Consider the following 72089-nt stretch of genomic DNA (forward strand, 5'->3'; position numbering starts at 1 on the left):
CTCTTCTCATCAAAGGAGAGTTGACTATTCAACCTTGATACGGACAAAATATAGTGGATGTACAAATTTACTTAAAATTTAAAAAAAAAATAAAAATAAATGTGATTCTTTGGCTCCATTTCCTACAAAAAGAAAAGATCCAAACATAAAATAATAATAATAATTCATTTGTTTGACAATTTTTAATAATCATAATTTTTCCTCCAAAAGTATAACATTCCGTAAAAGTGGACTTAACAAAACTTAAATTTGGTCGCATAATCAAGCAGAGAAATGTTGAAAATGTCTTACTTCGTCCCAGCACTTTTTCGTAAAGTGGACTTTGACAAAACTTACATTCAAAACACTTTTTTGAAGGCTTGTTACCATTTTGTTTTTGGTAACTTGTTTTAATTTGAAATAAAATAAATATTTTATTATGGAGTTCTTTGAAAAATAATCAGAAGTATTTTTGGTAATATCATTTATTGAAAAATATAATAAAAATTTAATCACTACAATATCAAGTGTTATAAAAATATCAAATTGATATTTTAATTTTTGATCACTATTGATAAAATGTTTCGACACTCTATAAAACAAAATAATTTTTAACAAATACGTTATTTTCACAATCCACTATTATAATATTGTTTAAAAATAAAAATATCAAAAACAAAACGTATAACAAACAGATTTTAAAAGTCTCTAAAATATTTTATAATAATTTTAATAGAGTAATATGCTTAAAAAATTTATTTAATATATATATATATATATATATATATATATATGTACACACACAGATGGAGACAGAAGACTAGGAAAGCATGTGGTATTGTGGTGTGTATGAATTGATGGGACTCCCATATTGATATGAACAAGATGGGTACAAAGTGGGGTAGCTGTCCTACCAGATTGGTTGAGTGGTACTTGTATTTGACATTTTATTAGTGAATAGCAGCGACAAAAGGGTCCGCCGAAGAACAACTATGAAGAGGTTGATGGATGGTAACAGCTAAGAAAACAATGCCCAATATGTGAGGTGGGTCCCTTGGAGGGTTGCACGCCCTTAAATGTCCCCCTCATGTGTTCGATCACACAAAGTAAATATTGAATGTGACATGTATCAAGTCATTCGTATGTTCAATTAATAATTATATTTTATTTTTTAAAAAATTTAATTCACTTATCAAATTACTAATAACGATATAATATATTAAATTTAATTAAATAGGTATATTTATGTCGTGACGTAATGTGTTTAGTATATCTAATATCTCTTTTCATCGTTAAACATGTCAAGCATATCGAGTCATTTGTATGTCTAATCAATGTAAATGCACCATTTAAGTTAGTTGGTTTCAAATACTTATAAAAATAAAAAATTATTATATAATTCTGAATCATTTGATATTTAATGAACATGTTCAATTTAAACAGATGTTGAGATTTATTTGGGTGGCATACCAAGGCACAACCCCATGCCCATTCATCCTGATCACAAGATACAAGAGTCATGCTTTGGGCCCTACTCTTTTACCGTAGTGCCTTGATTTGGGGTATTATTGACTTTCTCCTGATCTAGCTATGACACTTTTTATGGTTATTTGAATTTTGAACCAACTTATAATTACTCGACTATGCTCAAATTCAATTTACTCACTTGAAAATAACTAGTTTGGAAATAAAACTTTATTTTCACCTTTTTGACAAGTAGATCTCACAAGAACATTTTTCCTAAAAATATTAAATTTTTTTTTTTTTTTAAAAAAAAAAAAAATTTAAGCAACTGTCCTAGGCCTTTGACCACAAACATCACATATCCTGCCACTGAATTATCACACCACACTCAAAGACATTAATTCTTGACATTTCATTAGAAGAGAGAAAAAAAAAAAAAACTTCACTTACATGGTTACTTAAGCCCCTAGTAATTTAATTTTGACTTGTCCATCACATAATAAAAAGATAACCATGAGGGGATAGCCTAATTGCAACGATTCTCACCTCACTACTTGGAAGTCGAGGGTTCAATTTCCTTAGAGTCACCTCGAGGAATTTTCCTTTTAATTACCCTATTCATGTGGGAGTACTCAACGCTAGATTATTGACCTTAAGAAATTTTTTTGGCATTTGTTTGACGCATGTGGAACGGAAGACTTTTTTCGATAATTGCCCGGTGCACATGGGAGTACTCGATGATAGATTATTGACTCTAAAAAAAATTTCTGATAATTATTTGGTACATGTTGACGTGGAATGGGAAGATTACATGCACTTATTGGATGTTATGTTTGTCCAAAAGCTCGAGATCATGGAAGGATACCAAAACCTATTTGAATCCAATCTCTAGTAAGTTGATTTTGTGTGCAATTTAAAATGACTTGTTAACTTGTAAAGTAAAGCTCAAGTGTTGCTCTCCTAAAAGTTAAAATGCAATTATGGTTGACAATTAATCTTGTAAGATTTAAATAATGAGAGTGGTTAACAATAATAGTCCGTAATAATGGATCTGTCAATTAAGAAAACTAAAAATTATTGGGTTATGATTCTTTCTTAAAATTAAAACTAGTAAGGATGACTTGGGTGCTATTTTAATGAAGTACTGAAAATTTTAAGACTTAAATTTTAAGTGGTAACTAAAAAATAAATAATTTTTAAATTTTCAGCATTCAACATTCAATAATAAGTGATATTCAGTAATAAATGATGTCCTTCCTTACAATTTTACCTTATTTTAAATGAGGCTTACCACTTTCAACAATATTCAAAGTGTTTTGTGGAACACATTTAATTGAATAAACACTTAATACATTTAGGGTACGTTTGGATAGGGTATATTTGGAGGGATAGGGAGAAAAAAGAAAATAAATGATAGTGAGAGATTGTGATCCCTCATTTCCTATCTCTCAAAAAAATGAGAAAATACGAGGAGAAAGGGTTGTGTTAAATAGTATTATCATAATTCTGAAATTATCATCAATAATTAAAATGAACAAATTATCATTTCATTCGTATCCCATCTATTTAAAAAGATATGATAGAAATTCGGTTGTTATCCTTTTTCTTTTCTTCTCATTTTTATCATATCCAAACAAAAATACTATTATTTCTTTTCTTTTCCCTTCTATCTATCAAAACATAAATATAAATTATTACTATGCTTTTTTTTTTTTTCTTTTTCTTTTTTTTTTTAATTAATAAATCATTTATTTTCTTTTATTTTCTCTTCTATATATATATATGTATCCAAACAACCCTTTGAATAATCAAACAGCACCAGATTTTTGAATAATAATTTTCTATCAAAATGGCTGGTCAAATCTATATCAGTTCAAAAATCCATGTGAACACAACTTGCTGATATTATATCATACTTGCATATTATACTCTCTGTGTATGTGTGTGGGACAACTAATTATCATTAAATGCAACACATAAATAAGTATTAAAATTAGTAAAAAAGAAATTACTATTTCACGAGAATCTATTTATGACTTCGTTTACGGTCAATGCCTTGCCAAATTTTTGGGATACGATTCCTTTGTTCTTTGTTTAGTGTAATCATTTTGACCAAGCAGTTGTCATTACTTCTTCTGCACTATTTTCAAAGTACCTTTGTTTAATGTCATTCATATGAAAAATTAAAACGCATTAAATGTTCCAAGTGGATATCAAGGTGTCACAGTAATTTTTTTTTACCAAATTTTCTTTTATTTTTATTTTCAGTTTTGGATTTTGTAAAGAAATTCAGTACACCGAACACATCATATTCATTCACATCGTGTATGAATTGTACGTCAAACATATTGAATATCTTTTCATAAATTCGGGGTCGAATTGGACCAAATCAAACCAATAACTTTGATTCAATTTTTTTACTCCAATTACCCGAAAAACACATAGGAAAAAGAGATGGAAGAATGGTGTATGAGTTGAGATTTTAAGATACGGAAAGAATTATGTTTAAATTGTAAGGATTTTAGAAAGATTATGGAAAGAATAATATTTGAGTTGAAATTTTAGAATAGTCACATCAAATTTTTAGGACAATATAGTAGTCAATTCTATCATCTTCCTAATCAAAATGGTATCTTGGAAGGTTTCTACAAATAAAATGGGTTTTGAATCCTACAAATGTTAGTTCTATTATTCTTTAGTGGGGCTAAATATCTAAAATACTCCTAAAGTTTTTTTTTTAAGCAAATAACACTCCTTTTTTATTTTGGGTAACTCCCTCAAGAATTTAAAATTATTGTAAAAAAGGACTTTTGGGTTGTTACTGTTAGAAATGCACTGTTAAAAAAATACTTGTCTTGCAGATAACTGATTAAATTTAATAAATACCAAAATTACACTTTATTGATTCCCAAAATCAATTTCCCTTTTGTATATAAATCTCAAGAATAAAGGATATAATCATAATTTTATATTAACTGATTTTTATTTTTTAATTTATTTTTAATTTTAGAAAGATTATTTTAATATTTTTATCATTCCATTAACGATCAATTAATAGAATGTTCTTATTTGTCCTTACAACCAACGTGGAGAAATTTTCAAAACTTATAAAGAGTTATATGAGCTATAGAAAGGTTAAATGCTCAGCTTCCGTGTTTTTTTAGTGTGATGCATAGGAACACGATGAGTACCTAAATGGCTAAAACCCAATAATATATATGACGCATAGACAATTATTACGCATTCTGTGTACTGAAAGTGGTTCACTAACAAACTAAAACAGGTATATGACTGCTAAAGTGGTACATAATATAGAATAATATTCACGAAAAATAAATATATATTTTTTTATATTAAAAACCTAAAATGATATTTTGTACAAGGGCAGTTTGCTTGTAAAAATATGTCAAGATTGTTTCTTCACATATCAGAGTTCGAATTCCTTTAATCACCTTTAAAGAATTTTTCACGTATTTTTCACGTAATTATCTAATGAATGTAAAATGGACAACTGCATGTATTCCATAGTGAATTATGAAATGTTCTAATAGGTCCCACAATATCATATACTCTACTTATTTCTATATATTTAAAAGTTAATTTGGGTCCCTAAGTCCACCCACAAGCAATATCCCCCATTTCCAATGATTTTGCAGCCACAACTGATTTCAAGTATCATATTGTTGAAACTTGCACAAAAAGATCAGACATTTTTTGTTATTTATTAAAAGACTAATACCAAATGAAAATTAAAAAATCGAAAAAGTGATGAGTGGATCGTCTTTAATATTTAATATTACTTATTTTAAAAGTATCTTCGGGGCTATGTTGGTGACCAAAGATTTGAATAATTTGAACTCCGTAAAGCCACTCCTACAAGTCACTAATGAATGGTAATCAAACAGTCTTGGTACACCTAAACAAATTTCCCACAAAAGTCCCAATCTATATATATAATATACATATAATTAGGAAAGCCAAAAAAAGGTTAAGATTCATAGAATATCATACCCTGATTAATCAAATCAGTTGAAATGTACGAAAGATAACTAAATTATAAAAACAAAAGGGCCCACTTTTGCCAAAGCCATATGTTCTGGGCCAACATAGCTTTTCTTTTTCAAGTCAATCTTCAACCTGTGTTCCTGTGCCTAACTCTTGAAGAATGCTTTAGCAAAATGAGAAACCTAGGGCCATGCTTGTTTCACACAAAAGAGCCCGATAACGATAACAATTATTTGATAAAAAAGGGCAAACCTAGTGCACGAGACTCCTGCCATTGCAACATACTATGGTCCATAGTGTAGAACAAGAAGTTATTCAAACACAATTAAGGCCATTTCAACCTTCAAAATCACATTCTCAGTTTCCCCTATGGAATAAGTGAACCAAACACTTGATGTTGAGATCTTTCACCTTCAATACAGTCTCAATCCAAACACCCGCGGGTTATCTGGCAATAACGGAGCCTACGAGAAGAAAGTGCTATTCAGGAAACGACATAAGGGGCATATAAAAAGGCCAGCTCATGATCACAATGACCTTTTCAACTATAAGAAGAGGATGGGTGTTGTCTCAAAATGCAAAGAAGAATCAATTAGTAACATGACCTTGCCGCGTAAGGTTCAAATACGAGGCCCAACCGTGTTCGAAAAACGCTGTGATTCCATCGAAATTCAACTAAATTGACGCTATGGACAGTTGCATCTCAAATTTTGTACTCATCTATGTTGACTTACAGAAATCTCTTCAACATTGCCTACAAAACTTCATGGTGAATTGAAAAAATAATACAAATTATTATAGTAAAAATAATATTACTAGAGTTTCTTCATGCTACCAAAAATACTGGACCAAAGGAATTTGTTGGGCCATTCTGAAACCCAATCCAAATATAAGATAAATTTGTGTGACCCAAACCATTTATTTGAAACAACACAGGTTTCATTTCTGTATTTTTCTTTTTTACTTTTACATGCAGAATGATTCATCAGTTATGGTCATCAAATGAGAATATCTCCCAGTAACTAATATTTACTTACCAAAAAAGAAGAAAAGAAAATGGAAAACTAATCTAAATACAGCTCACATAAATTCAGGCATGAAATGAATGATACTAAATGATCAACCCGGATCTTTGGAAGTTTCTGATTGGTTAGTTGAGCTCTCCGAATCTGGCTGGTGAACTAATGCTGTGCAGTTATCCTATTGAAAAAAATGAATAACTTCAGCTCAGGTGACCGAAAAAGATGTTTAAATAAATCAGTTTCTTTAAGCAATTTAAGACTGCTTAGACAAAGTCCATAGTCTTTAACTTGCTCATATACCCACAGTGAAAGGAAAAAAAAATGTAATCGAACGACAACTATGAGAAACTCTAAGGTTCTCGTACCTTTAATTCAGTTGTGGAAATGCTCACACCATTTGCTGCAGATTGAGGTACCAAGATGGCTGACTGTGGAGGAGAACAAGCAAACTGGCATTATAACATGGCAGAAGTCAAATATTGTCTTTCAACATATCATCAAACAACGAGTTACTGCAACTTTATTTGTGAGCAGTGAGGAAGAAAAAAATCCACTTGCCTCTGACACACAGGAGTCGAAATTCTTGTTCTCTTGCAATGGTTCGTTTACTGAATTATGCTGCTGACATGGAGAGGAAGCTGCATTGAAGGGGAGAAAATAATTAAATTTCTTATGAAAATGGCGTTTCATGTTGAGACTTGAGAGTGCAATGTGATCAATTTTCGCATGGTATAATTTTACAAAAAGTGACCGACGTCTCTCTCGAATGTAATATTTTATTGTGTTCCAAATAGCATTGAAATTATTCATTGCATGTCAAGATTAATTTTCGAATTTTTTAAAATGACTGCTTAATTCTCTATCTTATTATGTGGTGGCAAATCCATTCCGAAGGATTGATTTTCACCTTTACCGGTAAAAGATATAGAAGAATATACAACATGGCTCAAAAGGAGGGAAAAAGCAGAGTAATCTGTATTTTCAGCCGTACCTCTTGCAGAAGACATATTTGGAGAATTTCCTCTACTGTTTTGAACCGCATCTTTGATACTATTATGCCAGCAAGAGCAAGAGACTAATCAGCTACAGTTAGAAGAGCAAGATAATAATCAGCTATAGTTGCAAAAGAAGAAAATTTCATGTGCAGGACAACTATAGTTGAGATCCCAACAACACAAAGAACAAGAAGTGGTGAAAAGAATTCATATTGCCTTATTCTAAGAATATACATTGCCTTTTCCCATCTGATTTGAATATGCCAAAGGAAACTTTTCTGACATTACAGTAGATCTAAATCAAAGTCATCTCCAAGGAAGCATGAAAACTTAAATGCATAGACAAGTGTGCCACTAACCTGATCCATATTGTTACAATTTTGAATTTGTAATTGTATATTTTTTTGGCTTTTGAATGTTGGAATGGTTTTTAAAATCTCATAAGCCTCTTATTGATTTATTACGTATGCACAAACTGACAAACACGTATGCATGCCAAAGACTTGCTTCGCTCAAGTTTACAAGTTATACATACAAGTCATTTGCATGCTGCAAATTGCAAGATCAGATTCACTCTCTCCAGTCTTAAAATTTTATCCAAACCTTACCATTTAATAAAAAGACTAAATCTCAGGACAATACATATATATAATCATTTCAACCACAGAAACATGACTTCTTATTTGGCAAAAGAGAAAAAAAATAAAGATGACTTTACTTTTGTCCATCTTGAAATTCAGCTCTACTTAAAATATTAAATGCTAAGTCTGATGTTGGAGAGTATACAACTTGAATAGCAAAGCGAATTATAAGAAAATAAATTGAATACTGGAGATGATGACATGTACATACTGTACCTGTTGCTTTCATTTTCTCTAGTTGTTGCACTTTCTGTTTGTCCTTCCAGTATTGAGGAGAATACCCTTTTATCCTGGCACAGGGATTAGTCATATTTTCCGGAGTTCGACATTAGTGACAAAAATAAATTGAGGCCATCTACAAAAGGTAAAGTTCACAAATATGAGGTACTTTTCTTTAAATTGAGGCCATCTGCAAAAGATAAAGTTCACAAATATGAGGTACTTTTCTTTAAATTGAGGCGATCTACAAAAGATAAAGTTCACAAATATGAGGTACTTCTCCTTGGAAGACCCATCAGGACAAACCGAAGGACAACTGCTAGAGGCATAACAAAACGCAGAAGTGCAGATTTGACTGTCACACTAAGGATCATGTATAGCGTAAATTGACCGGGTTGAATAAATGCATTTGACATGTTCAAGTAGGCACCCAGGTTTTTTGACACAACAGTTGACAAGTTTATTCATCAAAGTAGCACATCTTAATAATACAATTACGCCTGGAATCATTGGTTGAACCATCGAAATTTAGTAGGCAAAAGGCAGATGGCTCCTAGATCCACCTAAACTCTACCATATAATTCCAAAAATATTAGGGGCACATCTTATGTAGCTTAAAGTTCTAAAATCACAACAAGAAGGTCACAGTAGTTTATCAATGATCAAAACAAACCCTCTTTTCTCACCTCTTCATTCATATTTGTGACAGTATCCTGAATCTTCCGCAAGATAATTCCTAGACTCCCCACTTCGAAATGCAACAGCTGATCATTGTTCATTTTAGGATAAATTCAGGAATGACAAACACTGTCTACGAGAAGCCAAATGAAGAATAACAAAAGAAAAAGGAAAATTTATAATAGCAATTTTAAATCCAGACCTTTTTCTCAGAATTTAAATTCTGTATGACCACTTCCTTTGCTGATAGTGTTTTCTGAAAGTGAGGCTGGTTAAGATAAATTACTCAAAAGATATACTTTTGGAGGAAAGAAAAAGTTCATTATTCAGAATCGATAAAACATATAGATCTTCATGAATGTGTGTATGGATATCTCTTCTATCTGTGTCTGGCAGTTGTTATTAATTTTTGCTGCCTCCAGCTGTAATTCCAACTCTGAAATGATTCTATCCTTCTTCCAGATATCATTCTCATTATTTCTCAGTTTAGTTTCCAAGTTGGAGATCCTTTCTGCAAAGATTAAAGTAATTTCTTGTTAGAAATAATTCATAATCGTGGACAGATCAAATATTATCTGCACCATTATTACTTCAGCAAAAAGAACGATAACAATGCATTTTTTTAAAAGTCCAAATCACTAAAATTATTAATTTATTCCCTAACACAATAGAGCCGATAAATCACTAAAAGGTTTACAAGGATTCATTGTTATGCATAACTCATGACTAGATAGATGAAATACAAGCATTGTTGCAAAGTCCAAATTATTGTATACTACAATAATGACTGGTAGAACTTTTCTTGGCCGAGAATGATGAGTATCATAAATAGTATGATTTTCTACATCACACTTCACAATACAATCTGCAACAAGCTATATAAGGCAGACAACTGAAATTTTGAAATTACCAACAAATACTTTTTCAAATGTAGAAACCTCGTCCATTTTGCTCCTCAATCCAGCCACTGAACATAACAAGCAAAGTTAAGAAGGAAAATGATACTGTTTTTTTATGGTTATATGAATGAATTATTCTACAGAACCGTACATAGACATTGTGAATACACCTGAAAAAAGTCAAAGTCCAGAAAGCTACATAGTACATACCTATGCTCTCTTTTTCACTCACAAGGTGGTGAACATTATCCACAACTTGCTTGAGAGAGAGAGCCTCCTTTTCAATTGAATTGCATAATGCTGAATGAGAGTTGATCTTCTCATAAAGGACTGCGAGCTTCCTATCCTTGGTTTGTATAGATCGTTTCATTTCACAAGTAGAATCCTGCACATCTCTATGACATTAATGAATGGTACATAAACTGAATACATTTCCTGATATGACAACGTTTAAAATATAATTCAACGCAATCAAATACTACTGCACAATGATTGGCTACTACCAAATTTTTGTTAGTTGAAGCACTTGCACACCTTTGATCTTAAGAAAGAGTAAGCGAAATGAAGCATGAAACATCAAAAAGCATAATAGAAGTAGACTGTTGCACACCATGGCTCTTATATGGTACAGCATCAAACCAAAAACTTCATTTCTCGCCTAATATATAGGCAGCAAATTGATCACTGAATTCCCGTAGTTCTATGAATAACTGTGCAAGGCTCAAAGTAATCACTAAATATCTCCCAAGGAAGAAATAAACAGCTAAAACATTAACCCACACCGTAATCAAGTACACAACAATACCAGTTAACTTTATCAGTAAATAAAATGTGTGCTGACCCGTTAGCATTATCGAGACCAATTGAAACTTCCCAAGAGAATTTAGGAGGCAATTGTCATTCTTTTTTTGTCTTGGGCACAGAATAAAAAACTAGGGTTCCTAACTTCCTACGAACCAGTATAAACCATATACTTAGCTGTGATGCAGGGAGTGTCGCGCGATTAAGCCATTATAAACCTCAACAGAAAAAGGGAAAAGAGAAACTTACTACTCCTATAAGAATATGAAAATGATTTGTTTGAAATTAATTTTTTCAAATAGTTCCCTAACAATAATCCCTATGTCTTCTTCAACCTTGATCAGTTCAAAAGTTTCAGATTTCGCCACGCAACTCCATACCAGTGTACTTGACTTTAATCTCTCAAAACAATTTTTTCATTACAGATAAGTAATCACTCATAATCGGTAATCAGTACAAGATATAAACCTCATAAACTTTTATAAAATTTTCCCTTGACTGGAGTAAGCAATTTATAGTTCCCTTCAACTCCTTTTGCTTGTTTTCAAGTAAAGCATTGTCATTTTGAAGGTAACTAACCTGCAACAACAAAATTGAATAAACAATTAGAAACTTAAGCAATTGAAATAGTCAACTAATCAGATAAATGTCTGCACAAACATTCTCTTGGTCTCTAAGAAGAATTTCCACAAACACATTGTACACGAAGTTCACAACCTTCCTTTCGAGTTTTTGTCGAAGCTCATTGGATAAAGCTAATTCCGATTGCAATTCCGTTAACTTTCTGCCCAAATCTTCCTCGCTTTGCTTTTGCTTCTGAAATTCAAACATCAATGATTTATCAGAAGAAATTATTAATGCAAGTGTGTGTGTGTGTGTGTGTAAATCTATATATGCGTCTATATACATATGTGTGTGTAGAGGAAATTTTGATTTAAATGAAACCTGCGTTAAATGGTGAAGTTGTTCGGTGGCAGAGTGTTCCCTTTCCTGTAAAGTTCACAAAGCACGGTATGAGAGAGAGAGAGAGAGAGAGAGAGAGAGATGGTGATGGAGATTCTTACTCTGAGTTCACGAACTTCGGTGATTAGGGCTCGAAGCTGGAGCTTGAACTTAGATAATTTGAGCAGCTCCATTTTCCCGCCAAATTTCCTCTGCCCGAACCGTTTGTTTTGTTCTACGCTCGAAACTCGGATGATTAATATCCTACTATTCCTGAATCCTGCGTGGTTGATAGTGGGCCCACACAGGCTCTTATGAAATTTGCTCTCATGTTTCAAAGTCCATCTGTTTTCAAATTTCTTCATGGGCCTTCCTCAATAATGAAATGAAATCGGAAGCCTTCAAATTTTTATTTTACACTTCTTATTATAACGTTTTTGAAATTTGTTTCAAATATTTTTGATAATATATTCTTTTGAGAAATGAGAAATTTTAAATTTTAAAAACAATAAAGATAATCACAATAAAAGGTTCCATTATTTTTTAAAAAATAAATTCAAATCAATAACAAGTTATATATACAAGAAAGAGTCGTGCTAACGACCATCACATTTGTCATTTTGAAGCATAGAGCCTTGGATACAATAAGTTTCACATAAAATTTCATTATGTGAACGGTCACATCCATGACAATGGAGGGGTTCTGGAATAGAAATGAGTTAAAATGTAGCTTAAATTAGAAAATTATTTCTAGAGATAACTCTATAATTGTTAAAATGAGTTAAAATGCAGCTTAAATTATAACATTCTATTTTGACTATTGTAAGGTTTTCTTCATGACGCAATGCAGTGTGTAATTAAAACGATTTTGATCTTGGTGAGGCATGATAAAGTCCATCAACTACCCTTTTGCATTTGGTTGAGTGTTGGTTGGCACCCAACTTGTCAAAGAAAATTACCTTCCGAAAAAAAAAAACTTGTCAAAGAAAATTGCAAGAGAGTAATAACAATAATAATTTTTAAAAAAGTTAAAATAAGTTTCTCAAGTCTTCATGCATGAGAATGCTGAGTTTTACCTTAATTTTTTTTAAATAAATAAAACGATAATAGCAATGTTACAATTATCGACATTGTCACAACGACTGAGAGAGAGACGAGTGTGTGAAGTCCACCACTTCACACCCCTTATCTCTTAATCGGTATCGCAATGTCGTCAATTACATATTTAAAAAAAAAAAAGTAAAATAAACATGAAAACATGACCGTCCGGAAAAATAATTTGAATTTTGAAAAAATATATTTTTTTTTCCCTGAATTTTGAAAATATTTGAGACTTTTGAACTGTATCAAAACAGTGGTTATCAAATGAAAGTGTCCAACTAAACCAAGGTGTATAATGCAATTTGCTCTCCCACTAGACAAAGCAAAAACATTTTTGGTTCAAAAGAATTATAATTGATGGATTGATCAAAACTTCAAGCCAACAAGAAGCCCACAAGAGACTTGAATCTTAAATAATTGGTTTCTATGGGTCCTCTCCAATTCCCAAATGGTGGACCATTTAACTTATTGGCAATGATGATATTGATTGAGCTTTATATGCCTTTAAATTAGGTCCTGAATTCCATTCTCTTCAATCATAATAGTTTGGTAGTCTGTCCTCAATCAAAATTTTCATTCGACAAAGCTAAAAGCTGGCAATGCCTATTGCAGTACTTGAGGTTTTGTGGGTCTAATTCCCCCCACTTAATATAAAACCTAATTATATTTCCAATATTTATTCATCCAGGCAAGTATTGTATCTCATTATACAAATCTCAGCTAACACACACATGCACAGGCTGGGATCTGTATGATGTGGTACAGCACTGTACCATAGAGGATCCAACTCCTCTTCAACGTATAGCTGACACACACGTGCAAAGGTTGAGATCTGTATAATGTGGTATAACACTGTACCATAGAGGATTCAACTCCTCTTCAACATATTGATGCATGGTTGATCAACATATTGATGCACGGTTAAGTATCTATAAGGTGCCTACCGCATATCAATTGGCTTAAGGTAAATGTCATTGAAGGGAGAAAGTATTATATGGTCCGAGATTACAAATCTAACATTTTGTATTTATTTGTATGAATTTTTTATATCAAATTTGAACATAAATTTTTAGGTTTGTTAGTTCGAGTTTTTTAAAAGTTTGGAGTTGTCAAATGAATGTACTTTTTAACAAGTTGGGATCCTCTACAGTACTGTACTGTATTATATAAATCTCAATTCACACACGTGTAAAGGCTGTGATCCTTTGCAGTGTACAGATCCCATTTTATAGACAATTGCAGGATCCTTTGTAGTGAAACACAAATGTTGTACTGCACTATACGAATCTCAGCTCACACACACGTCCATAGAAAGGCTGCGATCCGTGAATGGCACAACACTATACGATAGAGGATCCAGCCCCGCTTCAACATATTGGAACATGATTGATGTTTTTCAAACTCTAATTTAATTAATAATAGAGAGATTAAGAACATATAACCACCTATCAATTGGCTTAAGTTAGTGAAATTCATATTCAGGTAAAAGTAAAAGTCAATAAAGAAAGAGTTTTAATTGATGGAATTACGTAATTTTCGTTGATAGTAACTTGATACAAATTGACACGAGTCTATTTATATATCACATTGTGATCCACCGAGAGGAGGCTTCATTTAAAACAATCGACCACATATTTACATTTGACAACATGACACGAAGTGACAGAGATCAATAGCAGATATATGCACCTAACTTCACACCTTAGTGGACAGCTAATGCATTGCTATTTCTAGTAGTTTGGCTCATGACATGTTAGGGGTTAACAATTTCTTTGATGTCACTTTATAATGTGCGCAACTTGCAAGCTTTTCACGTGTTGTTTTACAGCGAAGTCCCTTATTACTTTTACGCTGATCACGCTTGTCTAACTAAATTAGATATGTAAAACAAAAGTGGTTATCTGTATATATATATGATGTTAGACCAACAACTCAAGTATGGGGTGAAATTACTCTACATCGCCCCTATTGAACGGGATTGAGGTAGTTTAATGATTTTTTGCTACCATGTATGGTGGCTTCGCACCTTCTTTTTTATTTATTTTTTTTATTTTTATTTTTTTTCATTACCGAACATATGCAACCCTCTCGTCCTATATGTGGTGAAGTCACGTTGGGACCGGTGACAGGAATTGCCCCCACTGAACTTTTAAGATTAATAAAAATACCCCCATTGAGTTCTTAAAATATTTAAAAATACTTCTCATTTTCTAACTCATTTGCCCAACATGACTGTTTAAATTCAGAAAAGACTTATGTCTTCAAACAAGTCCTCAGAGGGGGCGTGTGAGAACCAACTAAGAAAAAAAGAAAAGAAAAAAAGGACCCATCTCTTTTCTTCTCCATAAGTATCAAATTTCAAAAATGACCCCTCATTTATTGTTGAATTTTTTATTATTTGCATTTTCAATACACAAATTGTGATAATTATAGAAGTGTCTTGATTGAACTCCTAAACATTTCACAAAACCTTAAGAAAAACTTTTGAATTAAAAAAGACCCCTCATTTTCTACCTTTCTTACCCAACAGTATTTTCAAAAAATAAAAAGACACATCACTCATGTCTTTATGCTCTAGCAAGTCAATAAAAATTTAGATTAAAAAAAAAAAAAAAAACCCTTCCTTACTAATTTATTATGTTGGTTCAAAATTTCTTATCATAGTATTTTTAATGATTGCCCACTTAACTAAATTTTTTGCTTTCCCACTAATTCCACATGTACCAAAAAAATTCCCTGAAATGGTTCAATGGGATTCCAATTCTGACCTTTAAGACGTGAAGCGAGAATCTTTAAGATAGTTTTTTTGGATTTTTCATCCCGCGCAATACGATACAGTTTTATGAGTTTTTCGTATTTTCCAGTTATCTTAAATTTTAATTATCTACTAACAAATAAGTAAACATTAAAAAAAATTATTGTAGTCATTTACCTAAATCGTCCAAAGATATGACAAAAATCAACCAAACAATGTGTAATACAATCTTATAGCAATAATATGATCTCAATCTATGATTGATGATACTATAAATAATTTAATTTTAAATATAAAAGTTATAAACCATCCTTGTATTTTGAGCTCATTGGGTTTTTGAGTTTCTCGGATTACTAAAACATTTGTCCAAATTCGGTTCAAAATAAAATCAGGCTCTAAAATTTAAACTTAATCCCATCTCACGGTCTCAAATACCTTACCTACTCTTATAAATACTTAGGATAAAAACTGGGTTACTCAAATTAGTCCCACCCCAAATTATAACCCAATACACATTGTGATCATAACCATCATGGTTGTTTCAACTCTTTTTGCTAATCATAATTTGATGTGTAAGAAAACCTAGACAAAATTAACAAATTTATCCAAGTGTTGAATTATTTCGCCGGGACTACGATTGGGCGGGAATCTCATTGTTATTGCATCTAAATTTGAAATAATATCATGCACGATCGAGGGAGCGAGCTTATTGTGTGAACGACCTCATCCTAACACTACTCGGCAGTTTGACTCAAAAAAACTAAGAGGACTTCATAATTAATTAATTATAACCATCATTAATTAAAGAAGGTTTGGTAGCAGATCACGTGCTAATTATATAGTAGTATAGTACAAATCTATCCAAAAAAAAATTGAGAAGAAAGAACGATTCGCTCACAATTTTTTGAGCATCATATTCGTACTTGCCCTACAATTTAGTGGACCCCATGGCATTGATAAGAAGTAATATTATTATCTAGGCCCATGGAGTACACATTCCATTTCTGTTACACCGTTGATGCCTTATGAATTATTTATTTGAGATATTGTATCATAATCACACGGTCCAAAACGAAGCAAATCGTACTCGTGAGGAGGAGAGACTCAAATCTCTCCATCAAAACTGTGGCCCTCCGAGAAAACCTCACTCGAAGTCACTTCCTTTCAACTCCCAACGCCTCTCTCTCTCTATAGAATATCTCTCTCCTCTCTCCTCTCTCCTCTCTCCTCTCTCTCTAGATTCTAGAGTGAATGGTGGTGGTGGAAAAAGACGCCAGTGGGTACAGTGCGCACCAACAACCTCCACTGTCGAAGGAGAAAGAACAGCTTTAGCTCTGCTGTTCCTGCTCCCTCATCTCTCTCTATACCTCTCGCTTTCGTGGACTCTCCCTAAATCCTACTCGTATCAACCTTCAAATTCAGAGTTCGAAACTTATCAATTAAGCCAAGCAAGTGTTGGCGAGCTACAAATCAAGTTGGATAAATGCGATGAAAATTTTGGATTTGAATCGGTTGTCGTTATGGAAATGGATCCACCGGCTCTGAATCTGATCAAGGACGGTTTGTTTCAATCTGTGAATGCGCCGTCGTACAATATGGCGGAGATCTGGCCGTTTCCGATTAACGGCGGCGCGAGTGTTGGCGAATCCAGAGGCGGTTTGGAGTTGAGGAGCGTTCCGTTTGGGCAGAGCTTGGGTCGGTTTGCGGATAATGCGAGTGCGAATCGAGATGTTTCCGGTGATGATCCGATGGTTTTGGACCAGAGAGGGGCTCGTAGTGGCGGCGCGAGGAAGAAGAGGCTTGATATGGCTTTGGAGGATGAGTCGGCTAAGGTTGTCTCCACAAGCACTAGCAATGGCATGGTACTTCATTTCATTAGCTCTATTTGCAATTCTGTGATACGTGTGTATATTGTGTGTGCGCACATTATGCAATTAGCTCTTCTTTTTGGTATCATTGATTCTTAATTTTCAAATTATCATTTCTTAATTTTATTCAAAAAATTTTGGAGAACAGTTTTCTATTTGTTTATGATCGGAAGTTTACTTGGATAGATTATGTTTGGGAATTATCTTAAGCAATATGGATCTGTCTAGTGATCTATTCAGAAAGTGCTGAACAAGACTATGATTCATAATAATGAAACTGATTCGTAACATTCGTCGAGTGATTTCACCTAATTTAAAAAATAAATTTGGTCAACCCCGTTCATATGGGATTAAATCAAGAATGATGATGATAATGTTTGAAATTGATGATGATTTTGGTTTCTAATCGAGCAGAATGGTTGCGATGGTAAGCGTCTTAAGACATCTGGATCCAGAGATGAGAATTCTGATTTCAGAGCTGAAGAAGGAGCAAATTCAGGCAAGCCACCGGAGCCACCAAAGCTAGATTATATCCATGTTCGGGCAAGAAGGGGTCAAGCCACCGATAGTCACAGTCTAGCAGAAAGAGTAATGGCCATAATTTTAACATATTTTCACATGAATTTTCTATTTTAGCTAAAAAGTCTATAGAAACTAGAGCTTCATATGTATTTTTCTCATCAGAATTGTTTGGTGTCCAGGCTAGGAGAGAAAAGATAGGCGAAAGGATGAAAGTTCTCCAAGATCTGGTCCCCGGTTGTAATAAGGTTGGTATTGGCATTTCTTAGACTCTTATCATTGTCTCGTTAGGTAACATTTTCAGGTTTTTGTAGCAATTTTAGGGTCTTTCAATTTCTCTGTTTGTTGTTATTTCCTCCCCCCAATTTTAGTTAATCATTTGTATACAATATCAGTGTGCCTTTAGAATTTGTTGACACATAAGTTCTAACAAATGAATGAAATTAACCAAGCCAAGTGAGATTAATTTCTAATTTATATTTACTGAGGAAAAAAAAAAAACACAAACAAAAACTGCAACCAGCTCAATCTCATCACTTGGGAAGAGTTCCACAGCAAGACCCGATTTTGCGGACAGTGTGCTATGTGCTTTGTGACATATATATATATATATATATATATATTTAAAGGAGGCTATATTTGCACTCCACTTTTCTACGTTTGCACTCTATTTTTCTTTTTTCTTTAATATGAATGACAAAAATAGTCCCTAAGCTAATTAATACATCATCCCTTATTTAATTATATCATAACTACCCTTTGTACTATAAACTTTCTTTTTATATTCTTTACTTACTCGAAATTATAGTTTAACGTGGCAATAAACCAATTGTCCTCCTTAAATCTTACTTGGCATATTAAATGCACTAACTAATTTTAGATAAAACTACCCTTTCATCGTCATATTTTTCACCATTTTTCTTTCTATATTAATTATTCCTCTATACAATATCTTTTTTCTGAAAATTCTTCTTTCTATAAAATACTTTTCTTGAAGAACTTTTCTTGAACAATTCTGATGCAGTGAATGATTTTTTTTTTCTTTTTCTGTTGTCTTCAATTAATATTATATATTGTTAATCTTTCAAAAAAAAAAAAATTATATCCAAGGAAAAAAAAGGAGAAAATATTTGGAAGGTGAATTCTATGGATGTAGGTTTTTGACATAATACCTACCTACCTCTCTCTCTTTTTTTTCTTTTTCTTTTTTATTTTTCTTTTTTTCGTTAAATCCATGTTCTTGAAAATTTATTGTCAAAATAGTTGGGGCTTTTCTCATAACAAAAATAACTTCAAGATTTAAATACATTCCAAATTAATTCTTAAAAATCACATGAAAGAAAAAAATTGAAATTAAACTCTAAACACACAATACGAAAAGAAAAATAAAAGAAAAAATTACCATCACCATTAGCATCGATAGTGTTGAATGGCCCATGAAGTTTTGATAGTTTTTACATGCTTCCTGTGCAAATCTTCCATTGTTACTTGCAAAGATAAATATTAAACCCTAACTCAAGGAGAACAGATGATTAATACAAAGTAGAGAAATAATTGAGAGAGGCTATAAGTGACCCAAAACGCTAAATTGGAGAGAGAGAGAGAAAGATATTTCTATAACTGAAAAGGTAAATGTGGTATTTAAGAAAAAATAATTATTTATTTATAAAATGAGGGATAGAAGTGTCCTTTCTTCTAAGAGTGTAGTGCAATTGTAGGAAAGTGGAGTGCGAATATTGCCTCCCTATTTAAATATAGTGATTATATATTAGGTTTCTTAATTCTAATTTTCTTCTACAGTTCTGTTACCTAATAAATGACTTTAGAGGGGGTGAATATAGTCTTTGGCAAATAATGGCTAATTTTTCAGATTAAAAGATATGCAGGAATTAAGCAAATATCTCAATAACTTTTGCTAGATAGATTTAGCAAGATAAGCACAATATTAAAGGAGATAAGGGAACAGAAATTGCAAACTATAACTCGTCGATTTAGCGAGGTTCGAACTCCTACTCCTCGGCTCAAGATCCCTCTGGAGACTTTTCCAAATCCATCATGGCTTATCCTTTCAGGTGGAGACAAACCTTTACGATAAAACAAACTCTTCCTTCAAGCTAAGAGAAAAACCTCCTCTTAGTCTTCCTTTGGGTCAAACCAACCCTTTAGGTCAAACCAATCCTTTGAAGTAGATTGTAGGAAGAATATGTATACAAGTTTATCTCTCAAAAGATGAATATACAAATCACAAGCTCACAAGACTAGAGTAGATATGAAATCAAGTTGAAACTCAAGTATATTGAATGAAATGAAAGAGAAATCAAATGTTGTATTGAATGCTCATAAATGTTCTCAAGTGTTGTATGTCTTGCTAAAAAATGTACAGCCTCTATTTCTAGGTTGATTAAGGATCAAGATTATGATATGAAAGGATAAATATGCATGATCTTATAGAAATGAACTTCAAAAAGAATTCATAAGTACTTTGACAATGAATCCTAAGCACTCACCAACCTATCTACCCCTTTCTTCAAGCATTGACATTTGTCATTGAGTTTTTGGGATTCTTCCTTGAACTTTGAGTTGCATTTTTGCCCTTTGAGGCCCAAGTCAACTTGAATGCTTCTTGCTTTGACCTTTTTGATCTTTTAAGTCATTTCCAAGTCCATAGATGTCTTCATGTGTTTGAATGCTTTGAATGTGACTTTGATCTCCTTAGCTTCATTGAGGTTAATCTTGGAAATGTGACAAATCTAGCACAACACTCAATGTAAAGATTAGTGTCTAAACACTAGTAATGGTTTGTAGTCATCAAAATTACTAGATTGCCCTTAGGTTGAAACCTTTGGGTCAACAAGTTATACTTATTATTTTCCCCCAGTGGCGACCATAGTGTGATGGGGCAAGAATTCACTAATGTTTGGCTGCGTGAGTTCAGATCAAAGCTGTCCTTTTAACAATGATCACTTTCAGTTCAATCTTTTGGGTATCTAAATATTGTCCATTTCCATTTCCATTTCACACTTTCTGCTCAGTTTTCATGTTCAGTTTTATGTGTGGCCATGACAATTTGTGACAACCAAGATGACAACTTGCTTAGTTGCTTTCATTCAAACTCCTCTTTGTGGTGGCCAAGAAGGTTTGATCTTTTTTGGACCAGTTGAGGTGTTTGTTGGTTCTTTTTATTACTTCAATAGACACTTCACTTCAAGAGTTATCTTAACAAAACCCTAAGCCGGATCCAGAGTGTTGATGATTGATGACTCTTGGTTCTGTATCATGAGATTGATGTTCCCTTGTCCGTTTTTTTCCTCTCCTTCTGATAGAATAGAGTTTCCCTTCTTCTTGTTCCTTGGCAATCTACTAGGTTGTGTGTGACTTTATCAATGTCCAACCAAATAGTCCTTTGAGGAAAGAAAATAAATTAGAAGCAAATTGCTACGAACCCATTCATATGCATATTATAGATAATCAAATCCATCCTTTTATGATTGTGTGCAATCAAATGCTAACTTTGATTTCTAAGATATTCATGAAAAAATACCTTAAAAAAAAAAAAAAGAGAGAGAGAGAAAAGAAATTCCAAAGAAAAAATAAAGAAATCTAATACAATAAATAGTGGGTAAAGGATTAGATCATTAGAGTATGGTTGGAGACCTCGGAGTGGATCTTCTATTCAATTAAATGACTATTGACTATATATATGTCGTCATTGTGTAGAACTATTGTCTCCTTTGGCAAATCTCATTATAATATAAATCTAGCCTAAAGTGCCCTTAAAGGGAAGTAGGGCAGTACATAAAGAAAATTGATTTTTTTTCATAGAAGATCAGAGTGAAGGATTATAATTATTGGCAAGAGGAACTCATATAACCAGACGCATAATAATTTGAATCACCCCCACCCATAATAATAACAAAAATAAGAAGAAGAAAAGCAGCCAAATGTAGATCCAATCCTCGTTTGTTTTTGAAAAGTAATTTAACAATACAGCTTTTTCATGCAGCATCTAATGAATCGTCTTCACTCCCTTCACTAAACTCCAATACTTTTCTTCCTCCATGTCATCCGTGCGATAAGATTGGACTGGTTACAGTATTTCCTATCCGATTGTCCGACTATGAGATCAATCTCATTGAAAGATGAATAGTTGGTCTCAATCAGGCCTTGGGACTAATTTGTTGCATACTTTCCTGTGGCTGTATACTCCTTAACCTGATATACATACATATATATTTTTCATTACTGTTCCCTAAGAAGCATTATTTGTATTCAGGTCATTGGCAAAGCACTTGTCTTAGATGAGATTATTAATTACATCCAATCACTACAGAGTCAGGTCGAGGTACACACTTTTTATTTATTTATTTATTATGGGTTGCTACATTATGTTTGAGATCATTACACTGTTGAGCTTGGACTTCACACATTCAAGTTAATGGGTGTTGCAGTTCTTGTCAATGAAGATTGAAGCGGTTAATTCAAGAATGAACCCTACCATTGAAAGATTTCCTTCAAAAGATGTAAGTCCCATACTCAAGTTTTTTCAAGAATTGTCGACAGTAGTTTCACTCTCTTGGCTACTGCTAGCTGTTCCACCTACTTGTCCTTAATATTGTTCAATCATTTTTCAGTTTCTATTCTATCTTTTAATGTATTATACATCCTCGCAATTAGCGGGTTAAGTAAGACATCTTTGATGATGAAATTGAGCATTATAGCATTTTGTTTTGCTTAAGAATTAACTCGTCACAGTAGTTATGGAACTGTGAATTTGTAGCATTGGATTTATTAAATTATTACAAATTTTATATGCATAATATCTACGTCTCAAGGAAAAAAAACATGATACGAAGGGTGTATGGAATTGAGAGATAATTATTGGAGATTCTTTCATGTTTATTTATTTATATTTTTATATTTTTTATGCTTAAATGGTACAATAAGTCTATTTGGTGTTTCAGTTTTGTCAACAACCATTTGACACAGCAACGGTGGCATATGGTTCACAAGCTCCAAGGGATTACAGTAGGGGTTCATCCCCAGAATGGTTGCACATGCAGATTGGTGGTGGCTTTGAAAGAACAACATAATTTATATAATCCCGATAAATTCCGACGAAGAAAATAAAGAGGTCATGTTTCTTCCTTCAGTTATTACAACCAAGTATATTTGTATACCCATAATGAATCAGAAAGAGAGCTTTTATCATTTTCCACTCAGGCACGGAGCTCTGTTTTTGGTCTGTAAAACTTCCGAAATTCATATCTCAACATCTCCAGTTCTGAGTTAGAAAATAAATTTGTTATAATTTGTAGCAGGATTCATATACTGTGTCTGAGTTATGTCCACCTCGTGTAACATTTGGTATATTCAGAAGCTAAAGGTTCGTTCGGCAAGCATTTTAACTCTATGTTTGGGAGTTGATGATGGTCGAATGAAGTATTAATTTGCAAAATGTTATCTACAACGGTCTTTGAAATTTTTTAAAATTTTCCTCCAGTGTTATTCTCTTTTCGGGTAGATGCTAATTGCGAAAGATTGGACAACAAATGGATGTGATTGGTATTGCAGGACATGAATTCTCAGCAAGCCAATTTTTTTTTTTAAAGACTTGTTGATCTGCATTTGTGTATTGCAAGATAGTTGTGTAATACTCAAAACATATCATACCTTCCCCAAAAAAATAAAAAATAAAAACTCAAACATCATGTGATGGGCTCACGCCCCAGAGACCCGTGGACTCATTTGTCCTTCCGTTGAACCTTCATCATCCGTTTTGAGAGGTATATCCAGAGACTAATAGGTTCTTAGTTTGAGGTTGCTCTATTCCTTTCTTTTCTTTTTTCCTTGTCAAAATTAGGAATTGAAATCATAATTGCAATATTCAAGTTGAAATGGTCCTTAGATTGATATATCTTAAATAATTTTTTAATAATGAAAATAAAAGGCATCACCGAATATTTGCTGTCTATTTGCGGTGCTGGAAAGTTATTGGTATGCTTGGTTTGTTTAGTTTTCTATTTTCCAGACTGAAAAACATAAAACTGAAAAAACTGTAAAAAAAAATTTTAAAAAAATTCTGTTTTGTTCAGTTTTCTGAAAACTCAATTATAAAAATATCAGTTTTCAAATAAATGTCTTTTATAATTTTTTGAAAACAATTTATGTTATCTAAATTTTTAAGATATATTTTTGAGTTACAAACCAAGCAAATCTTAAATTTTTTAATGTTATTTTAAATCGAAACAACTCTTGCTCTAAATTTTTTTAGGCCAAGTCGGTCTAATAAGTATCGATGAACTGGTTACTTAAGATTCAATTAGAGTCCCAATCTAGACAACAACGTGGCTATAAGCATATTTTTGTGGATGTAGTTGCGGATCTCTACGTGTCTCTCACTTTTGTGAAACACTAGAATTGATTATATTAGTAATGAAATGATACTTTTCATGGTATTTAGGAGTTTTGTTGCGGCAATTAAAGTAAGATGAGCAGAATATTGATGATACAAACCCACCTCGTAAGTAGGGTTCACCGAGCGAGTTGCAAGGTAAATATCGAATCACCTCTAAAATTTTACAGACCATTTTTACATTAATCATGAACATAAATGTTCATTATTACATTAATCATGAACATAAATGTTGAAACTATCAGTTACTCCTATAATTTTATGATTTTTTTTTTCTTTTTAAATTTCCATTTCTCAAAGAATCAAATTGCTTTCCACACAAATTCGGCTCAATATCAGACTGTTAGCGGCATCTCATATCGGGATCCGAATAAAAATTAAAACGAGTGGATATGTAGCACTAATTTAATAGTTGAAGTTTTTAGTTCAACGGATAAACTTCTATTCATTACTTTTGGTATTACAATCAGATCCATTTCTTGATCCAGTGCCGGGTCAACACATTGCAAGTTCGAGTAAAAAAAAAAGTTAGAAATGTCTCGTATCAAATCCAATTTAAAAATACCCAACAGAAACCATCCTAAATCCCATCCTAGATCGACCTTTGAGAGGCTTTCATGCCCCCCAAAAACTACAATCAACCCACAAAAACTGATAAAATTTTTGTTTCCATCATTCACAATTTAAACAATAATTATATTAATCATTGTGAATTAATGATTTAAATTATTAATTCTCAATTTTTGGTTTTACAAACATATATAGTAATTTCTTGATAAACAGACGTTACAGACCGTTCCTCAACGATGGGAGAATATATGAAACCATCCTTTCGGGTCCCACGGCGCACGTTAGTCAATTTTCGTTGGAACAACACTGTCTCATTGACGCCATTCGCCAGTCCTCTTTGCCGCTTTAACTTGTATCAAACCAGCCAATTCCACGCGCAAACAAAACCAACCCATAATAATAATCACCACCTCGAGACCTCCGTAACTTCACGCGCTCTGTCGAGAGTGGCGCTAATTAAGGCCACTGATTATTTTTCACGCGGCTTAAAATTGTTGTAGAATAATCAACCTCCATATAATACACTACAAAGAAAGCAAAATTAAAGGCATGTATATAAACATATACACACACATACACACAATTACAGAGAACCAATCTTCAACCTAAATTTGTTGAATCGAGAAAGAGAAGAAGCTGATTGGAGATTTCTGCGATTTTTCGTCTGTCCGGTGATCGGAATCGGACGAATTTGTTGAGGAAATGAGGGGATCTAGATCCAGGCTTGGTGGGGATTCACGGACTGTAGAACATATCTCTTCGACTCGAACCGTTCGACTCGGTCGGGTCCAGCCTCAGGCACCAGGTCACCGCACCATCTATTGCAATGATCGAGAAGCCAATCGGCCTGTCAAATTCAAGGTCCCTTCTCTTAGCTTCAGATTTTTTCTCTTCCTATTTCAATTTCTCTCTCAATATATACACATACCTATTCTTATAGGCACTGTTCACTTATGAGATTTGATGGTTTTATAATTTTATTGAATAATTTAGGGTTTTAGAGATGTGGCATCGATTTACTGTATTCAACGTTGAGTTGATTTTTGAAATTTGTGGAGGTTTCAGTATATGAACGATGTAGAAGCATAATGATGGTTTTCAATAGTTGTATTACCGGATGAGTGAAAATGTAAGCTCCTTTCTGAGTTTGTTGGAGAGTGACTGTGGTACGAGGATTCCTTTCACCGCAAACCTATTCCTTCACTCGTATTCTGTGCCTGCAACATACACGAAGATGGGTTCTGGGGTTAAAATGGATTGATTATGTTTGGGATTTTCGCTAAATTCAACTCAAATCAACAAAATTGAATGCCATTTACTTGGTGTTTCCTTCGTGGATCATTCCTGGGATTAATAAGTATGAAAGAATTTTGCTACTGGCTGAAAATTCATGCATTTATTTAAATATTAATATACAAGTGTTATTGTGTTAGTTTCGGTTGTATGAATTATGAAATAGTTCATTCAAAATGCACTTAAAGACCTCGTGACAATAATTTTCAGGTTTGAAAGCTAATTTGAAAATAATAAGGAAACGAAGAACCAGTGTTGTTAAAGGAGGCGCAACACTTGCGCATGTTGTGTACCCAGCTGAGCCTTTGATAACGTTTGCGCCTTTAATATGGAATATGAATATGCTTTAATTTAATTTTTAATTGTGCGCTTGAGGTGTGAGCCTCGCCTTGCTTCTTGCGCCTAGGCTCCAAAGGACCTCTAGCGCCTTAGTGCGCTTGGGCCTTTGATAACACTGCGAAGAACCAAGAAAACCATCATGAGGTCCAAATTGAAATAAACATAATTACTCAACTATTAAGATATTAGAAGTGTTATATGTTTAATTTTTCTCTTTCGAAATGCACCAGGTATTGATGCTTATGCACTAATATTTCATTTAATACAAAATGGTATTTGTGCTTCATTATTCTAAGACTGAAAAGTAATCTCCCCTCCCATCAGTTTGATTGATTTTGAAAACTAAGACTCCTCTTAAAGTTGAGGCTTTAGAATGAATAGTGCCCCTTTAATTGTAATATACGCCTTGTGCCTATGCTTGTATGCATACATTGACCAACTTGAACTTGTTATTATTTCCAATAAAAGATCCTTGTTACCTTTTCTTTAGCCTTGTTGCTAACTTGTGGGTACCTTTTCTTTAGCCTTGTTGCCAACTTGTGGGCACCTTTTCTTTAGGCTTGTTGCCAACTTGTGGGCTTGTTCATGTGCATGTGTTACTTTTGAGGTGATGGTGATTCATTGCAGACTTGTTGAAAGTGTGCAAGAATAGTGCCAAGCAGCTTCTATCTTGTGCCTATCGATGTTGGTTGTGATCGTTTGTTATAGTGAAGGTCAATACTAGAGAGACTAATAGGTTAGAAGACCCAAGTAAGCTTTTCACTTCTGCTTTATAGCAAGGTTGTTTTACCTAGCTCGAATTTCTGCCTTGGAGGTTCATTATATTTTTTGGATACCTTTAGGAAGTTTTGGTGAGGGATATAGAACTAAACTTTTGCGGTGTTGTGCATTTCTTCTCTATTCTTTTTCTTTTTGGATTTGATTGGATTTATTTGGATTAATAGGGATTCTCGTACTTGTGTTTTTTTAAAAAATATTTGAGGAAGATCTTTGGGATAACTGTTTTACTTGTTTTTTTGGACATCTTCTTGGGTGGCGTCTGTTAGCAAAGAATTTAAAAGGGATGTCTTCAGCTCGCTGTGATTTTGTCATGCAGTCTCAAGAATTTAACTCTCTCTTGACTTATGGTGTTATGACCATCATATGAGAGAGATCATTGATAAATCTTCTGATTCAAGTAGTTATTAGATGGATTCTGGATCAGCAAATTTGGGGGGCCAGCAACTCAGCAATAACAGGGGCAGCTGTAGAGTTTTTCTTTAAAGATCAGGGGCACATGTTATCTCAATCCCCTCACTAACAGGGACAACTTTTTCTACTTGCAGAATTTTCTTATTTTAGATAAGGGTATTTGTTGTGTCTTTTGATTGCCTTACGGATATTTAGTAGAACGGAGTGTGATTCATGACTAGAAAATGTGGGGACGACCTTTCCGTGAAGGAAATAATTGCAACCATAGTTGTTAAAGGCTCAAGGCACAGTAAGGCGCCAAAGGCCTTCTGGAGCCTAAGTGTAAGGCGCGTGTATATAATATTTCATATTTAAACATATATTATTATTATTATATATTCATAATCAAGCAGTAATTGCAGTTAATGTAAGTAGTGAACCATAAATTTTGTCAAATATTTCATATGTTTAAACAATACGATATATGATATAGAACCTTTTAATTTAGTAGTCATTAGGTAAAAAATAAAATGATAAGAATAAATGATTAAAAAATACAAGGCGTGCCTTTTTTGAGCCTACTAAAAAGCGTGAGCCCGAGGGCTTTATGTGAGCCTGATTGAAGGGGCTTGGCTTGTAATAGGTTGAGGTACCCTAGCTGAGCCTTGACGAGCCTGGGCCTTTTTTGGAGCCTAGGCGCGCCTTTAACAACTATGATTGCAACTCATAGATTGGCTTTGAGGAGAAGAGGGATGAGGATTATTATTGTTTCGAGTGGGGGTGGGTTATAATTGCTATCTACATGTATATAGTCTTTAAACTTATTTATATGGAAAGACGCTTTCTTAACTGATGCTATGATTTGCTATCTACCTCCTCTTCGCCCTAAATGGTGGAATGGACATGCGTTCTGCTGCTGGTCATTTGGTATCTATGGATCTGTATAACTGAGACATTTACATGGATTTTGCCAACTTCCTTGTTCAGATTTATGAATCCTGCTTTGTCATTCTACCCTAATGTCATAGTTATTTTAAACCACAGTTTATCATATGTTTTTTTTATTACTTTTACCCATTTTAATTCTGGGCTTCCCCTTCCCTCATGTTACCAATGCGGACCACATTGTTCTTCTTCACAGTTGTAGTTATTGGTATTCATTTCATTGTTGGTGTTGATGCTTGAACGGTGTCTTAAAGGCATATTTGTTAGGACTGACGTGTTATGACATAGTCAAAAGATTGTCCTATTTCGACTCTGGAAATGGATAATTGTGGTGTGGCCCACTCTTTCGAGTACCAATGGTCCTATAAGAAACTCGTGTGGGAAGATTGAGCATATAATTTTTCTTTTTCTCTAACTTGGTTATGTGGTGCTTATTTCCAACTGACCAAGGGTCTAGAACAAATTATGTGGACCAGCAGGATATGCCATATTGGAGCCATCCTGCAGGAGGCAGTCTACAATCTGAATTAAGATTGTCAATACATATGTAAACCATAGAAAAATATATGTATACCATCTAATAAAAAAAATAAAAAGATAAAAACATGAGTGGCCTATGTTCTACACAATTAAAGTTGAAAGTCATGTTGATTGATTTGTACAAGTTTGTTCTTACATTTGTCTCTTCTCTATGTTATATGTCACTTAAATGGTTATACTTGTTCTAATTTGATTGAATTGGGATCAATTGTTTCAGGGGAATTCTATATCGACTACAAAGTACAATATTCTTACTTTTTTACCAAAAGGGTTGTTTGAACAAGTAAGTTAGCTTTAAGACTCCTATCCTGGTATTATACATGTGTTTTTACATTATGGCTGTCCCTATGGAATGGTGCCAATATTCTTACGTGGCGTTAACCCCTACCTGTTTGCTTGATTCAAATCCAACCTGGTTGTGCTTGTGTTGGTTGGTGTTAAAAGCAACTCACTGTTATATTAAAAAAATGCAATCCATCTGTTAACTGGGTACCTCGGGTTGGGGAAATATGTCTCAAATTGTTATACTTAAAGGCATTGTTGGGGTGAAACCCTTTTTTAAAGTGGGAATCTATTTACCTTGAACAGTATTCTGGAAACTGCAATGAAAGGGAGTGGAAGCTGTTTAAAAACTTAAAGAATGGTCCTTTTTTTAAGAAAATAAGAACTTCAGAAATTTGTGATGCACTTCCAGAAAATTTTCCTCTATATATATATATATATATTTTTCATAGAATTCTCTTTTATATATTTCTCTAAACCATTTCCTACAATGAATCAAAAAATAATTATTAAAGCTTGTTAATATATCCTTAAAGTTTACATATTGGCTTTTTATTGGCCTTTCTAGCATCCATTTTCGTTTTATGAAAGTTCCTCATCATTTTTCATGTACTAGTGTACCAATTAGTAATTGATTGATTTGAAATAATTTTTATAATTCACAACCTTCTTTTTATTTATTTGTTAAAATCCTTGTTTTCCTCTTTTGTTTCTCTTTACAGTTCTGCACTCTGCTAGTCATATAGGTAAATTTGATAATGGACAAATAAGGTGGTTTCTTTTTCATAGGTTGTTTGAAGGGGAAATTTCAATTTTTTTTTTCCTTTGCTTTTGGGATACTAAACTTTCAATGACATTGGCTTCTAGTTTGTATTTTGGATTTTCATGTTCATTTGCAATATGTATTATTTACCTTCTCTTTTAAGTGTGTGATAAATATTTGAAACGTATTTTGTTTTTTATATTAACAATTTAACATCAATTGAAAGTATTTCTTTTTCTTTTTTTCTTAAAAAAGTTAAATTGGTTAAATGGGTTTGGTTACTCATAAGGCAGTGGTTTGTGCGGGTTTATGTTCGCTACTTCTTCAATAACGGGGTTGATCTGGATTAAGCATGTTTATAGCACCCTGCTTGGCCGCAAGTTGTATACAATTTATTGGCACCACTATCTTGTTACTTATTTATTAAATTATTTGCTGAAACATATTTTGTGTTTACACTGACAGTTCAGGCGGGTGGCTAACCTGTACTTTCTTATGATCTCAATTTTGTCGTGCACACCCATCAGGTACGCTTTGTAAAATTAGAGATCAATGATTAATTTTCAAGTATCAGTCATGTGGACCAGCATATTAATTAGTATGGCATTTTTAACATGCTTATTTCATTTTGAATTCAATTGACCCACTTCCAACTTATAGTAATTTGTTGTTGCAATATAACTGGCTGGAAGGGAGGTGTCCCTAATGGATTGATCTTTTTGCAGCTCTTTCTCACGCTCTTGGTTATTTAACAAATCAATCTCGGTACTTAACCGATATGAACTATAGGTGGAAAACACTTGGGACTTTTAATATGTCATGTTTTCAAAGCATACAGCTTGGAGCACTTTGAGAGTGTGATTATCTTTACTTAATTCTTGATTTGCACTCATGTTCAATTTTTTATTTTTATTTTAAAATTTAGATGGTGCTTCCACAGTGTTGTATTTCTACATCTATTTCTATTTGAAGGGGAAATTGATTAATAGGAAGTTCCATTTGTAATTTTGAATAATGGCACTAATTAAATAATTTTATAAATACTAATTACTCCCTCCGTCCCACAAAAAGTGTCCACCTTTCCATTTTTGGCTGTCCCAAAATAATTGTCCCATTCAAAATCCAATGTACTAGTTTTTTTAATATTCCTAATTTACTCTCCGTGCCTTGAAGTTATAAAAGCATGAGGACCCACCATAGAAGGGTATATTTGAAAATTCATTCCCTACCACTATAATAAAAAAAACATTGAAAACTGCACTCATTTTTATGTGGGAGAGGGAGTATTTCTTACTATGTTTATTTATGTGGAAATTTTATTTATTTATTTTTTAGATAGATATGCATTTCTTCTGTTCTCTTATCAAGATATCATATATGCTTCTGTCTTCTGCTGCTTCCTATGTACTTGCTGATTCACAGTCCCCCAGGCCCCAACTGCGGCCCTTTCTGCTTCCTTTTCCTGCTCCCATTTTTACTTTGACAACTTTGATTTTGCATAAGTCAGCACTAATTGAGGGCTGCAATTTTATTAGGTTCTGTGGACTAGTTTTTTACTGTGTTATGCTTCTGACTAGTTTTTTTACCGTGTTATTTGTCTGCATTTGATGATGTTGTTTCTGTATCATGCAGTCCTGTATCTCCGGTGACGAATGTGCTCCCACTGAGTATGGTGCTTTTTGCTTCTCTTGTAAAGGAGGCATTTGAGGACTGGGTGAGTAATATTAACCCTTAGGCTTTCAGCATGCAGTAATTGTTTTCTTCATGGGATGTCTTCAAGAACAGACTTGCATATAATTTTATTTAACTTGGGGCTTGGATTTCTATCAATTTACCTGCATTAGAGAGTATATGTCTGAAAAAATTTCTCACATACCTCAATTTTTATTTTTAGTTTTTATTTATTTATTCCTAATTATGTATATGGAAGAGTTTTGAAGACCTTATTGCATTCTTCTAGGTTTACTTAAGGCCTGGATCCCTATCAATTTATTTGCTTTAGAGTATGAAATTCAGGAAAATATTGCTTACTTCTTTTTTTTCCTTTGCTAATTATGTATAACAGAAGCGTCTTCAAAATGATAAGGTGATAAATAATTCTATGATGGAAGTGTTGCAAGATCAAAATTGGGTTCGCACTCCCTGGAAATCAGTGCAGGTCGGAGACATTGTTCGAGTAAGTACTGTCACTTTAGTGATCCTTTGTGCCAGTCTTTGATGAAGTGAGATTTCCTGTTTGGGGCTTGCAACCCGTGCTACTGATGTTTCTATTTGCTTGTGTCAATGCGAATTGTTGCATGTGTGCTAGGAATGTTTGTGAGATTTATTACTGTTTCCAATTAGAGCCAGAATTGAAGTATGTAAATCGTAAAGGTAATTGTGTCATGAAACTTTGGTCATGTTGTGGCCCTAAATGTGCCCCTATGGGCTTTTTTACCCCTAGCTTCGTAGCTATTCAACCTAGTCTCGATATCATCCATTAGAGACCCGTTGCTTTTATAACTATTCACCTTATACACAGCATTGTTGTGCCACCATATTTTTGTTGCTCGAGTTCAGTAACTTTATTAACTTTATCCGACAAGCTAAAATTGTTTTGGAAAATGCAACATAGTGTTATGGAATTGTTGCTTTGAGGCCCTCAAAAATCTGTTCAATGGCATGTAATTAAGGAGCATGTTTTCCACCATTTACAAGACTCAGACTGACCACTCCTATACCAATTATTACGGTATAAATCATCCTGTCCACACTAATGAATTGCAACTCAACCAATGGAGGGTTCCTTCAAACTTCAATGTAATTCATCAACATAAACATGTAGTAATAGCTAATATGCATTCTAAGCAAACAAGCAAAAGCAATATGGGCAACACGATATGGAAAATCGACTCTTTAATTGGTGCAGCCGTGAATTCTTAATTTCGTACTACAATGGGGACGGTGAAGGTGTAAGCAACTGCTACCAAGGATGCAAGAACTTTACCTTGCTTTCTTACCCTTTTTTACGGTTCTGTTTAAACATTTGATAAAGGTAGAAGAGAAAACATTGTTATGCTCTGGTTAATCATACTGCCTGTCTAGAAATGTACTCTGGAACTCTTACCAAGATTACTGCATTGACATTACTCAAAACTTATTTCTTGGATTTTTTGTTGGGTTCTAGGAAGGAATTGTAAATCCTTGAATGAGCTTGTAGAGTTCTTAGATTTGTTGAGGGTTTAGAGGCCCTATCTGGCCTTGTGTTGTTTTAGAGGGACACATTCCCCTTTTGAGCGCTTTTAATGAATTTTTACTTATCAAAAAAAAAAAAAAAAAAAAAAAAGAAGCACTCCCCTCCATTATAATCTACTACTGCCATAAAACAGCGTAAAAAATTAATTCAACATAAAATTCAAATTATACATGGCCACAGACATTTTTGCTAAGCAAAAGATGCATGTTACATCTGACTTGAATATTATTTTTTAAATTAAAAAGGCTGATGATAAATTAGGCAACCCTAGTTGGATTGGAGTTCTTGAGGGAAGGAGGACTTTTGTTGGCTTATTAGGGGTGACAATGGGTGATGCTGGAAACATTGTTCGACCTAACAATTACAATCAACTTAAGCCATCAATTGATGCTTGTCTTTTTTGACTTGGTTATACACAGTTTAGTGATTACACTGTGGCAACATCCTCAAACACGAATTACTGAATGCAGTTTTTATAATTATTGACAAAATTTTGAGTCCCATTATTGGCTGCAAAATAGTCCAGTGAATAATAGCTATCTTGTGTATACTGGTTCTACCCTTTTGTTGGCCTTATAAAATTGTAGAAGCACAATGTAGACAAACTAAAAATTCTATTTTAATGTTCAAATTTCTTAAAGTTACTTGTATATGAGTTACCCATAGCCTTTCTTCAGCTTCCAGTTCATACACATTGCTAAAACATTTACTTTATTTTTTCATCTTTGCATTTTTTTAATTTATTAGTACTTCAGTATTCAATAACTTATTCAAAGTTTTACTATAAAGCTGAATGTTGCTCTCATTTCAGGTTAAGCAGGATGGATTTTTTCCTGCAGATCTGCTATTCCTTGCTAGTACAAACCCAGATGGTGTCTGCTACATTGAGGTTTCTTTTCATTTATGCTATAAGATTCTGTCGGTAGAATATTTGTTAATATAAATAGATTTTCTCGGTTACTGAAAAAAAAATTGTTATCGTTTGAAAAGAACTAATAATTTTTTTGATTCTTTTCCCCCCCTTGTAATTCCTTCATTTTGTTTCCCTGGTAACAGACTTCTAACTTAGATGGTGAAACAAATTTAAAGATAAGAAAAGCATTGGAAAAAACATGGGATCATGTATCTCCTGAGAAAGCCTCCGAGTTCAAAGGTTTTGCCTCTGTTCACCTACTCATAAGCCTAGTGTTTTAGAGCATATTACCATGTAACATACATTCTGGCATTTTTAAAGCACTTATGTAGCTGTTTTGATCTCAGTTAATGGTCACTTAACAAATGTTTTGTGTGGTGAGTGTGAAATTTTTCCTTGATTCTGAGGTTGTGTTATCACCCTTAGCACTTCTAGAAAGTTGTGTTATGTTAACCAAAGAAAGAGTAATAACTAGTTCTCCATGACGAAAATCCCAAAATTGGCCTTTATACATATTCGGGTCTGATTGCAAGAGAATACGTTTTGAACAAGAAAGCAAGTTTAGAAATCATATTCGGCCCCATAAATATGAGCAACTGTAGGTTCAACTTATTGATTTCTTTTTGATAAGTAATAGGTTTAACTGATTGATAAGATTAGGATCTTGCTTCTTTAATCTAGAGCTTCCTGGTGTTAGTCCTAAAAATATTCAGAGAGACTGGATCAATTCTAGACAGTGACTATATCTTATTCTTCCTCTTCCTTCTCTCCAGTCTGGTTGGAAATCATCCATCTCCATTTTAAGACGATTTAGGCCGCTAGGAATTTGTGAGTTGGACTATACGATCTTGGCCATGTGCTTTAGGCCTGTTGAATTTTTATAGTCATTTATAGTCAAGTTCCCCTCGTTTAATTTGGGTGAGAGTGGCTATCTTTAATCTTTATAGGATTGAGTCACTTTTATCCGGAGACCAAGTCTTAGTGGTTCAAACATGGGCAGGATATATTGCAACATGTCCGTGAGGTGTTGTGGTATGCATTTCTGTATCAATTTTTTTTAAAGACAAGGTTGCCTCGTTTGTAATAAAATAAGGCAGATCATATTTATAGTAAAGTGAGGAATTGTACATGAGCGTTCGTTATAAATTCAATCAGTCTTTAGTTTTTATGATAGGAGACTTGAAGAGTTACTTGATGTCTAGATTTTTTGTGGTATTGAGTTGAGTTGATAATTAGAAATCACTTGAGTCCCTTGATTACATGATACAAAGAATGAATTGATCAGAAGCTTATAGTTACTACGATGTATAATATACCTATATTTATATATAAGAAATATATATTTTAAATGCTATCTTTGCGGTGTTGGTGTATCTTTCTTTCTTGGTATTTTTCTATTGTTTGTTGTGTTAGATTTATGTCTTGAGTTCTTGCTATGCTTCATCAGAGAGCTCAAGAGGTCCTTTGATTATTTTTTATCCTAGTTTGTAGTCAATTATGTGGATACTGATAGGGGGTTGTGTGCGTGCGCACACGCTTTTTTGGGGGTGGGTGTTTTTTATATACTTTTTTCCCCCTCTTGCTATGCTTCATCGGAGAGCCATTGTACTCCTCCTATTATTATTATTATTTTTTATCAGAGATTTCATTTAAGGGCACCCAAAAGAGGATTGCTTGCATAGAACAACTAGAAGAAAGAATACATCTCTATCCCCTCAAGCTATCCAAAAAATAAATCAAATCCTCTACAGATATACAAACCCACCTTGTACACCAAAAAAATAGGGAACTCAAAATTTTGTGCTTCAACACCCACACTAGAGCTTCCACTCCATCAAAAGGCTACCTATTCCTTTCCCTCCACAAACCCCACCAAATGCAAGGAGATCTTTCCCTCCACGCGTCCCGAGTGCTCTTCTCCACTGTACATCCCTTAATACTCGAGCACATCCTGCATAGAGGCTGGCAACACAGTGTCCCTCAACACCGAAAAGAACATAGACACGTGTCTCTGGCTACTGGATAATGTAAGAGAAGATGGTCCTTTAATTATGTTTTCTCCTAGGTTGTAGTCAATTTTGTGGATATTGAGAGGTAGGTGTTGGGTTGGTGGGATGAAGGTTGTCTTTTCTTTCTTTCTTCCTTTTTCCCCCTTTCTTCTTTTTCTTCTCCTTTACATGGCTCTCCAGAAAGCCTTTTTCCAAACAATGTAGGCTTTGCTACATGAATCTTGTTTGTGGTTGTTTTCATGTTAGGGTGTTGGTTTTTGTTGAACCTTACATTTCCGTGTTTTTTTCGCTACCTCGAGTTGGCGTTATTTTCACCCTTATCTTTCAATTGCCATGGCAAAAAATCTAGTGTCCTCTTGTCTTGTCCTCAATTGGTGGTACCTTCAACTTCTTACAAATGTTTTATTGCTTAGGGTAAATTACTCTGACCTCCCCTGACGTTTTCTTAAATTACCATTGGCTGAAACTATTGAAAAAAGTTTGGTCAACCCTCCATGAGGTTTGGTTGACTTTACTCCGACCGCCCCTGCAGTTAGTTTACGGTTTGCCAAGTTAAAAGCTAGTTAAATAGATAAATCAAAATGTCAAAAGTACCCTTCTTTGTAGCAAAATGACCAAATTAGACTTGCTCACTATTTAAAATTACTAAATTAACCTTAACACATGGACCATATTACCCTTACATGTCTAACACAGTATTTTTGGAATTCTTCTCTCTACACTCTTGTTCCCCTCTCTCTTTACAATCTCGTAATCCCCTCTCTACATCTCTCTCTCTCTCTCTCTCTCTCTATATATATATATATATATATATGCATCTCTTGCTGTTCCCCCCTCTTTCTCTCTAGCCTAGATTCATGCATATATACGTGCATATATTTGTAGCAAAAGCAATCTCTCGTTGTCCATGCACCATTTTTGATGGTGCTTTAATTATCTTAGCCATCAAAAAAAGCCTTTGTTACAATTGTCGACATTCATTCTTAGCAATTTTATATATAGACATTCATTCTTAGAAATTATATGTAAATGGATCAACGGAGAGCCCCCACGCAATTACGATCTCAACGCCCCTCTCATCCCAGCCTACCCATTGGAGACTTCATATCATAGTCGGAAAATTCAGTGCAAAAATAATGGGAAATTTCAAACATACTAAATCCAGAGTGGAAAGATGTTTAGGGTTTCAAAAAATCCTAACTCTAAACAAATCGCAACTACGCGACATAATTCGTGATCCAATTGAGCATCATCTTCAACCTAGGTTTCTTATTTTGTGCAAATTGGTGTGAGTGTGGTCAATAAGTCTCAAATATTTTGTGGTTTTCTTGTGAAATAATTGGGATTAGTGTTGTTTTTAGGGGATGAATCTATGGCCGTTGGTTACCTAAACGATAATTTTTTTTAGGGGATGAATCTATGGCCATTGGTTACATAAACAATAATCAGCATTCCACTGCAATACCGTTAGTGATGGGGACTGTAAACCGATAATCACCATTCCAGTATGTGTTTTTTTTTTTTGGGTTCCTAATAAATAAATAAATAAAAACTAATGATTCACCATTGTCTTCTCCGGATAACGATGCTGTTGTTGGCATCTGTTGTGGTGCTGTTTGCTCGTTAATGATGGAGTTGGAACTTGGTATAATGCATTAGAGATTGCATGGAAAATTCTGAGCGGAGAGATGAGAGAGAGACATGAGAAGCAGAAGAGAAATTTCATGGGTTCAAGGAGAAAGAGAGAAAGGACAGAGATTTAAGGGTTCGGAGAGAGAAAATTGTTGTCTGTTTTAGGGTTAAGGGGGTAAGAGTGTATGTTTCTTATTTTCTTACTACATCACCAGTGAGGTAAGTAATTTTATTTATTAATAGTGAGGGCAATATTGTACCTTTACAATATACGTTAACGGTAATAACACCTCCTAACTCTGACAGGGGTGTCAGATTTGTTTTTCAAAAGCTTTAATCTAAGGTTTATTTTCCCTATTTCTTATTGTATGGTTTTACATCTTATCAACACTTGAATATGCATTTTCCCCCCATCTCTTCCATTAACAAGTTGTTTTTGTGTGATTTTATCATTCGTTGTTTTGTCCTGAGAAGTTTGCGTTGGTGTGGAGGGGAGGAAGGTTTGCTTTTCTTTCTTTCCTTTTTTATTCCCCTTAGTGTGTCTCTCTTGTAGGGACTTCTTACATAACGAAATTCTATTAAGCCTTGTTTCAAACAATTGCCGCTGTCTGCATGTTAGGGCGTTGGTTTTTGTTGAATCTTACATTTCCATGTTTCTTTCACTACCTTGGATTTATATTCTTTTCGGTTTTTCTGCTTTTGCTTATCATGACAAAACATCTTTCCAGTTGTCCTTTTCTTGTCCGCAGTTAGCGAGGTACCTTCAACATGTTATAAATGTTTTTTTTTTTTTTTTTTCCTTATTGTATTCACTTTATGGTTTTACGTCTGCATTTTCTTTAATAAGTTGTTTCATATTTCCATTACATCTCATCCTTCATTTTGGTTGGTCAGTTACTGCACTATTTTTATAGGAGTCTCCCCTCGAATTGATCGTTATTGAGTCTATAGACTCCATGCAACAATGTATTAGTTTCACTATTCCCTTTCAACCATCCTGCCCTAATTCTATAAGTAACTTCCCTATCTATATTCCCTCTCCCCTCGAATTGATAGTTATCTAGTCTATAGGCTCCATTCAACAATGTATTAGTTTCACTATTCTATTTCAACGATCAAGCCTAATTCTATAAGTAATGTCCTTATCTGTATTCCCTTTTTGTCTATTACTGAGCCTAAGAATGGAACTGGTTGTTCTCGTTATCTATTGGTCATCAATTTTCTACTTACTTTATTTGTAGTTCTAATGGCATTACTTGTATAGATAATTTCTTGTTGCAATTGGTAGAAGTTTGGGAGGCCAAGTTTGTGGGACCATGGATTTGAGTTTAAGGGCGGTTATTTTGTATAGATAATTTAAAGATTAGGTTTGTCCACTCTTCCAATTGCCTTGCATTGCTAGGACCAACTTTTGATATTATCTCTTTCTTTATTTTTCCAAGTGGAATTATTTTCTATATATCTAGTCTTAGTCCTACACATATGAAGTGTTCAGTGCGTATCACCACTTGTTTTACCTGGACTCTTCATGTGAGGCCAAGGTGCCCGTGTTGACACGACACAACACGGACACCGACTCTTGATATGGGTCGGACACTCCGTTGTGCAATCGGACATGGCGGTTCGTGAAGAAAACTTGCAAATTATTTGGATCGGTTGATGCTTGTAAAAGTTTGATATTTTTTTTGGATTGTTTCTTCATAGATCGGCTGCCCTTTTACTTGTTTGGAGGTTCTCTGGTTCAAAAATGGTGTCTTTGCTAAAAGTTGAAGATGATTGTGTTTCCCGCGCTGCCTTTGCACGCATATTTGTATAAACCAAGAGTTTTTCATGCACTGGATCAGTTGGTTTGTTGAAAGGCTGTGTTGCTGCCACGTGAGTCTCCACTTGTATATAATGGAGACTTTTGGACTTCAACAGCTGTTATACATTAATGTCAGCTGCTGTTTTGAAAAGTTGCTGACAGCTAATTTTTTATTCACTCTGTATTTAATGTATTTAAAAGATAGTGGAAGAGTAAAATAAAATAAATAGGGAAAGGGAACTTTGACACGTGATTTTAAAGATAGTGAAAGAGTAAAATAAAACAAATAGTGACAAAGGTTATTTGCCAAATGTGATTCATTACTCAGGATATAAAATAGGGTAAATTACACTCGCACCCCCTGAGGTTATGTCATTCTTCAGCTAGATTAACATTTTAGTTTAAAAGTTCACTTACATTTGAAGTAGTGGTTTAACATTTCACTTACACCCCAAATGTCAATTTTTGGTGGTGTCAGAGTATTTTTGAGGTGTTAAATGACTATACCATCCTTTGACCACTTGTTGACTATTTTTATGACCAAACTACCCAACCTACACCCGAGGAGAGAGAAAAATATCCACGTCACTCATAAGCCATCTTCTCTCTCCTCCAATTTCTCTCTGTGTGTGCACCGACCCCTGCTCTATCATCACACATTACCCCAACACATATGCTTTGTTGATTGAACCAAACCCTAGTTCACTGAATTGAAATCGTCCCATTTTTCTCTCTTCCTTCCACAAAGCACACATAACCTATTTGATTTTTTGGCCCAAAAAACCAGTTTTTTTTCTTCCCCTTAAAGATTTGAAACCAACTTTATAGATTTAGATTTGAAAAGGGTTGCATATGGCTTCAAGAACCGCTACCAAAGACATCATCACCCTCCGTGGATCGGCGGCGATTGTTAGCGAATTCTTCGGTTATGCTGCAAACAGTATTCTATATAATCGCGGAGTCTACCCGGAACAAAGTTTTGTAAAGGTGAAGAAATATGGCTCCCAATGTTGCTTACACAAGATGAGTGTGTTAAAACCTTCATTGCAAATTTAACCGCCCAAATTTCAGAATGGCTTGAAGCTGGGAAGTTACAGAGTTTGGTTCTTGTGATAATGAGCAAGGCCACTGGTGAGGTTTTGGAGGGTGGAATTTCAGTATCGAGACTGAGAGTGAGGTCGTTGAGAAGGGTGTGTCAAGGGAGAAGAGTGATAAGGAAATTATGAGGGAGATCCAAGCAATTATGAGACAGAGAGCATCCAGCATTACATACTTTCCATGCTTCGACAGAAAATGACATCCTGTTAAAAAATTGGTAAACTAACTCCTGTAACATACGTATTGGTTCAATTCATATGGCCTTTACTATTTTGATCCCTGGAGAGGAGAGGAGGTGTTGATGTGGGGACTACCCAAATAGTGTATATATATATATATATATATATATATATATAGAGAGGGTTTTTTTTTGTCATTTAAGGTTACATATATTTTGTTTTAAAAAATTGAGGGTAAAATGGTCAATTTGCAGGCAAAAAGTAAATTTGGGTGTAAGTGAAACTTTATCCATTTAAAACTTTTTTTTATAACCAAATCATCCAGACTATTACAATTTTTTAAACTTTTAGTATATAAATGTAGCATCTTATAAGTTTGTTAAGATTACATGTTAATATTTTAACGTGTCCAAGTGTCGGTGTCCAATTTTTGGACACTTTTTAGCCGAGTCCCCGTGTTCAATAATTCAAAAGAATGCCGAATCCGACTTCTAGACATATACCCGTGTCTGACACCCGTACTCGAGTCCGGGTAACATAGATCACCACCACCGAGATAATAGAATATGTATTGTTATACAAAGTGATTATATTTTTCCATGTTGCATTAATTAAACGGCAACAACCACCACTAATCCTTTTACCAATTACTTGAGGTCAGCTGCATGAATCCCTATGTTTCTATGCTGCTCAATTTAAGGCCATAGTCTCAGTCAATTCACATGCTATCATATATTTCTTTACTAACCCTACGCACATTAACTATTGTTTTTCTATTCCCCTAGTATTACCCTCAGTGTAGACTATGTCACTTTTTCTAACCAGCGTACTTAAATATCTTCTTTGTACATTTTCAAAGCATCTTAATCGATTTTCTCTCATTTTATCTCGAATCAATGCTACTACCCTGGGTCGGCTACATGAATCCTATGTTTTCATTCTGCTCTATTTAAGGCCATAGCCTCAGTCAATCCACATGCTATCATATATTTCTTTCCCAACTCTACCCACATTAACTATGGTTTTTCTCTTCCCCTAGTATTACTCTCAGTGTGGACTATGTCACTTTTTCTAACCAGCGCACTTAAATGTCTTCTTTGTACATGTCCAAACCATCTTAACCGATTTTCTCTCATTTTATCGCGAATCAATGCCACTCCCACCATCTCTCGAATGTGATAATTTTTAATTCTGTCCTTTCTAGTTTTACAGCACATCCATCTCAACATTTGCATTTCTAGTCTCACTCACTTTATGCAAATGTTGTTTCTTAGCTGTCTGCCACATTTGGTACAATAAAGTATGGCTGGTCTAATAATTGTTCCATAAAACTCCCCTTTCAATAGCAAGGTGATACACCTATCACACAATATACTTGATGCACTCCTCCATTTAACCCATCCTGTCTTGATTCTATGATTAACGTCATCTCCAATTTTTCCCTCATTATGAATAATTGAACCTAAATAACGAAAATGTTCACTTTTTTCGTATCTTGATTCTCAATCCTAACTACATCCTCATTTGTCTTTCAAGATTTACTAAAGTTACACTCCATATATTCAGTTTTATTTTAACTTATCTTAAACCCTTTTAGTTCTAAAGCTTCTTTCCAAATCTCCAATTTGGCATTAACTCCTCCAGTCTCATCAACTAAGACAATATCATCGGCAAATAACATACACTTTATAAGCTACAATCTCATTTGTCTTTCTACATCCTCATTTGGATGTGTCTAAGCTTCTCTTCAAACCTCACCACATCCTCATTTGTCTTTCTTGACTGACTAAAGCTACACTTTATATATTCCGTTTTAATTTGACTTATCTTAAATTTTTTTTGTTCTAAAGCGTCTTTCTAAACCTCCAATTTGGCGTAAACTCCTGTAGTCTCATCGACTAAACAATATCATCTGACGTACATTGTAGAATCTCATCTTGGATGTGTCTTTGTCAGCTCATCCATAATCAAGGCTAAAGGTATGAACTTAATGCTGACCCTTGGTCTAAGCCTACAGTAATTGGGAATTCACTTGCTTCCTCTACAGGCGTTCTAACCATTTTCACACAGCCATCATACATCTCTTTTTTAGTCAATGTATCCTTTTGGACTCCTTTCTTTTCTAAAACCCTCCATATTAGGTCCCTAGGTAACCTATCATAGGCTTTCTCCAAATCAATAAAAACCATGCAGATTTTTCTTCTTTCAATATATTTCCATTAGTCTCCTCAATAAGTAGCCTCCATCGTTGGCCTACCCAACATGAATCCAAATTGATTTTCTGGCTCTTCCGTCTCTCGTCTAAGGCATTGTTCAACACTCTCTCCCAATGTTTCATAGTGTGACTCATTAATTTAATACCACAATAATTATTAGAACTTTGTACTAGGTACTAGAATACTTTGGCACCACTCATTCGGCATCCTCGTAGTTGTTATTTCTCATTAAATAATTTTGTTAACCTAGACAAGCCAACTTCTCCTAGACACTTCCACTCCTCAATAGCAATACCATCGGTATTAAAGCCCTCCTCAATTTCATCTTCCTTAAGGCATTCCTAACCTCCCACTCTTTGACCTTTACGGAAAATTATGTTGTATTCTTCTAAGCCTAGACTTCCTATATGGATTGTTTAGCAATATAACTTTTCCATCTTTCTTTAATTTCATTGTCATTTACTAAAAAACCCATGAATGTATACCCTTGATACATTTAATATGGCTAAAATCTCTAGTTTTCTTCTCCCTTAGCTTAACAAGTTATATATATTCTTTCTCCTCATCTTTTGTGTCTAGTTTAGAATATAAATCTCTATTTTAAATATATTCTTCTCCTCACACTTGATACATTTAATATGACTAAAATCTCTAGTTTTCTTCTGCCTTAACAAGTTTATATATTATTCTCCTCTTCTTTTGTGTCTAGTTTAGAATAGAAATCGTCATATGCTCTATGTTTTTCCTCACTACTTTTTTTTTCCTAGTTGATACTCACACACCCCGCTCCACGGAAATTGTTTTACCCAAAGGCTTGAACCTGAGACATGATGCTTCATGAGACACCAGGGTCCAAGTTCTCACCCCCTAGGCCAACCCCGTGGGGTTTACTACTTAACTTCTTTATTTACTTTTTTATATTTGTCAAAGGTTTCACTACTTTTAGTTTTTTTGCCGAACTTTATAGCATTATTGTTTTGTTTTTACGAATTTTTGGACTTGTTCTTTCCACCACTAAGTTTCTTTAAATAATGGTCCCGTTCCTTTTGATTCTCCTAGGACTTCTTTTGCTACTCTTTTAATATATTTAGTCATCTTTATACCACATTAAGTTTGTTTCATTTTCCACATTCCAGGTTGCTTCTTTTTAACGTCCTATTTTTAAATAATTCTATTTTCTCCCCTATTAAATTCCACCGCCTAGTTTGGTTTATGGTTTTCTTTCCCCTTTTAGGTTTTCCTTTATACATAAATCTAAAACAAGTAGCCTATGTTGTGAATCTTACAATCTTTGCTTTTTAATCTATCTGCCTTTGTAGTTAAAAAGTAATCAATTTGACTCATATTTGATCCACTTTTAAAGGTTATAAGTGTTCATCTCTCATTATAAAATAGGTATTCCTAATTATAAGATTATATGCTACCGCAAAATCTAAGATAGTCTACCCGGCACCATTTCTATATCCAAATCCATGTCCAACATGTACCATCTCATATCCTCCACACTCTTTTCCTACATGACCATTAAATTCTCCTCCTTTATACACTTTTTCTCCTTCAGGTATCCCTTGTATCAATTCGTCCATATGTTCTTAAAATTGTGTTTTAATATCGTCATCTAGTCCTCTTTGGATATTTCAACCTAATACGAGTTTTACTAAAATCCCATCTTCTTTTTTAATAACGGTAGGGCTGCAAATGAACCAAACGTTTGATGAACAACTCGAGCTCGGCTCGCTAAGAGCTCGACTCGTGTTCGTTTGTTTAATAAACGAATAATCTCAAACATAATTTTCAAGATCGTTTAATAAATGAACCAATCCCAAACAGCCCCCGGCTCAGCTCGTGAACAGGCTTGTTAATAGGCTCGTGAAAATTATAAAGATAACTTGATAATTATTTGTGATGAAAGCTTAGCCCACATATTATAAGCCCATTAAATATTTAGTTTCTTTCATTTTATATGAGACCAACCCAATTCATATTATAAACACTCAACCTTTTAAAAGAAAACCCAAGCCCATGAAGCCCAAATATTGATATATATAATGTCTAACCCTATTTTATTTTTATTTTTTCCCCAAAAAAGAGAGTCTAACCTAACGCTAATACCCTATTATCCTCTTCACTCTTAACATCGAGGCTAGGAGCCCTAGCCACACACCACGTCCTCCAGCGATCTACGGTGGACAACACGCACACTCTATCTCATCTTTATCTTCACTATGATGTTCTTAATATTGTGATCATGTTGTATTTATATAGTAGGTCATTCCATATCTTTCTCTCTCTTCTCTCTCTCTCCTCTCATCTTTCATCTCTCATTTCTCTCGTATTCCATGGACTTTGTTTCTGACTATTTGTTGATTATGAGTATAAATGACGAAGATCTGAACAAGTTTTATTTTTTATAAGTAAAATTCATTAAAGTCACTCAAAAGGGGAGTTCTCCCATCAGAACAAAATGCCGCTACCAGTGACATTACATCTTTAGACTATCAACAAAATCCAAAAGACTATCCATCGATATACAATTTCACCCATTAACCCAAAAGAATAAAGAAAACCAAATATTGTATTTGAGAGACCAAATAGGAGACTCCTCCCCCTCAAAGGATTTCCTATTTCTCTTGCGCCACAATCCCCCACCAAAGACAGAGGGGAGTGGCCCTTCAAGCATCTCGACTCAGCTCTCCACTATACACCCTTTCCGAGCCTCAAGCAAATCAACCGTGGACTCAGGGAACACCCAAGCCACACCAAAGGCAGCCAAGAACATAGCCCAAATGTCCCTCACCACAGGGCAATGAATCAGAAAGTGGTTCACAGATTCGCCTGACATTTTTTTTTTTTTTCATACTTGGTGTTTGTATAAAAAAGGAAAAAATATTTACAGGCGCACAAAGGGCATACCCTCAGAAAAGAATTGAAAGATCAATTCTGAAAAATGAAAAAATTCAAAACAAAGAAAATCATCAAAATTACTATCTAGAGAGATCTTGAATAGCAACATTGTAGATATCAAGAACTTCAAATAAGATTTGTGTAGCAGCATCTTGAGGTAGTCTAAATAAATGAGCATGCAGCCTGCCATTTCTTTCTTGCCAAATGCTCCACAATGAAGCCACAAAAATTGAATAAAACATCTTATTGGTCTGTTGAGAGAACCAATACAACAAGTCTTCTAATGTGGAAAATAAAGAAATATCAAAATTCCAGCCCATAATATCCACAATCCATTTCCAGAAACTATTTGCATAAGAACACCCAACAAAAAGATGGTCTCTGGTATCACACTCCTGTAGACATAAAGAACACCTTGAAGCTAATTGTACCTTCCTCCTCTGAAGATTTACCATTGTAGGAAGCCTATTTTGAAACAGAAAAACACCAAACACAGACCATTTAGGCCGAGATTTTCCCCAACAAACTTTAAACCAATCCACCTCTGGATGGTTTATTCTGCAACTTTCCCAAGCTGATTTGAAAGTAAAAGGACCTCCATCCCACGTAAGGCGATCTGCTCTTGCATGAATAATCAAAGTCTGAACATAATCCTTAATTGGCCGGAACATAATGTCTTGTAAAAGCTCCAAATTCCATTCACCATTGTCCAAAAGAGTAGACAAAGGAGTATCCCAAGTAAACCCCAGCCTTCTAACAATTATATGACCAAATTTCTGAATCAATGTTTGGCCTTCACACCAAGGGTCTGTCAAAATCTTAAAACTATGCCCAGTACCAATAGAAAAACTAATGTTGAGATGCATAAGATCCTTGGAATTAATCAAGTTCTTCCAAAGAATAGAATGAGAAAACTTTGGAACTGCATTCCAATAAGTAGAAGTAGAGGAGTACCTGTTCTTGAACCATGGAACTCAAATTCTGTCTGAATTTTGCAAATATTTCCAAGCCAAAACGCACTGGGAAGTATGCTGCAAATCAAGCAATTTTCTGAAACCCAGCCCTGCTTCCTTTTTAGGCCTACACATCAAATCCCAACTCATAAGATGCAATTTCTTCATATTCTTTTTGCTGCCCCACAGAAAGTCTCTACACAACTTTTGAATATGATTTAGGACAGCAACTGGCAAGGGAAAAACACTACACCAGTATAAACATATTGGATTAATAACTGTCTTAATTAAGTCAGCCTTCCCTGCAACTGACAGTAAATTGTTACTCCAAACAGTGAGCTATTTTGAAATTTTGCCAATAAGCACAGTGCAATGAGCTTTCTTTAGACCTGTGGAACACAAAGGAATGCCTAAATATTTCAAAGGAAGCAACTCTTCTTTGCATTGCAGCAAATCAAGAATAGCTCTTCTTCTTCTGACAGCCTTAGAAAAAATAACACTTGTCTTTTGATAATTAATCTTCAAGCCAGAAGCCTCACCAAAGATTTTTAAACAAACCTTGCAAGGATCTAGCATTTGATATGGAAGCTTTACAAGTGATCAACAGGTCATCTGCAAAGAAAGTGTGACATGTAGTAGAACCAGCCTTCAAAGCAGTATGAGATAAATTGATCCTTCCATTAGCAACTTCGGAGTTAATGAATTGAGTGAGTTGATCTGTCACCATAGTGAAAAGAAGGGGGGAAAGAGGACATCCTTGATGCAGCCCCTTTGTAGGTTGAATAAATCCTGCAGGAGAGCCATTAAGGAGGACAGAATATTTTGTAGATGACAGAAGATTGGAGATCCACTTAATCCAATTTGAACTAAAACCAGCAGCTGTCAAAGATTTCAAGAGAAAACTCCAAGAAACTGAATCAAAGGCTTTGGAGATATCAGCTTTCAGAGCCATAATAGGATGTTTATATTTGAATTCACTGACCATTTCATGCCCCATAATAATAGCATCCTGAATTTTCCTACACATGCAACACCAATTCACTGCAACCTGGCGTCTTCTTCTGAGGTTGTCGAGAGTGAGGATACTTCCAAGGGCAACTGACCATGCAAAGAAAGCCACCTTCAAGGGGGCTTTAGTCCTCCAAATAGCTCTCCAAGGGAAGGAAAGGCCAGGGGTCTCCATAAGACTTTGGTAGAAAGATCAAACCTCAAACACCCCTCTCAATGACCCCTCCCACACCATCACATCCATACCCACACCCTCCACCACTTGGTCTTAAATCAGAGCAAGAAAATCTGAAATCTCCAAAAGCTCCCAATCATGCAACCCTCTGCGAAGCTGCACATCCCAAGCCACCCTTCCATTATCAAGCCGATAACAGTCAGCAACTACAACATGCTTATTCACAGCAATCCTGAAAAGATGAGGAAATCTACAAGCCAGCACAAGGTCCCCACATCATTGATCCTCCCAAAATCTGACGTGCATCTGAACAAGTTTGGGATGTGATTCTGAGTATTTGTTGATTCTTAGTAAAAATTGTGAAGATTGATCAGGTTTGGACTGTGATTTATTGTTTGTGTATATAAATGTGTGTGTCTGTGTGGAGGATGTATATTTAGGTTTGGGTATAAACGAGCTTGACTCGAGTAGCTCGTGAGCTCGTCAAACCATATTGAGCTGAGCTCGATCAGGTTGAAGCTAGGCTCGGCTGAAAACGAGCCGAGCTCAAACATGCCTGAAGAGAAGCCGAGCCGAGCCCAAACACTCCAAAACTCGGCTTGGCTCAGCTCGATTACAGCCTAACAGTTATCACATTTTCTTTTAAACTCTTGTCAATGATTATCCCCACTCCATTTCTATGTCTACTCGTTCCGATATAATATAATTTATATCCTTCAATCTCTCTAGCTTTTGCTCCTATCCACTTAGTTTCTTGTAGACATAAAATATTAATGTTGCAGCAATTAAGCACGACATTATTTTCTTTTCTTTATTTCATTATTATAAGCTCTAATTAACTGGTGCAAAACCGATGTTCTTTTGAATTCAAGGTCTTTATGTAGAAATTTGGATAATCTATTAAGGATGTGGTATCTTGGATGTTGCCACACTCTTATTTATTTATTTATTATTATTACTACTTTATTGGGGTCATTTTTTTGAATAAAAGGTGGTCCTTTTTTGCAATTTTTTCTTTTCAGTCGAATTGAATTTTCACTGCTGGAAACCATCGAACATATTCTCATTCATCATGTTAAATTTAGTTTGTACAGGATGTAAGTTAATATGAATCTGACAAGTGTTTATAAGCATAAAGGACCCACATTCATATTCCACTCCTCCCTCCCTCCCTCCCTCATATTCATATTCTAAGTTGTTTTCACATTTTATTTTTTTATGAGGATTTTTCTATTAATTGCAGGTGAAATACAGTGTGAGCAACCAAACAATTCATTGTACACTTTCACTGGTAATTTGATGATCCAAAAGCAAACTTTACCCCTTAGTCCAAATCAACTTCTGTTGCGGGTACGATTTGATAATTTCTTTTTGTCACTTATTGGTGGCCAGTTATTTTGAGTTTCACTTCTAGTAGTAATTCAGGTGAAATTGTGATACTTGGCTGCTTCTCGTATTGTCATCATTTTTGCAGTTCTTTATTATCTGTTAAATGATCTTATTTTTGTGAAATTCTATATTTATGTGCTTGATAATTTTTTGAAGTTTATTAATTTAAATTACATATATCTGCTCTCCCGTTTGACTGATTCTTCTATACTCTATTGGTTCTCTATTATTCCTTTGATTTTCCGTTCACTATCCACTGGTGAAACTGAACTGGCATTTGCTCATTGGCTCTCACCTTATTTCCAGGGATGCAGTTTGAGAAACACTGAGTACATTGTTGGAGTTGTTATTTTTACTGGGCATGAGACAAAGGTGTGCTTTTGTAGACTGATTCAATTTGTGTCGTTTTCCCCTTTTTGCAAGTGAGCCATGTGTTATCCACGAAATGATCATAATAAAATCATTTCCTTTGTTTGAGGCTAGTGACACCTTTTTACATATTTCTAGCACCAAGAATATATTAAGGAAATTAGTGCCATTCATTGCGTCAGGCACCGATACCAATTCTTACTAAAATTTACTCCAATGATTAAATCTGAATTAGTGGTGTTTGTTTTTTGAAATCTCTATACATTAATATTTTTTGTTCTACGTTAAGCTACTGTTCTTTGTATTTTTGATGTGTTCATTGCTCACATCATCTTTTATGGTACTGTTTTATAACATTTAGCATCTCTATGGCTGCCTTGTCTGAATTGAAGGTTATGATGAATTCTATGAATGTTCCTTCCAAAAGAAGTACGCTAGAGAGGAAACTTGACAAACTTATACTCGCTATATTTGGTCTTCTCTTCTGTATGTGTGTGCTTGGGGCCATATGCAGGTGTGACAAGTAGCTAAATTATTCTATATATTATGCTGTTATGAAATTTCCACATTCCTTTGCAAATTCTCTCGTGATTGACAATTTTTGTGCTTCACGAAATTCTTCAGTGGTGTATTTATAGATCGTAAGTATTTCTACTTGGGTCTTCGTGTACCAGAGAATTTAGATCCACAGTTCAACCCTGACAACAGATTTATGGTAAATTTTCCTTGCTGCAATTGGAGGAATCCTCTAAAATTAGTTATTTTTCATGTTCTTATTTTCCTAATCTATTTCTTATTGCTTCTGTTTGTTGATCTTACAGGTTATCTTTTTGACTATGTTTACCCTACTTACTCTGTATTCACCAATTATCCCCATTTCTCTTTATGTTTCTGTTGAGGTTGGTGTCTGTGTTATAACTGTTATCATTTTTGTTTTGTCAGGCTGCACATAATTTATTTTCTAAGGGTTCTTATTGTTTTTGTTTCTTCAGATGATCAAATTTATTCAATCCACTCAATTTATTAACAATGATTTGCGTATGTACCACAATGAAACCAATACCCCTGCATTAGCACGAACATCCAATCTCAATGAGGAACTTGGACAGGTAAATGCCATAATGCCTTTCTAGAGGGAGGAGTGACGATAGTCCCTTATCTATTTTTCTCTTTCAGTAATTAAAAGGCATTATTACTGTTATAGTTCTTGTGAAAAAAAAATATTGATGTTGGGCTTTCTCTAAATATTGAGGCCTTTATTATTTACTTTTTCTTATTCTAGTTTAGTTTTATACGGCTGTTTGTCAAGTGGAGCTACAAGCTATCAACTTTAAGTTGTTCCTTTGGCTACAGGTGGAATACATATTTTCAGATAAAACTGGAACACTGACGCGAAATTTGATGGAGTTCTTCAAGTGTTCAATCGGAGGAGAGGTCTATGGAACTGGTGTCACTGAAATTGAGATAGGAGGAGCACAGCGGAATGGCATGAAAGTTGGGGAGGTAAGTTTAGATGTCTTTGCTTGGAAAATGATTAACTTAATGTATATGTTGATAATATTAATGTCACTAAATATTTAAATGTTCAGAAATCTTCAAAAGTGGTACATGAGAAGGGTTTCAATTTTGATGATGCTAGGCTTATGCGAGGTGCTTGGAGGAATGAACCTAATCCTGATTTGTGCAAGGTAAATCAATTTGTTTGGTAATAATGCAATGAGCACTGGTATCCAGATACAAGATGTGGTTTGACATTTAAAAAATTAAGGTCTATATATTTATGTATATATATCATACAGAGAAGGACCTGTTACGGGACCAGCCTCCCCCACTGATTTTTTTTTTTTACAAAATTACCTATAATTTTTATTAAAATCTTAAAATGCTTCCCCCACTCAATTTTTGATAATACCCCATTATATATTCTTGTTTTTCAAGGCCGCCCCCTCTCATACAATTTTGTGGGTCCGTCACTGATAGCATAGTTTATGGTAGTAGCTCATTGTCAATTGATTAACTATTTTTACATCATATAAAGATTAAGTTTTTCCTTAAAAAATTTACTGCTTTGGTAAAATTCACAATATACATTTGAAACCAGGCAGTTGACTTTTGCCGTATTCTGGAGGGAACATCAAAAGAATATGTATATGGCACTTCTTAATATTTATTTTTAAAATATTTGTAATTGTTATTAGATGTCATTATATTATAAGAATTCTCTACCCGTTTGATACTTCATCTCTGCGTTTGATATCATTGAGACAATATTCTAGTGTGCAGGATCTAATTTTAAATTCTGCAATATGTGGATATGTGCATGTGAATATTATCCTTGAGAGTGTGCAGTATCTAATTTTAAATTCTGTAATATGTGCATATGTGCATGTGAATATTATCACTTATAGTATTATTTCCGTCTTTAATGGAGATACTAAGTTAACAAAAAATGGACGTCTCAATTTAATCTTCTGGGAAAATGCTTTTGGATCCTATAACCTATTCTGCTTTGTTTCCTTTGCTATTGGTGGCACCTCCCTTTTTTGGCATGCATCATTTTAATCGGTGTCTTTTTTTTAGGTCAGGTAAGTACTCGCACACTTTTTGCTCACACCCAGGCTCGAACCCGTCCCCTCCTCTTTGAGGATGGGGGAGGTTATACCATTGGGCTAGATGCCCTTTGGTTTTTAATTGATGTGCTTAAGCATACTGAACAATGGAACCCCTTCCCTCTCTTTTTTAGTCTTTTGCTAGGATAATTCATGGCATTAATTAGTAATTTTATATAGCTTTTGGTAGCTTTTGGTAACTTTTTAAATATGGAATTTCTCCTATTTGTCTTAATATAACATTGTAAATTACTCAATACTGATTTGCTTAATTTGATGCTGTTTTCAACATGAGCTTTATAGTGTAATCACTTGGTTGAAATTTAGTTTTAGCTGTTTGTTAGGATCTGAGTTAGATGGATTGTTAGTCAAATTGCAATAATCATTCATTTGTTGCCTATGTAGTTTCTTTCCTGGCATATGGTCATGTCACAACACATACTATCACATATTTTTAGTCAAAGCTTTTGTTTTTTTGTTGTTTAGGAATTCTTCAGATGCCTTGCTATATGTCATACTGTACTTCCTGAGGGTGAGGAATCCCAAGAAAAAATTAAATATCAAGCTGCATCTCCTGATGAGGCTGCTCTGGTTACTGCTGCAAAGAACTTTGGCTTCTTTTTTTACAGGTAAACCTTTTAATAATTCCTATGCTTTGTTAGGAATGGTATTATTTTCTCGTACTTTTCATTTGAGTGACATATCCTTTTCCCCCTCATATTCCCCACCTTTTATCTGTAACAAATTGAATCGCAGATTGAGTAGTGGTTCTTTGAGAGAGTTTGTTCTGTTATATTATTTTTGGTTGTAGAAGTGCTTAGATTTTGCACTGACTGGCATTGTACTGAAGCTTTATTGTTATTGTAGCAGCATTTCTATTCTTCAAGGGCATTTGGCTTGGTGCGAGGTTAATAATTTGCCTTTTTATCTTTCTTTTTTTCCCAGGCGTTCACCTACTATGATCTATGTTCGTGAGTCACATACTGAGAAGATGGGAAAGATTCAAGATGTTCCTTATGAGATTTTGAATGTCCTTGAGTTCAATAGGTAGGTAATCTTAACGACTCCTTGTATCACTTGTGAATTCATGCTTGATGATTATAACATCGATTGTATTTTATTTGTGTATTTAGTACGAGGAAGCGCCAGTCTGTTGTTTGTCGTTTTCCAGATGGTAGGCTTGTACTGTACTGCAAGGTAATTGATTTGTGAGGCTTCTTATGTGAGTTGAAAATTACAAGGAAAAAGATGACACTTGGACAGAATCTCTGTCGCAGGGTGCTGATACTGTAATCTACGAAAGATTGGCATATGGAAATGATGATTTAAATAAAACAACCAGGGAGCATTTGGAACAATTTGGAGCTGCTGGATTGCGTACCCTTTGTCTGGCATATAGAAATTTAAGTGCTGATGTATATGAAAATTGGAATGAGAAATTTATTCAGGCAAAATCATCTCTGCATGACCGGGAGAAGAAGTTAGATGAGGTATGCACTAGCTTTGAATTAATGATGTTTGTCTCTCCAATACTTGTTTACTTCTGAATTTATAATTTTATGAGACAATTTTAATTCTTTTGAATTAAAATTGTCATGTATACAACATTGACAACACCGTCTAGGACCAGAGACTTTGTCCACTGGATAGATGGAACCACCCCAAAGCCACATGTACCAAGTCTGGGAGGAGTTGAACTTGAGACTTGTTGGTTGTCACCAAGAGATCCTAACCAACCTGGCTGTCCCATTGGGATTGGTTATGGTAAGTGTCGGCAGTAACCAACCACCATCTCTTAGTGATTATTGGCAGTCAACTTAGTACCCTCATTAGAACAAGTTAAAGGGGGTGTTGATCTCCTTGTAATTGTATTTTAGTTGTCAATATTGTAAATACCTAGCCTTTAAGATTTGGAAGCTTGTTCAACTTATTGATTCTCACTGGAGTTTATTTTGTTATGTCATTTTCCCACTTCAGATGTCTAATATTATAGATGCAAGAATAGTTGCTTCCTGTATTAGTGCTCTTCTTGGAATTCAGCTGGTTCTGTATGATACTAGTGTGCATACTCTGTTTAGTTTCCATTTAGATATGGATTAGGACATATCTGCATAAAAACGTGTGAAATTTTTGCAGGTCGCAGAGCTCGTAGAAAAGGATCTTGTTATGATTGGGTGCACTGCTATCGAAGACAAACTTCAAGAAGGAGTACCATCCTGTATAGAGACTCTTTCTAGAGCGGGAATCAAGATTTGGGTGCTAACAGGGGACAAGATGGAAACAGCAATAAATATAGCTTATGGTAAGGCAGTATTTAATGAGATATGATGCTTCCATTTGTTTATGTTTTCACTGCAGGTGTTGTTTCCTCATATCTCTCTCAGCATGCAGGTTGCTTGATAATGGCATGAAACAGTTTATCATTAGTTCAGAAACTGATGCTATCAGAGAAGTTGAAAGCAGAGTAAGTTACAATTCTTAAGTAACATGTTTTTTGCATGTAGTTACATCAAATTTGTGTATTTTAGCGTATTTGTAGGTTCAACTGTTGCTTTAACTTCTGTTTTCAGGGGGACCAAGTGGAGATTGCACGCTTTATGAGAGATGCAGTAAAGAATGAGCTAAAGAAGTGCCACGAGGAAGCACAAAACTGTCTTCATACTGTATCTGGACCAAAATTAGCACTAGTAATAGATGGAAAGTGTTTGATGTATGCATTGGACCCAAGTTTACGAGTAATGCTACTGAATTTGAGCTTGAATTGTACTTCAGTAGTTTGCTGCCGAGTTTCTCCTTTACAGAAAGCACAAGTGAGGTTCCTTGCCATGCTCTTCTTTATGTAGATAATTGAAGTGTTATTTCTTCTAAACATTAAAAGTAGCATTTGACTTTGAAATATATCTAACAGAAAGTTTTATGATCTCCAATTATGATAGAAGTATACCCCATTTGTATTTGAGCTTATCAATGCATTTTGCAGTATGATAGTTTCCTATGCTTGGATTTTTTTTCTTTCTTTTCTGAAAGTCTTCTTTTCTGCATTTTATGCCATAATAATAACCAATCTACGTCCAACAATTTTATGCAATTCTAATAACCAATCTGCTTGGCCAAATGGTATCGCGAATGTATTACTCTTGATTTGACTCATCGCTATAGAACTTGGCAAAGCAGCATATTGAGACAGGTTGACAATTTGGTCTCATTCTGGCTTATACACCCTAAAACTTGTGACATTAAGAAGTTGTGTCAGTTGCTGTTTGAAAACTGTTTTAAAATCCATTACAGCTTTGATCACGAAAGTTGATATATGTTCAATCTGCAAGTCTTATGCTGCTACGTGGTTTAGGGTGAAATCTAAATAATTGTTGCTGTTTGCAGGTGACAAGCCTGGTCAGGAAAGGTGCACGGAGAATAACACTTAGCATTGGTGATGGTGCCAACGATGTTAGCATGATTCAAGCAGCTCATGTTGGTGTTGGAATCAGTGGGATGGAAGGAATGCAAGCAGTGATGGCTAGTGATTTCGCAATTGCTCAGTTTCGTTTTCTTACAGATTTGCTTCTTGTCCATGGACGATGGTCATATATGAGAATATGCAAGGTTTAACTTTTCTACCTTTTCCTGACCTGGAGAACTCTTATTTCTTTCCATTTGGAATTTTACATTCCAGTAAAATTCCTCACTGCAGGTTGTGACATACTTCTTTTACAAGAATCTTACATTCACTTTGGTTCAATTTTGGTACACCTTCCAAACTGGGTTTTCTGGTCAAAGATTCTATGATGATTGGTTTCAGTCTTTGTACAATGTTATTTTCACTGCCCTGCCCGTTATCATCGTTGGACTTTTTGAGAAGGTATTACATTCTATCAATTTATGTTGATTTACAAAGGACTCTAATATCATTAGTTCAGATTAATGGTTTTATTCTGAAGACCCAATCTTACGATCAAATCTTTGGTACTCTCCAACCCTCTGTGCAACCTATTTGAATCAATAAATCTTTGATTGTTCTATTGTGTTCTTTGCCAGGACGTCAGTGAATCTCTTTCCAAGAAGTACCCTGAGTTATACCGGGAGGGAATAAGAAATACCTTCTTCAAATGGAGAGTTGTGGGGACTCATGCTTTCTTTTCAATTTACCAGTCGCTAATCTTCTATTATTTTGTGACCACTTCCAGTTCCCGTGGTAAAAATTCATCTGGCAGGATGTTTGGCCTTTGGGATGTCAGCACAATGGCCTTCACCTGTGTCGTAGTAACTGTAAACATTCGTCTTCTTTTGATGTGTAACACGCTTACAAGGTGGCATCATATTAGTGTTGGGGGAAGCATTTTGGCATGGTTCATATTTGTCTTTATATACTCAGCTATTCCCGGCGCTAAGGTGTGCCCTTTACTAAAATCTCAACAACTGCTTATTGTACTGGTATACATGCTAACTTTCTCATTGCTTACTTTCACTGCAGGGTATCTTTACCGTCATTTATGTGTTGATGAGCACATTCTACTTTTATCTTGCACTTCTTCTTGTTCCCATTGTTGCTCTTCTTGGCGACTTCTTATACCAAGGGTAAGTTTCAAAAATGATTTTCTTGAAGCACTTTGTAGCTTCCATATATGGACAAGGTAACTCTTGATGGATAGGCAAACTTGCCTCATCATGTTGTTACTGGTGAGACAAGGCTTGTTCCTATGGTCTACCTTTAGAAGCGACATAGTCCATGTCGTGATGATTACACATACTGAAATGGGTAGATAAACAGCTTCTGTTTTATTGTTTGTGGTGCCTAAATCTAAATAAATAGCTGCTGGAGGTGGTCTCTGTCTGGGCTATAAACTACTTAAAATTACCATCGCTCTTGGATTTTTCTGAGTTGGGTGAGAGGAGTAGAATGGAATATGGAGATGGCATGCATCAATAATGTTGGCGTCCCACATCTCCTTGCTGGTTGTTTTTTGTTTTGTGGGGGGTGGGTGGGGCGGCAGGACAATATCTACACAGCGGGACGGGTTCACCATTTATGGTGTAGACGTCATGCTTTTCCTAAACAGGGAATATCACACATATTACTAGGCCTAATCAGAAGCAAGCAATGAAAATCTCGTAACCACAATGATGCAGCAACAATGGAAAACTTGGAATTAAGCACCCTCGATGTAAACTTAACTTCGTTTGCACCAACAACAATGCATTTAAGACATAACTGTGATTCAAGCATATCATGGCTCCACTCCATTCTGCGAATATGTCAATTGTATACATGATATGGTTCTATTATGTAGGCCTGCATCCGAAAAGAAAACATCAGTTTCATGTAGTAACAAAGTTAGGATGACATGCATTTCACTTGTATTTTCTGTGGCAGTAGTTGCAACTACATTGGATGAAAACATCCCTTTTAAATGCTCTGTCTTAGTTTGAATTTCTAATAGTTAGTTTGTATCTAATGCTGATTGCTCTTCCTTCAGGGCTCAGAGATGGTTCTTCCCCTATGATTATCAGATAGTTCAGGAAATCCATAGGCATGAGCCAGATTATAGTTCTGCAGGTTTACTGGAGATTGGGAACCAGCTCACGCAAGATGAGGCGAGGAGCTATGCGATGGCACAGCTCCCTCGAGAAAATTCAAAGCACACCGGTTTTGCTTTTGACTCACCCGGCTACGAGTCATTTTTTGCCTCACAGCAAGGTGTGAAAGCCCCGCAGAAGGCATGGGATGTGGTGCGGAGGGCTAGCATGAAGACACGACCAAACATACCTCGAAGTAATTGAACTAGAACAACATATTTGTACAAATCCATTACTTTTTTGACGGTTAAAATTAGAAGAAATTTGTGAAATTAGGTTGTGACATATCCTAGTCTTGATTCTTCTGAACGGGCTCTCTGTCCCCAGTTTCTCCCAACCTTTAGAACTATAGTGGTTGTTAGGGCTGTAACAAAGGTACTACTACGATTTGTGATTGAAAACATGGTGATTTTGATCATGCACGTCTTAAATACAACATGAATTTCGCAAAAGCTTGTAAAACATACTAGCCTCATCTTTTCTTCTCTGTTATGTGCGACTTTATTGAACAGCCATCTTTACCGCCATTCATGTACTGTTCGTACTCCCTCCTCCCTCCGTCCTCATAATAAGTTTCATGTTTTGGGAACTGATTCACAAGGAGTATTTCATAAAGATATGTCGGCCTCAATTGATCTATATATTTCATTTTAGAGATGGAATAGCAACAGATATGGCAGGCAATGAATCTGGTGTTTTGAATAATTTCTGAACTCTAAGGCTTGTAATTAAAGTATTATGGTACGTTTGAGAATGGAGGAGATCAACAAGCAGTGGAGGTCGGCTGGCGGAACAAATGATGAATATTAGGGTTTCAGAATTGGAGAGATGGTGGGCATAAATGGCAATTTGGTGTGAAGAGAAGGAATTGTGACCGAGAGAGAGCTTTACCGAGTCTCACACGAGAAAATCTCAAACCAAGAAAAAAAAAATCTTCTTTCTTTTTGGATAACCCGTGAAAAGATCTGCATGATTCAAGTTTAATTTTTTAATTTTTTTGGACACATGTTAAGTTGTTGTTGGTCCATATCAGCATTAGAAAAAGAGGCCTACTGATGTGACCTAAGGCAAGCTTTTTCCTTTTGAAGAGGCATCTATTAAGAATTAATTTCATAGTTTTCTCTAGAGTGTGGAGACAATATTAGAGTTCTGAATTTTGCTGTTGGCTGAAACATATTAAAGGAAAAAAAAAGAAAAAAAAAGAAAGAATAAAAGCAAGGTATTCACATTGCTTATAGCAGATATCATCATACATAAGCAAGTAGGAATTGTGATTCACGAGTTAGAAGGAGTACTTTATAAAGATATGTGGGCCTCATTTGATCTATATATATCAACTCTAATTGGCTTAAAGTTGAAACATGCAAATATTGGTTTGAGAATTTAGAAATAACTAATTTTGAAGAGGCATCTATTAAGAATTAATTTCATAGTGTTCTCTAGGGCGTGGAGACAAGATTAGAGTTCTGAATTTTACTGTTTAGAGTTCTGAATTTTACTGTTGGCTGAAACATATTAAAAATAGAGAAAAAAAGAAAAGAATAAAAGAATAAAAAAGAAAGAAAGAAAGAATAAAAGCAAGGCATTTACATTGCTTGTAGCAGAAATCATCGTACATAAGCAAAGAGTGGAGAACCAACTAGCCCTTTTGTTTTCCAGTGAAATGGAAGTAGTTATTTTTTTTTTTTTAGATGGATTAAAACCATAAAACTCCCCTGTACTTTTAAAATCTTCCCTAAAATCCAAGCAGAATAAAAAAAATAAAAAAAAAAAAAACAAAAACAAAAACAAAACATTCCAGATAATAACTTGTTAAAGGTGTCATGAAATATTAAATTTGACATTGTTATTTAATATTAAATTAAAAATTATAATTGTTATTGTAAAAGATGAAGTTTTTATACGTTTATTTTTATTTTTGGTCCGAGGGATAGAGGTGAGAATTCGAGTTCGTGAGTCATAATCGTATCGTGTCGATGTAAGGGTATTATTTTACTAAATAGGTAACCTCAAACCCGACCCATTTAATAATCGTGTTAGGAACCCTTAATACTAACCCAACATATTTATTAAACGGGTTAACACGTTTAATGACATGCTTAACAAAATGAGACATTTAATATTCAATCAAATAAAAAATATTAGAAAAAATTTGTCACAATTAATCTAAATATTTAAAATAAGAAGAAAAATCATAAGACGTAGTCATGGTTTATCTTAAAACGACTTAAGCGTTAATAGTAATTGGGTTTAAACAGGTAACATATTAAATATGTCATATTTATTATTATGACATGTTGAATTAAATAAGTATAAACGGGTTACACGTGTTGAACTCCCTCAATTTTATCTCGACACAAATAAGTAAACGAGTTAATTGTATCAATTTATTTATGACCCGAATTCATTTAAAATTAATCAAAATTTACTTATCGTATCATATCGTTGACAAATCATATTTTAATTTGCCACCCCTACCAAAGATGATATCATACTTCCGATTTATTTTTGCTCAAACTAGGACCCATGCATAGTCTAGACTACTAAATAAAGATTAAAGTCAACGGAACTTGTTAAAAAAAAAAACAAAAACAAAAACAAAACATTTGAGATAATAACTTGTTAAAGGAGTCATGAAATATTAAATTTGACATTGTTATTTAATATTAAATTAAAAATTATAATTATTATTGTAAAAGATGAAGTTTTTATACGTTTATTTTTATTTTTGGTCCGAGGGATAGAGGTGACAATTCGTGTTCGTGAGTCATAATCGTATCGTGTTGATGTAAGGGTATTATTCTACTAAATAGGTAACCTCAAATCCGACCCATTTAATAATCGTGTTAGGAACCCTTAATACTAACCCAACATATTTATTAAACGGGTTAACACGTTTAATGACCTGCTTAACAAAATGAGACATTTAATATTTAATCAAATAAAAAATATTAGAAAAAATTTGTCACAATTAATCTAAATATTTAAAATAAGAAGAAAAATCATAAGACGTAGTCGTGGTTTATGTTAAAACGACTTAAGTGTTAATAGTAATTGGGTTTAAACAGGTAACATATTAAATATGTCATATTCATTATTATGACATGTTGAATTAAATAAGTATCACACCCCCAACATTTTTCACGCATAAGTTGATCAGGCTTATACACGAAAAACGAAGAATATCAAAAACAATTGGCAATATACAAGCATGGAATACAAAATGATGGTAATAAAAGAATTTAGACAGGAAAGGAACACTAAATAATACCACATCCATCCATCCATCCTTTATTTAATACAGTACTCCATTACAACTTGGAAATCCTATGTCAAGGATCCCTAAATATAAACCGGAGAGCTCAACGTCAAAAGTAAATAAAAAACTGAAACTGAAGTAATGCATAAAACTTTTACCCTGAACTGGATCGTAAGAGTAGATGAGTTCGGATGGTGGTTCCACACTGCTAACCTCAACCTTGGAACGGGTACTGACCGTATCCTGAAATAACAACAATGGTGGGTCAACCCCACGAGCAAGTCTTCTCTACTATGACCCAAATCAGAGAATCAAATAAATGAATCATTTATATCCGGATGAGTACTATATCTGTATACATGCTAATGGAACTAGCCAATGTATAACATGACCTCAACCAGAATAAACGGTGATCACTTAGACTCACACTAGGTAGTTAAGTGTCTCCTTTCCCTACCCGGGAAATCAGCTATTATACATGGTGCACGGTACTGACAACACAGACTGTAAAGACTACACAGTAGTAACGCATCTCAATGTACTAATGAGTTACTGAGCATAACAATTAGGCAATACATGCTAATAATAATACTAAATAAACTGAGTATGTCAATTAGGCAACACATGCCAATAATATTAAACCACATACCCCGACAGCCACACATCTGTCTATCGCAACAAATGCATAAGGTATAAATGAGTCTAAACTTATTAGCTAGCTCACATGGTTCTATATGGCAACACATCCATATAATATAAGTGCGACATAGTTAAACAGTCCATTTATTTCCTGAAATGCACACAGCATAATAATCATGGTTTATATATCATTTAACAGTATAAACATCCCATAAGATATCATAGATAATTTATATGACTAAAACCATGGCATTATTTAATTTAACAGTAATGTTTGATACCATTTAATAAGATAATACATTATTTATATTTAACAATGTCATTAAATAAATCATATTAATATCCGTACTGTAAACGAGCCAATAAATGCTTAGAAAAGATTAATCGGCCATAAGAATAATTACCGGGTATTAAAATAATAATTTCGTGGCCCGTTAAACCCGTAAATACCAACACAGTACCTAAAAATCCACGTTTAAGGTTCTAGAATTTACAAAACAGGCCCTAGGGGTATTCTGGTAATTTTTAGCAGCTGACAGGGCCCTTCACGCGGCCCCACGCGCTGCCCTAAGCTCCCCCACGCGCAGCCCAACCTTCCCCACTCTCCCACGCGCTTGCACTCGCGTCTGGAGGGTTCCACGCTCGCGCACGCGCTCCCACGCGCGCGTTGATGGCTTCTTGCTGACGCGGCGACCTCCGGTTGGTTGGCTGCATCATCTTTCCTACATGCGCGCCACACCGGATCAATCCACCTATACTCCTTTCATCCTGTGGCTGATGATTAGCGCGCACCATCATATGGTGTTCCGCGCTACGCCGTATCAATCTAAGGATCTACAACCCATCTAACAGCTGAGGATCCATGCGCATGCTTGTTACAATACGCCGCAACACACCAGATAACTCCGGTCACCTTCCTCACTGCCGGTGGCCGGAAACCTCGCCGGAGTTTCGCCGGAAATTGCAGAAAAGCCCCGGAAAAATCTTAAAAATTCTAGAAAAATCCCAAAAGCCTTATTTAATTATTTTCAGCCATTATTAATTTCATAGGATATTAAATAAATATATACCATCCTATATAATTAAAATTTCATTAATTTAATAAACTAAAATTAATAATTTATTAATTTCCTAACCTGGGCTCTATGCATAAAAATAAACTAAACAATTAATTTATTAATTCAAAGGGGAAAAGTAGATAATAACTTGCCTTTTTGGATTTAAAATAAATCCGCCGGTTGCGCGTAGTCGGGTAAATTTCTCCTACACCAGTCTAAGTTCCTTTCTTTCTCTCTCTTCCTTTCCACACTTTTACAATGGCTCACTAAAAGTTATAACTTTTTCTAACTCCCTTCCATTCCTTCTAAGGTAGGCTAGCTAATTTATATACAATTTATATAATATAAATATTACAAATATCTAATTTTGCATTTAACTAACCACATTCCCAACCATATAGCTTCAAGTCTTACCCATAATCATTAATGAAATCCTATCCTAATCTCTAATTTTATCATGACTTATGATTTAATACTATTATTATTATTATAAATATTATTATTATATTATTATTATTATTCTTAATAAACTATTATAATAATAATAATTATTATTATATTATTATTATTATTATTAAACTATTATTATTATTATTATTACATAAGAATACATTATATCATCATAATACTTTATAACACAAATATAATACTTTAATTAACTAATAATGTGTAATAACTTAGACTTTTTTATGATTTTTAAATTTATATATTTTTAGTTTTAATTAGAGACTTGCCAAATTGAATAGTAATGTTTCATTTTAATTTATTTCGCATTTGTGTTATATATATATAATGTAACATCTTTTTGGTGGCAGCAAGTACCCGCGAAATGGAAAGAGAGAAAGCAAAATTGAAGTAGTTTTGTATAAATGATTATGTGGGCCCCATTAAGATATATTGGTGTTGATTTATTTTATATATATATATATATATATATATATATATATATATATCTCTGTTGATGCATAAAGGAGCCAGCCGTGGGAAATGAGAAAAAGGGCAAAGCGGAAAGAAAAGTTGGTGTGATATTGGCGGACCCACTTGGGCTTTTGTGCCAAAATTTCTTTGATCTTGGTTCATCCACGTGGGTTGAAGTTGGTGATGATGATAGGTGATAATGATAAAGATAGAAATGAGTAGTTTGGCAGACCAACTTTTTGACTTAGGCTTGATTTTCTACACGTGGGTTTTTAATTGTGTGGTGAGCTGTTTGGTTTGGGTCGGTGGAATGGCCTATTTATTGTGGGTGTTGTCTACACTGCTAAGTAAGAAAGAAAGAAGAGGGAAAAGTAATTAGAGTGGGCAAAGAGAGACAGAGAGTGAGTTTGAGGAAAAACAGATAGGGCCGAGAGTTGCAAAGGGAGGCTGGAAACTGGGTGGCTTGATGATCCAGTGCATGAATTCTTTTTCAGTGTAGGGTTCTCTATACCTTGAATGGCATGGGGAGGTTTTGATTAAATGTTTTATGAAATGTTTTGATTAAATGCATATTTATTTTGTCTATATACTCACATGATTATGTATGTTTTGTGAAACTGTTTTATTAAACCTCCATGAGATTCTTGTTATTGTTTTTCCTACTGGGACTTTTGTCTCACCACCCTCCAGTTTCAGGTACCGAAGATGAACGGGGATCGTAGAGACGGGCTTAGGATGAAGAGTTGACGTGGAGGATTTATTTTATTTATTTTGGAGATTTTTTTGTATATTTGAGGAAATTGATTTTGTATAAAAGAGGGGACAATTTTTATGATCCTGGGTGTATTTTGATATATTTATATATGAATAAATGGAGGATTTTATTGGAACTGCCGGGGCGTGACATAATGCTTAATTAAACATAATCAACAAATAAAATTATTAATAATAATACATGCACCATTAAATGAACTCAATATAAGAATGGTAAAGAAATCTACACATTAATTAATTCAAATAAACTAAACTCTTTAATAAAATACGGGGTATTACAATAAGTATAAACGGGTTACACGTGTTGAACTCCCTCAATTTTATCTCGGCACAAAAAAGTAAACGAGTTAATTGTATCAATTCATTTATGACCCGAATTCATTTAAAATTAATCAAAATTTACTTATCGTATCATATCGTTGACAAATCATATTTTAATTTGCCACCCCTACCAAAGATGATATCATACTTCCGATTTATTTTGCTCAAACTAGGACCCATGCATGGTCTAGATTACTAAATAAAGATTAAAGTCAACGTAACTTGTTAAAAAAAAAAAAACAAAAACAAAAACAAAAACAAAACATTCGAGATAATAACTTGTTAAAGGAGTCATGAAATATTAAATTTGACATTGTTATTTAATATTAAATTAAAAATTATAATTATTATTGTAAAAGATGAAGTTTTTATACGTTTATTTTTATTTTTGGTCCGAGGGATAGATGTGATAATTCGTGTTCGTGAGTCATAATCGTATCGTGTCGATGTAAGGGTATTATTCTACTAAATAGGTAAACTTAAACCCGATCCATTTAATAATCGTGTCAGGAACCCTTAATACTAACCTAACATATTTATTAAACGGGTTAACACGTTTAATGACTCGTTTAACAAAATGAGACATTTAATATTCAATCAAATAAAAAATACTAGAAAAAATTTCTCACAATTAATCTAAATATTTAAAATAAGAAGAAAAATTATAAGACGTAGTCATGGTTTATGTTAAAACGACTTAAGTGTTAATAGTAATTGGGTTTAAACAGGTAACATATTATATATGTCATATTCATTATTATGACATGTTGAATTAAATAAGTATAAACGGGTTACACGTATTGAACTCCCTTAATTTTATCTTGATACGATTAAATAAATGAGTTAATTAAAATTAATCAAAATTTACTTATCTCGTGTAGTATCGTATTTGACAAATCATATTTTGATTTGTCACTCCTACCAAAGATGATATCATACTTCCGAATTATTTTGCTCAAACTAGGACCCATGCATAGTCTAGACTACTAAATAAAGATTAAAGTCAACGTAACTTTTTTTTTTTTTGGTTAAAGAAAGTCAACATAACTTAATAATTAACCAACCACCTACTATCGAAAGAGACAACTCTTGTATTAATACAATTAGGTGTGTTATTTATTGTGAGCTTAATGTTCACGGGAACGAACATGCTTTTTAGACCCAAAAATTCCACAACTATGTGTGAATTAATTTGAAAAACCATTAAAGAATAGGAAATGCATTGGGACCACATTAATATATATACCATAATACATAGTGTGTTTCATACAACGTCAGTGAGAGAGTAGACAACGTAACATACCCAATTCTCTCCTGTGTACAATACCTTGGGTTTTTCAACACAACTGAATATATTTTCAACACATTAATTTTATTTATTTTAATTAGGTTTAATGGGGTAAAAATTTACTGTGTATATGTTAAAAAATAAAAGTAAAGGTATTAAAATACAAAATTAATATATTGACAAATTATACTGGAGCACTATGATAAACATGATTTTTGGGACCAAGTCTGAAATTATGATCCTCTTGAGTGCATTAAGAATGATTTTGTATTGCCTTGAATCATTTGGTACATTTTAAAATCGATCAACAGCAACCAATTCAACTACTCATCTAAATAATATTTACTTTAAAGATGTACAATTCATACAATATATTACATCCAGATGCAATATCATTAAATTGAGCAGCCAATTTATACATTATCATTTTTATATTCTCAATTTAAAGATGTACAACTCATGCAATATATTACATCAAAATACAATATCATTAAATTGAGCAGCCACTTTATACATTATCATTTTTACATTATCAATTTAATGGTGTTGCATGATATTACATTTTCGATATAAAATTGAGCAGCCACTTTATACAGTATCATTTTTATATTCTCAATTTAATGGTTTTTTTTTTTTTTTTTTTTCTCATTGAATGATGTTACAATCTCAATATAATTGTACTAAAAATGTACAAATAGAAGTGTAGTGAAAAGAATTTAAGTCCCAAGTATGAAGAGAGTATACAATACCTTAGTATACTTATCACGTGGTGTTGTTGCCCAATAAAAATACTCAGTATTTTTTATTAGACGGGTACCATGTGGAACATACCTGGGCCTAATAAAAATTCGTTATTTTTCTTGAAAAGTCTAAAATACCTGGGCCTAATAAAAATTCGTTATTTTTCTTGAAAAATCTAAAATACCTGGGCCTAATAAAAATTCTTCATTTTTCTTGAAAAATCTCCATTTGTCGCCCAATAAAAGCACTCTGTAATTTTTATTAGGCATGGTACCACCTGCAAATATCTCGGCAAAATATAAATTCATTCATTTTCTTGAAAAAAACTCAATTTCTTTATTGTGAATGAAAAAAAAAAAGTATACAATTTCTTTATTATCAATGAAAAAAACGTATACTTTAACGTCCACAATTTGTTGGAATAACATGGTTCTACACAAAGAATTGTCCAGATCATATAATATAATATATATATATCCTAATTATTTATTAATTTTATTTTAAATTTTTTTTGCATCACCAACAATTTCGTTGTTCCAAAATCTTTATGGAATCATAAAAAATATTTGAATACCATATGTACCCAGAGTTACTATTTCTGTAAGAAGGAAACGATATCATCTTGGATCAAGGAGAATCTTGTTTCAACAACTACTACCATTAATGCTTCTATAAAAGAGATGATGGGTCAACCTAAAAAGGTACGCGATAAATTTCATATATAATCCTTATTGAATATTTAATCGTCGAATACTAACTTGACCGTCGGAGTGCACCCGGCCGGCACCACGCCGGTCATCACTTCTCTTGCCTTGCAGGAATCGTCACGGGTTCTGGAGCGTGTAGATTTTTGACATCAACAGTTGGCGCCGTCTATAGGAACGAATATTAGTCCCAACAAATCATGGTTTGTACAAGGGAAATCTACGACAAAACTTAAAAGTAATTCAGTCCCTTTACAATCTGGCTTTTTCTAAAAGAAAGAGAACAGTTCATGGATTGCGTGGCCAAAAGTAAGGGTACAGTTGCTCAATCTAGTAAAATTATTGGAAAGCCCCACCCGACCGCTTCATCATCGCTGTTAACCGGGTAAGTTTCATGCATTACGCGTGTATCAAAATATATGTCTACATTTCCTCACATGATTTAAAGAGAAACAATTTTTTATGTGTTTCCAATTGTCTGCAAAATATTGTTTACCTACATAATGATGTAGTTCACCCGGGGACCCTTCGATAGAATACTACGCTTTGCGGGTACTGTTCCCAGGGAAAAAAAATAAAATTGTGAGTACTGTTCACATGAATAGTACCCGCGGGTACTGTTCACAGGGTTTAAAAAAAAAAAAATTATTTTGTTAGTACTATTCACATGAATAATACCCGTGGAATAGTACCTGCGGGTACTGTTCACAGGGTTTAAAAAAAAAAAAATTCTTATTCTAGAGAATAATCGCTAGCTCCATGGATGATTTTGGTCCTATGATGCTCAATGATAAGTTTTTGCCTTAATTGTACTAATTTTGATATATATATATATATATATATATATATATATATGTATATATATTATCCGTTCAAACTATACACATTAGTGCTCCTTGCGCATGAGAGGCAAGCTTGGGAATGGGGGCAGAAAATTAACCTCTCTTGTTAAAGATACGAGCTCACGAAACTCTGGAAAATCAGTCTTCCTTATCAAATAGATGAGTTCACGCAACTATCGAAAATTAGTCTCTTTTATTAAAAAGATGAGATGACGAAACTCACAAGGATGAACCTCCCATATTAAAAGGATAGGTTCATGAAGCTTGGAAAACCTACTCCCTTTTTAAAGGGCGAGTTGAATGAAGCTCGTAATTGCCATCCCCGTATTATAAGGGATTGATATAAGAGTGCCCCGTACTATAAGGGCCCGAACTGAATGAAGCTCGTAATTGTTGTCCTCCGTATTAAAAGGGGTCGAAATCAACTTGTAAAATATACCTCTCTTTTTAAAGGACGAGCTGAGTGAAACTCGTAAAATATATTTTCCTTTTTAAAGGGCGAGTTGAATGAAGCTCGTAATTTCCATTCCCCATATTATAAGGGATTGATATAAAAGTGCCTCATACTATAAGGGCCTAAGTTTTAAGAAGCTCATGATTGTTGTCCTCCGTATTAAAAGGGGTCAAAATCAAAAATCAACTTGTAAAATATACTTCCCTTTTTAAAGGGCGAGCTGAGTGAAACTCGTAAAATATATTTTCCTTTTTAAGGGGCGAGCTGAGTAAAGCTCGTAAATATACTTCCCTTTTTTAAAAGGTAAGCTCATTCAGCTTAAGAAAGCCTACTCACTCGGCTCATGAAGTTCGGGCAAATCTTAAGAGATCAACAAAAAAAAAAAAAAAAAAGGTCGCCCAACAAGGGTTAACCTAAAAAGAGATTGATTTATGCTAAAGAGACGTCACTCAAAAAAACACTTTGACATTCTCGATGCTTGACAAGCAAACACGAGAATGGGGGGCAACTGATAAGAATAAAAATAATAGGCAACTCAAAGTCAAAAGAGAAATAAGATAAGGGTAAGGGATTTATCTTACCCAAAATCTCTATGGAATCATAAAAAACATCTGGTTACCATATGTAACCAGAGTTACCATTCCTGTAAGAAGGAAATAATATTATCTTGGATCAGGGAGAATCTCGTTTCAACAACTACTACCATTAATGCTTCTATAAAAGAGATGATGGGTTAACCTTAAAAGATACGCGATAAATTTCATATGTAATCCTTATCGAATATTTAATCGTCGAGTACTAATTTGACCGTCGGAGTGCACCCGGTCGGCACCACGCCGGTCATCACTTCTCTTGTCTTGCAGGAATCGTCACGTGCTCTGGAGCGTGTAGATTTTTGGCATCAACAGATACAAACAAAGAGAATATGTAAACATGGGAGAGAGAGAGAATGAACTGCCACTTTTATTTTCCTTACACAAATATATACGTATCACCACTTATTTATCGCAATCAATGTCATGGGCAGCAAGGAGCTTGTGCGATAAGCTCCACTGCCACTCAAAATATATCAATTTATATGTCCATTTCAAGTAGACCCCACACAAACATATATATATATATATGTATATATATATATATATATATATATATATAACACTTTTCTTTGGGTCCACAAAGCTAAACTAAGAATATGCCTGTTAAAATCTTGCTAAGGAAAATTCAGTGGGACAAAACCGTAACGAAGGAAAAAGAGTATACTATCTTTGTCTATTTGAAAATTGTATTACATAGGTTAAAACTACCTCATTAAAACCTTGCCAGGAAAACCCAGTGGGACAAAACCTGAACGAAGGAAAAAAAAAGTACAGTATGCCAATACCTTTTCGATCAATTGTTCCCCCCTCATTGTTGTATTAGATCAACCTTAAAGATCCTTTAGTTGACGCATTTCAATGTTGTGCACCAGCTTCTTGAATGTTATAGTTGGAAGAGTTTTAATGAATAGATCTGTTAGATTTTAACATGAACGTATCTTTTGAATATCAATATCACCCTTTTTTCTGGCGTTCATATGCATAAAAGAATTTTGGTGGGATATGCTTGGTCTTGTCACTTTTAATATACCATTCTTTCATCTGTGCAATGCATGCCGCATTATCTTCATATAATACTGTTGGGCTATCTTTTATTGATGAGAGACCACATGTTGTTCAAATATGTTGGATCATTGACCTCAACCAAATGCATTCCTTACTTGCCTAATGAATTGGGAGTATTTCAGAATGATTTGAAGAAGTTACAATCATTGTCTGTTTTATAGATCTTCATGATATAATAGTGCTGCTACAGGTAAACACATATCCTATTTGTGAATGAGCTTTATATGGGTCAGAGAGATAACTGGCATCTGCATATCCAATTAATTGAGAATTTGGTTCTTTTGAATAAAACAATCACATATCAATTATACCACGAAGATATCACAATATGTGTTTGATTCCATTCCAATGTCGACGGGTTGGTGCAGAACTGTACCTTGCTAACAAAATAACTGAAAAGATTATGTCAGACTGTGTGCAATTTGCAAGATACATAAGAGCACCAATCGCACTGAGATGGGGCACTTCAGGACCAAGGAGTTCTTCATCATCCTCTTGAGGACGAAAATGATTTTTCTTGACGTCAAATGATCGGACAACCATTTGAGAGCTCAATGGATGAGCTTTATCCATATAAAAACTTTTCAAAACCTTTTTTGTATATGTTGATTGATGGATGAGAATACAGCTAGAGAAATGTTCAACTTGCAGCCCAAGGCAAAATTTTGTCTTTCCGAGATCTTTCATTTCGAATTTTTTCTTTAAATAAGTGGCCGCCTTTCCGATCTCGTCCAATATTCCCACAAGATTCAGATTATCAACATATACTGCAACAATAACAAAACCAGATTCTGAATTGTTAATAAAAATACATGGACAAAAGTGATTGTTCGCATACCCTTCTTTGAGTAAGTGATCGCTAAAACGATTGTACCACATTCGTCCAGATTGCTTCAATTCATATAAGGATCATTATAATTTTATCGAGTACATACTATGTGGTTTTATTTCAGACATTTTAAATCCTTCTGGGATTTTCATATAAATATCACTATCTAGGGACTCATATAAATATGATGTAACCACGTCCATTAGATGCATATGCAATCTTTCTGTGATTACCAAATTAATTAAGAATTAAAATGTGATTGCATCAATCACAAAAGAGCATGTCTCCTCATAATTAATACCTGGTCTCTGTGAGAAAGTTTAAGCAACCAG

At 34.2% G+C, this 72089-nt stretch overlaps 3 protein-coding genes and 1 pseudogene across 4 annotated transcripts; 3 read left to right on the plus strand and 1 right to left on the minus strand.

Annotated features, from left to right (window-relative positions):
• Positions 1 to 6956: 6956 nt before the first annotated feature.
• Positions 6957 to 11930, minus strand: LOC132304832 (uncharacterized). The gene is made up of 11 exons (XM_059802541.1): positions 11768 to 11930; positions 11421 to 11519; positions 11172 to 11282; positions 10113 to 10287; positions 9914 to 9970; positions 9378 to 9514; positions 9206 to 9265; positions 9012 to 9089; positions 8323 to 8396; positions 7462 to 7520; positions 6957 to 7108 (listed from the first exon to the last, which is right to left on the minus strand). Exons 1-11 carry the CDS (start codon positions 11837 to 11839, stop codon positions 6957 to 6959), a joined length of 1074 nt encoding a protein of 357 aa, XP_059658524.1. The 5' UTR covers positions 11840 to 11930.
• Positions 11931 to 16667: 4737 nt separating this feature from the next.
• Positions 16668 to 23377, plus strand: LOC132302958 (transcription factor BHLH094-like). Its single transcript, XM_059799973.1, has 6 exons — positions 16668 to 17363; positions 17784 to 17957; positions 18071 to 18136; positions 22162 to 22230; positions 22337 to 22408; positions 22850 to 23377. Exons 1-6 carry the CDS (start codon positions 17022 to 17024, stop codon positions 22976 to 22978), a joined length of 852 nt encoding a protein of 283 aa, XP_059655956.1. The 5' UTR covers positions 16668 to 17021; the 3' UTR covers positions 22979 to 23377.
• Positions 23378 to 25397: 2020 nt separating this feature from the next.
• On the plus strand, positions 25398 to 58721 carry LOC132302959 (phospholipid-transporting ATPase 3). Of its 2 annotated transcripts, XM_059799974.1 has the most exons (27): positions 25398 to 25731; positions 29375 to 29440; positions 30668 to 30729; positions 31835 to 31916; positions 32268 to 32378; positions 34249 to 34326; positions 34494 to 34590; positions 49572 to 49678; positions 50024 to 50089; positions 50479 to 50600; positions 50711 to 50801; positions 50908 to 50985; positions 51079 to 51195; positions 51440 to 51589; positions 51676 to 51774; positions 53182 to 53324; positions 53641 to 53742; positions 53829 to 53892; positions 53973 to 54185; positions 54832 to 54997; positions 55080 to 55159; positions 55266 to 55505; positions 56077 to 56298; positions 56387 to 56554; positions 56731 to 57084; positions 57167 to 57270; positions 58170 to 58721. In XM_059799974.1, exons 1-27 carry the CDS (start codon positions 25573 to 25575, stop codon positions 58471 to 58473), a joined length of 3645 nt encoding a protein of 1214 aa, XP_059655957.1. In that variant the 5' UTR covers positions 25398 to 25572; the 3' UTR covers positions 58474 to 58721. The 2 variants fall into 2 exon arrangements, with proteins under 2 accessions (XP_059655957.1, XP_059655958.1); XM_059799975.1 differs by lacking the exons at positions 25398 to 25731; positions 29375 to 29440; positions 30668 to 30729; positions 31835 to 31916; positions 32268 to 32378 and adding an exon at positions 32418 to 33790.
• On the plus strand, positions 34597 to 42982 carry LOC132302961 (mitotic spindle checkpoint protein MAD2-like; annotated as a pseudogene).
• Positions 58722 to 72089: the final 13368 nt, after the last annotated feature.

Source organism: Cornus florida, unplaced genomic scaffold, assembly GCF_030987335.1.
Source record: "Cornus florida cultivar Cherokee Brave unplaced genomic scaffold, ASM3098733v1 CherokeeBrave_3.0.0_Hap2_Chr04, whole genome shotgun sequence".
NCBI lineage: Eukaryota > Viridiplantae > Streptophyta > Magnoliopsida > Cornales > Cornaceae > Cornus > Cornus florida.

What these genes read in the sequence shown, in the direction of transcription:
- LOC132302958 (XM_059799973.1), top strand. Translation starts at nt 17,022, where the DNA reads ATGGAAATGGATCCACCGGCTCTGAATCTGATCAAGGACGGTTTGTTT. An exon ending in CACTACAGAGTCAGGTCGAG is followed by an intron (nt 22,231 to 22,336) that starts GTACACACTTTT and finishes TGGGTGTTGCAG; the next exon opens with TTCTTGTCAATGAAGATTGA. An exon ending in AAAGATTTCCTTCAAAAGAT is followed by an intron (nt 22,409 to 22,849) that starts GTAAGTCCCATA and finishes TTGGTGTTTCAG; the next exon opens with TTTTGTCAACAACCATTTGA.
- LOC132304832 (XM_059802541.1), bottom strand. Translation starts at nt 11,839, where the DNA reads ATGGAGCTGCTCAAATTATCTAAGTTCAAGCTCCAGCTTCGAGCCCTA. An exon ending in ATTTTATAAAAGTTTATGAG is followed by an intron (nt 10,288 to 11,171) that starts GTTTATATCTTG and finishes AGAGATGTGCAG; the next exon opens with GATTCTACTTGTGAAATGAA. An exon ending in ATTTAAATTCTGAGAAAAAG is followed by an intron (nt 9,090 to 9,205) that starts GTCTGGATTTAA and finishes AACAATGATCAG; the next exon opens with CTGTTGCATTTCGAAGTGGG.
- LOC132302959 (XM_059799974.1), top strand. Translation starts at nt 25,573, where the DNA reads ATGAGGGGATCTAGATCCAGGCTTGGTGGGGATTCACGGACTGTAGAA. An exon ending in CTCTTTATGTTTCTGTTGAG is followed by an intron (nt 50,986 to 51,078) that starts GTTGGTGTCTGT and finishes TTGTTTCTTCAG; the next exon opens with ATGATCAAATTTATTCAATC. An exon ending in CAGCTATTCCCGGCGCTAAG is followed by an intron (nt 57,085 to 57,166) that starts GTGTGCCCTTTA and finishes CTTTCACTGCAG; the next exon opens with GGTATCTTTACCGTCATTTA.